Raw genomic sequence first — 71813 nt, 5'->3', positions numbered from 1 at the left:
AGGAAGATGTAAACAGGCTCTTTCAGCGCATAAAAACAAAGAAAGCTGGAGGACCTGATAACGTCTCCCCATCATGTCTGAAAGCCTGCGCACATCAACTTGCTCCAATCTTCACAAGGATCTTCAACAAGCCACTGGAGAAATGTGAGGTCCCCTCCTGCCTCAAACGATCCACCATCATCCCGGTTCCCAAGAAACCCACCATCCTAGGATTAAATGACTACAGGCCTGTAGCCCTGACGTCTGTGGTCATGAAATCCTTTGAGCGGCTGGTGTTGAAGCACCTGAAAGACATCACAGGCCCCCTGCTGGACCCCCTGCAGTTTGCTTACCGAGCAAACAGGTCGGCAGATGATGCTGTTAACTTAGGTCTACACTACATCCTGCAACACCTCGACCACCCAGGGAAGTACGCCAGAATCCTGTTTGTAGACTTCAGCTCGGCTTTCAACACCATCATACCAGACATCCTCCACCAGAAGCTCACCCAGCTCAACGTCCACCTGTCAGTGGATCAACAGCTTCCTGATGGACTGACAGCAGCAGGTGAGACTGGGGAGCATCTTTTCCCGATCCAGATCAATAAGTACTGGTGCCCCCCAGGGGTGTGTTCTATCCGCACTCCTCTTCTCCCTGTACACAAATGACTGCACCTCATTGGACTCGTCCGTGAAACTCCTTAAGTTTGCAGATGACACCACTGTCATTGGACTGATCCAGGATGGTGATGAGTCTGCATACAGACAGCAGGTGGATCGGCTGGTACACTGGTGCGGTCAGAACTACCTTGAACTGAACCCACTCAAGACTGTGGAAATGGTGGTGGACCTTCGGAGAACACCACCCCCATACACCCCACTTACCATCCTCAACAACACTGTATCGTCCGTGGACCACTTCAGGTTCTTAGGAACCACCATCTCTGAGGACCTGAGATGGTCTTCACACATTGACACTGTTCGAAAGAAGGCCCAGCAGAGACTGTTCTTCCTGAGGCAACTCAAGAACCTCAACCTTCCACAGGAGCTGCTGGTCATCTTCTACACTGCCATCATTCAGTCTGTCCTGTCTTCATCCATCTCAGTGTGGTTTGGCTCATCCACAAAACAAGACAGGTCCAGACTGCAACGAATAATCAGGACTGCAGAGACAATAATCAGGGCTGACCTTCCCTCCATCCAGGACTTATACAGGTCTAGGGTCAAGAAAAGAGCTGCCAAAATCTCTGCAGACCCCACACACCCTGCACATAAACTGTTTAGAGTTTTACCTTCAGGCCATCGCTACAGAGCACTGTTTACTAAAACCAGCCGCCACAGAGACAGTTTCTTCCCCCAGGCTGTTTCTCTGATGAACATTTAATAGAGTACAAAACAACAGCATACAGATGTTGCAAATGCACCTTTTCTATTAGATATGTGTATATTGTACATTGTAAATTGTAAATTTATATATTCTGTAATGCAAAAACAGAACAAAAGAGCAAAGTGTACCAGAGTCAAATTCCTTGTTTGTATGCCCGAACTTGGCAATGAAGCTGATTCTGATTCTGATTAATATCACCTTCTTAGTTTATGAACACTGCTCCTAGTCACCTAAACCCTCATCTGCACCAATAACTACAAAAGGGGAATTAAACACAACATTTAGAGCAAGATTTATTAAAACCACCTGGAGATATTAATGACCAACAGTATTAAAGTAATCAATCAGAAATTGTGTGAATGGATTCAGGGGGAAACTAATCAGCTATGAGCGGCCTTTTGACCTTCTTAAACTCCATGACAAATGATATCCAAATAAACAGTGTGAAGAGAAGAGACAGTCAGCTTGTACTATTCTGAGGCTAATTCAGCATTTTATTCTTGCTCGAGCGCTGTGTTTTTATGTTTTCAATTTGACCGATTGAAAACTAAACTAAACCCAACTAGCTGCTCCAGATTGCCGACAAAGTGGGTCTTTCTTCTGATCCAGCAGCATACTGGTGCTGGGTTAGCACAGTTTTTTTCAGGGCTAAGACCAGAGTTTGTCTGGGAAACACAAAGAACTGGTGCCAAGTAAGCAGTAGCACCAGTTACTGCTGGTTACCACTGGAGTGCGCTTGGTGGAAAAGGCCCTTTAATGGAGGTTCTAAAAGGGGTAGAGTTTGGACAGTTCTGCAAGACAAGATTGCGTGGAAGCGAGTCCCATCATCAAACATGATACAAGTTGATACATCATACAAAAGAAAACCTTTTGTATCTCTGAGCTGAAAATTAATAATTCAATTCAGTTTATTTATATAGCGCCATTTCACAACACATGTCGTCTCAAGGCACTTCACAAAAGTCAGGTACATACATACATGTTCATAGTGTTACTTCATCATTGCGTGGTGCATTAGACAATGCAGCCCACTTGAAAAAGAAGGTAATCATTCATAGGAGGCTAGCTCCTTGGTTTAATTCAGAGCTGCGTACTTTAAAGCACAATGTTAGAAAATTGGAGAGAAATTGGCGCTCTACACACCTAGAGGACTCCTACTTAATCTGGAAAAATAGCCTACTGTTGTATAAAAAGACACTTTGCCAAGCCAGAACAACTTATTTCTCATCATTAATAGAAGAGAACAAGAATAATTCTAGGTTTCTCTTTAGTACAGTTGCTAAACTTACACAGAGTCATAGCTCTGTTGAGCCATCCATTCCCTTAGCTCTAAGCAGTCATGACTTTATAAGATTATTCTTAAATAAAATTGATTCTATTAAAAATAAAATCTTTGACATACTCCCGAAGATGATTACTTCATCCTCAGCAAGTGAGACAACATTGGAAATAACTGCAGAACCTGATCTGGGTTTGGACTGTTTTGATCATGTGGAGCTTCCTGAGTTATCAGAAATATTAGCTTCATCTAAACCTTCAACTTGGATGTTAGACCCAATCCCAACCAAATTATTTAAGGAAGTGTTCCCTCTGATTACCAGCCCCATTTTAGATATGATTAATCTATCTTTAGTAAATGGATCAGAACCACAGGCTTTTAAGGTAGCTGTAATTAAACCTTAATTATGGCCTCAGATAATGGACTTGTGTCTGTTCTGGTTCTGTTAGATCTCAGTGCTGCATTTGATACAGTCGATCACAATATTCTCTTAGAAAGGCTGGAATATGCTGTAGGGATCAGGGGAACAGCGCTAGACTGGTTTAAATCTTATTTGTCTGACAGATTCCTGTTTGCTCATGTAAATGATAAATCATCTTTAAACTCCAGGGTTAATTGTGGAGTACCACAGGGTTCAGTGCTTGGGCCAATTCTCTTTACTATACAGGTCCTTCTCAAAATATTAGCATATTGTGATAAAGTTCATTATTTTCCATAATGTCATGATGAAAATTTAACATTCATATATTTTAGATTCATTGCACACTAACTGAAATATTTCAGGTCTTTTATTGTCTTAATACGGATGATTGTGGCATACAGCTCATGAAAACCCAAAATTCCTATCTCACAAAATTAGCTTATTTCATCCGACCAATAAAAGAAAAGTGTTTTTAATACAAAAAACGTCAACCTTCAAATAATCATGTACAGTTATGCACTCAATACTTGGTCGGGAATCCTTTTGCAGAAATGACTGCTTCAATGCGGCGTGGCATGGAGGCAATCAACCTGTGGCACTGCTGAGGTCTTATGGAGGCCCAGGATGCTTCGATAGCGGCCTTTAGCTCATCCAGAGTGTTGGGTCTTGAGTCTCTCAACGTTCTCTTCACAATACCCCACAGATTCTCTATGGGGTTCAAGTCAGGAGAGCTGGCAGGCCAATTGAGCACAGTTATACCATGGTCAGTAAACCATTTACCAGTGGTTTTGGCACTGTGAGCAGGTGCCAGGTCGTGCTGAAAAATGAAATCTTCATCTCCATAAAGCTTTTCAGCAGATGGAAGCATGAAGTGCTCCAAAATCTCCTGATAGCTAGCTGCATTGACCCTGCCCTTGATAAAACACAGTGGACCAACACCAGCAGCTGACACGGCACCCCAGACCATCACTGACTGTGGGTACTTGATACTGGACCTCTGGCATTTTGGCATTTCCTTCTCCCCAGTCTTCCTCCAGACTCTGGCACCTTGATTTCCGAAGGACATGCAGAATTTGCTTTCATCTGGAAAAAGTACTTTGGACCACTGAGCAACAGTCCAGTGCTGCTTCTCTGTTGCCCAGGTCAGGTGCTTCTGCCGCTGTTTCTGGTTCAAAAGTGGCTTGACCTGGGGAATGCGGCACCTGTAACCCATTTCCTGCACACGCCTGTGCACGGTGGCTCTGGATGTTTCTACTCCAGACTCAGTCCACTGCTTCCGCAGGTCCCCCAAGGTCTGGAATCGGCCCTTCTCCACAATCTTCCTCAGGGTCTGGTCACCTCTTCTCGTTGTGCAGCGTTTTCTGCCACACTTTTTCCTTCCCACAGACTTCCCACTGAGGTGCCTTGATACAGCACTCTGGGAACAGCCTATTCGTTCAGAAATTTCTTTCTGTGTCTTACCCTCTTGCTTGTGGGTGTCAATAGTGGCCTTCTGGACAGCAGTCAGGTCGGCAGTCTTACCCATGATTGGGGTTTTGAGTGATGAACCAGGCTGGGAGTTTTAAAGGCCTCAGGAATCGTTTGCAGGTGTTTAGAGTTAACTCGTTGATTCAGATGATTAGGTTCATAGCTCGTTTAGAGACCCTTTTAATGATATGCTAATTTTGTGAGATAGGAATTTTGGGTTTTCATGAGCTGTATGCCAAAATCATCCGTATTAAGACAATAAAAGACCTGAAATATTTCAGTTAGTGTGCAATGAATCTAAAATATATGAATGTTAAATTTTCATCATGACATTATGGAAAATAATGAACTTTATTACAATATGCTAATATTTTGAGAAGGACCTGTATATATGCTTCCAATAGGTCAAATTATCAGGCAGCATAGGATAACTTTTCACTGTTACGCTGATGATACTCAGCTTTACTTATCAATAGCAGGTGCACAAATAATTGACCAAAACATGTCAGCAGAAGCACGAACTTGTTGTGACACAACATACCCCACACATGCCAAACGTTTTTCATGTGGAACATTTTCCAGGTATGCTGAATGTCCAAAGGATATTTCGTATCAATACTGCATGACCTGTCAGCTACCACAGAGTCTGTGTGCAGGTTATGTTCTGTGCTGGGCCTTGCTGTGTTTTTTGCTTTTTCCTTTTTTTTCCTTAGGGTGTGACGGGCAGGTGCTCCTGCCCAGGTGTTCCTCATTCTGACAGCAATCAGCTGTGTTTTTAAGGAGTGGAGAACCAAGGGAAGGAGAGTGGAAACCCAGAAACGCGATGCCTTCAGACTCATGGTTCTTGCTCTCTCCCTCGAAGCCCATCCTCTCAAGGAGAACCGTCGGACCCAACTCAGAAGAATATTCACCTGCCTGTTGTTGAGAATTAAATTTCGTGTATTAGTTTAGTTTGCATGTGAGAACATTAAACTGAGATTTAACATGAGTGAGCCTTGGAGAGAGAGTCCGTAAGCGCAGGGGTCAGGGTGAAACTGGGGTTAGAATGGTCTCGGCAGCTGCAAGCCGTAAAAGCTGGCTGTGGGGACAATAAAGCAATAAATGTTAACTTTTGGCCGTGGTATAGATATGCCACAAGGAAGCTTGGCTGATTTACAACACCTGATGGAAAAAGGGAAGGCACAGTCAGTAAGCTTTGAAGTCCACAGTATAAAGATGTACTGAAAACTTGTAATGACAGAGACATCTGGGTAAAGACAGCCATGCTTTGCTGAAAATCCATCTCTCTCTGTAAGGGCCCTTATATAACTTCTCTCTTCTTTTGTAAATTCTCTCTTTTATATGTAATTTTCCTTCAATATGGTATTTTGTATAATCATTTTGCTTTAGAAATCATTGGATTTATTATCTTCCAAATTAAACTTGTGTTAATCTTAATTTCCTGCTCTTCATCAGTTCTTTCTCAAGACATCCGGACTGGGAGAGGTTGAGGCCGCAAGGATATCAGTGATAGCATTATTTTACCTCAACAATGTCTACCCTCCATCGTTCGCCTCAAGTCACAGCGGAGTTTTTTTCCCCGTGGAAGAAAGAACAGCTCTCTAACTGGAGATGACAGGAACTAGTCGGCTCACTGCCTGCCAACCACAGACGCTGTGGGGAAGGACTTATTCCCCTACCTCCTTACCCAGCCTCTCACTCAGTAAGGCCCTGTCCCAATACTCGCACTTCCGCCCTTGTGTCCCTGAATTGCGCGTTCCCGTTGATGGGTTCGAGTGCGTAGTGTGTCCCAATTCTCCAGAGTGGTCCTTAGCCCTGCCCCATTTGTGCCCCACATCCACCCTTCAGCGAAGCCCGCATCGAAGCGGACTTCGCCAAAGTATATTACCCACAATTCACTGCTGCAGATGACGTTCTGAGCAAAAACCAATCACAACCGTCAACGTAACCAGCCATCAAATCAGAATAATAAGAACCGCGTAAACTTTAGACAGCAAGTCAACAAATATATTTTTTTACTGGTTTTCCAGGCTCAACATTGTAAGAAACCAGTGGGTTCAGAGTGAGTCTGGGCAGTCAGTAGGCCATAACACTGAAGTTACCTTTCAAACAAACACTGACGCGGCGAGAGTCTGGTGTATAAACCTCCGTCGCTTCCTGCACTCTCTTCTCCTCAAAACAATTGCTTGTTGCAAGACTGTGGAAACAGCGCTGGTTCCCGCCCATTTTGATGTTGCAGTTACGGTGCAGAGGTGCAAGTCGATGACGTAACCTCTACTGTCCCAATTCTCCAATTTTGCACGCTTGTAACCTGCACACTTCAGCCCTTACATGTACTTGTACAAAGTAAACACTTCATAGAGGGGCGTAGGGTGTAGTGTGGGAATTGGGACAGGGCCTAAGTCCATCTAACAAATCACTAACAGCAAGATTTTTTTCCCGAATCTGGACTAGAGGCTAACATTTTTTCGGGAATCCCACAGGTCACGGGATTCCCATAGGAATCCCACGGGATGGGAGACAGTATTAGTAAAGATCACGTGATTGGGACGGTACAGGATAAAAAATGAACGGGAGCGGGAGCTAACCAATAGGAGGGAAATTAAACTAGGATCAATTGTCTTTGGAATGTAAAACTGAGACTTTGTTATAAACTTTCAGAAAGAAAAACTTGGATTGACACCGCCATTGTGTATTTTTTATTTTTTTTTCCAAGAAGCATATACTATAATGCGAGTCAAACGAACTACACAACCCACAAGGCAATAGTGCTTCTGCTCGATGTTCTCCACCTGCGTTCAGGATGGAGGGAGCAAACGCAAGTGGAGAACTGGACCTGGTAAAGTTGGATTTGTAACGTAAAGTCAGAAGTAAGGACTTATCTATTAAACTCATAGAGCTGACAGGAAAGTCGCAAATATTACCGAACTTCAGGAGAGTTGAATGTAACACGCAGTCTGCTGCTTGTAAAACGTGTTTAGTCGTAATCAAGTACATCAGTGATTAAGGGATACTTGTAAGGCAGATTCTGGATTAAATCAGCCCTGCATCTCTTCATTTGTCAAACCAAAAGTACCATCATGTGTCAAGTCTCATCTGACCAACAAAACTGCTCCATGTGCTCTAAAGATTTAAGAGCCTTTGCCACCGTAGAGGGGAAAGGTACAGAGCCCGGGAGGGGACATGGGAAGATTTATTTTCTTTCGCATCCGCACGCAATACTTTTGCCTAGATAACTCCAGTATTGACCCGCTTACCCAGTTCCTGGTTCCCATTCATCCTCGCATCTACTGTTTGAAAATAAACAGTTTCAAAACTTTCTCTTTGCCTCTCATGGTTGTGTGGTATCAGAGTCTAAACCAGCATTATGACAATACCTGCTTTGGAAACGTTTCAAACCAGCTTGGACAACTTTAAATAATTTTCTATCATTAAGATCAACTCTCTATCTACATAAACATGTCACCTAGAGATAAAACTAAATGTATTCAGAAAACGTTATTGAATATGAAGCACAGAGCATTATGCATTCTATGAAAACAATTATGCAGTCAATGTCTGCATAATACAAATATAATTGTAACATCAATAACAAATATGCAATCAGCAGATAAAATATCAACAAAATTGAAAGTGCAAATGGCATTATGAAGACTGTCCCTGGTATTAGGGTTAAAGAGACCACGAGGGATTTCAACGGAGGGAAAATGCTGTTCTCCTCCACTGGGTTGTCCAAGCTGGACAGCAAAACCTGCAGGACCCAGTTTTTCAAAAGCTGGACAGAGAGCCTGTGGCGGGTTCTGAAGTATCTGCCTGGCCAGAGTGGGATTGTTCTGCTGGGAAAAACTAGATAAAGGGGAAGTCCAATAGAACATACCTCAATGTTTCAGGCAGTTCCTGTCCTGCAAGAGGACAGTCTAGAGAAAGTGACATAACACCTCATCAAACTGCAGAAGGTCAGCAAGATATGTCTACTGTAACAAAAAGAGTTCAGCTTACTATGGAAGCACATCTTCTGATGGAATTTCCTCAGGAACTTTCAAAAAAATATCTTGGACTATACAAATCTAAGCAGAAAGTTATAAGTTCATGATAAATTGTATTTTCCCATATAACATCTGATTCAAAGTTGTTAACATTCTGTAAATATCAGCTTTCTTCCTTCCAGGATAAGGTGGCTCATCCCTGAGAAATTGTATTCTTCTAAAACGTTCACCTGCTCTATAAGGTGTCTGAAACACAGCTGCACCTCCCCCCTGCTTTTTGTAGAGAACACATCATTAGAGCACGTGTTACAACTGTGTATCCTGGAGGCTCAGTAAACTTTGTGTGCCTGTAGTTAAGTGCATTATGTTCAGCAATGACAGTTCTAATTACAAAAACCAATTAAGACAAGACTACTTTTAAATAAAGTGATGCTGAATAATTAACTGAAAAGGAATGTTGTTAAATTTGTCATTTCAGTTTTAATGAGACACTAGAACAAAAACAATTAGGTCATAAATGGGTTTAAGGGGTTTACTGTAAAAATAAATGAATAGTGTTTCTTCCTCTTTCAGGTGGAAACCAGGGAGGTTTGAGGAGTCTAGGAGGGAAGCAAGAAGCTGGATTACCTCTAAAAAGAAAGGAAATATCTGTCAAACCAAGATGGCGCCGACGATGGCAGCCTCGGAGCTTCGCTCTCTCTTTGTTTTTGTATTTTGTGTGTTTTTATGTTTTTCGGGCCACAATCCTGTGGTCTCATTCAGTAGAGAAGAACTTCTCAACATCAGAGAGTCCTCTCTTGGGATTTGTTCACCATCTTTCACCGATCCGAGGTTCCAAAACAACAGCATACAGATGTTGCAAATGCACCTCTTTATTATATATGTGTATATTGTACATTGTAAATATGTACATTCTGTAATACAAAAACAAAACCAAAGAGCAAAGTGTACCGGAGTCAAATTCCTTGTTTGTATGTACGAACTTGGCAATAAAGCTGATTCTGATCTTCTGGTGGTTTCCCCCTCCTTTTAAGCTGCTACAGCTGATGAGCTGCACATGCCAGCTGGGTCAGTTACACAGCATCACCAGAAAGCAGTATTTAGGGCTGCAACTGCATACTTACATCACAGTTTAGTTTCAATGTTGATTTTGTTTTTTTGGGGGGGTTTTTCGTACAGGTACGATGACGAAGAAAGAAAACACAAGTGCTGGGTTTCCTTTCATATTTTCATTCCAACCCTCACAGAAACAGTAATAGAAAAATAAACCGGCCTTGCTTAAGGGGTTGAGGTCTAAGTTAGAATTGTCTAAATACAGTAAGGCAGGATTGGTGCATTAATAAATTCAATTTAAATTTAAAACATTCAAAAAACTTTAGACCTTATGTCAAACAAGTCCACAACTGAAAGGTATATGACAGTATAGCAGTAAAACAAAATAAAATATTTATTTCATTTACAATGACCTGAATTTCATGCTAAAATAAAAGTCGACACAGGACGAAATAAATTCTAACATGAAAATACAACATTAATAGACAAAAAACAAAAACAAAAACAACACCAACTTACCTGGAATGACACTATTTGGACACTAGGTGGTGCCTGTTAGGAATTTAGTGGCACTTTTTAGTATCTGGTGGAATAAATTCTACCTGATGTGGGAGAACACATGTATAGCACAACACAAACTCCCACTGATATGTAGGATATAAAAATCTTTACACAGTTTGCTAAAACCAAATAATTTTATGGAGTTGGCCTTTAGCTTTGCATCTCTCTTCACTCATGTTACATCACCAGAAACCCCCACTCTGTGCTCTGGGTTAAAAATGTGCAACCTCCTGCCATTCTTACATTAATTTGGGGTACACTGCTTTAGAAACAAGCTTAATTATCTAATTTTCTGAATGTCAAAAGGATGGAGCATGCCTAAACTCACATGTGACTTATTTTGTGTATTTTTAGGCGCCATTTTGATGTGCTGATTTGGTTTGCCAACAATGGCTAAATCTCAGGATGTAACAAGTGAGAGGAGAACATCAGGGACACGATGCTGGGCCATATAATGTTTCAACCATTGGAACAAATTTACAAAACAGCAGGGAATACCTTTCTATTACTTGTTATTAAGGATTGTCTTGCAAAACACCATTATAATCAATTTCATTATTTCAAATTCATATGCTTCTACTGATAGCAAGCATTTTGAGGCATGGTCTGTAACATGGATGTACTGGTTAGGTAAGTCTAAAACTTTTGACCGGTTGTGTGTAATATCTAATATCGTTAGCCTCAAAGCATAATTGCCTAAGTCATATTTGATTGTTTTTGGGAAAACAAGAAAAAAAAACACACTTTTCTGCAAGCACATACAGGTCCTTCTCAAAATATTAGCATATTGTGATAAAGTTCATTATTTTCCATAATGTCATGATGAAAATTTAACATTCATATATTTTAGATTCATTGCACACTAACTGAAATACTTCAGGTCTTTTATTGTCTTAATACGGATGATTTTGGCATACAGCTCATGAAAACCCAAAATTCCTATCTCACAAAATTAGCATATCATTAAAAGGGTCTCTAAACGAGCTATGAACCTAATCATCTGAATCAACGAGTTAACTCTAAACACCTGCAAAAGATTCCTGAGGCCTTTAAGACTCCCAGCCCGGTTCATCACTCAAAACCCCAATCATGGGTAAGACTGCCGACCTGACTGCTGTCCAGAAGGCCACTATTGACACCCTCAAGCAAGAGGGTAAGACACAGAAAGAAATTTCTGAACGAATAGGCTGTTCCCAGAGTGCTGTATCAAGGCACCTCAGTGGAAAGTCTGTGGGAAGGAAAAAGTGTGGCAGAAAACGCTGCACAACAAGAAGAGGTGACCGGACCCTGAGGAAGATTGTGGAGAAGTGCCGATTCCAGACCTTGGGGGACCTGTGGAAGCAGTGGACTGAGTCTGGAGTAGAAACATCCAGAGCCACCGTGCACAGGCGTGTGCAGGAAATGGGCTACAGGTGACGCATTCCCCAGGTCAAGCCACTTTTGAACCAGAAACAGCAGCAGAAGCGCCTGACCTGGGCTACAGAGAAGCAGCACTGGACTGTTGCTCATTGGTCCAAAGTACTTTTTTCGGATGAAAGCAAATTCTGCATGTCATTCGGAAATCGAGGTGCCAGAGTCTGGAGGAAGACTGGGGAGAAGGAAATGCCAAAATGCCAGAAGTCCAGTGTCAAGTACCCACAGTCAGTGATGGTCTGGGGTGCCGTGTCAGCTGCTGGTGTTGGTCCACTGTGTTTTATCAAGGGCAGGGTCAATGCAGCTAGCTATCAGGAGATTTTGGAGCACTTTATGCTTCCATCTGCTGAAAAGCTTTATGGAGATGAAGATTTCATTTTTCAGCACGACCTGGCACCTGCTCACAGTGCCAAAACCACTGGTAAATGATTTACTGACCATGGTATCACTGTGCTCAATTGGCCTGCCAACTCTCCTGACCTGAACCCCATAGAGAATCTGTGGGATATTGTGAAGAGAACGTTGAGAGACTCAAGACCCAACACTCTGGATGAGCTAAAGGCCGCTATCGAAGCATCCTGGGCCTCCATAAGACCTCAGCAGTGCCACAGGCTGATTGCCTCCATGCCACGCCGCATTGAAGCAGTCATTTCTGCCAAAGGATTCCCGACCAAGTATTGAGTGCATAACTGTACATGATTATTTGAAGGTTGACGTTTTTTGTATTAAAAACACTTTTCTTTTATTGGTCGGATGAAATATGCTAATTTTGTGAGATAGGAATTTTGGGTTTTCATGAGCTGTATGCCAAAATCATCCGTATTAAGACAATAAAAGACCTGAAATATTTCAGTTAGTGTGCAATGAATCTAAAATATATGAATGTTAAATTTTCATCATGACATTATGGAAAATAATGAACTTTATCACAATATGCTAATATTTTGAGAAGGACCTGTATTTTTTATTGCTTTTGTAACAGTAAACTAAAATATGACTTAGGCAGTTATGCTATGAGGCTAATGATATGTAATGTATGAGACAGATTACACTGAAAAGATATGTTCGGCCTGGAGATTATTTATATCACTCCACGTTTGCTTATTTTTCAATTAATTCTAAGACATGAATGTCAAAATGATGTTTTTTGTAATAAACGTTTTGTCATCTATATCTTTTTCTTATTTGGATGTCTTAAGAGGGCAGATTATATTAAATTAAAAGGGTTCTCAGAGGACTGTTTTATCCAAGCTAACCGTTTTAAATGTATTATTTAAATTGTATCATATTTGATTAAAAATAATCCCATTTATAATAATCATAAACCAGATTTTGAAAGGAACAATGTTTGTATTACATTTCTGTCTGTTAATACGTCCAACTTTAGAGCCCTACAGAAAAAAAACTGAAAGAATTTTTTTTTTGGCATCATCAAACGCATGCGTTCAAGATTGATTGTTACAATTAATTACAAGGTTATTGAGAAATCAGGTTGTTAAAGGAGTAAAATTTCAGGTGTAGTTATGTGGAATGGACCATTGTTTGTCCATCTATCAACACATCAAAATGGTGCGTGGAGGTGCACGTCATGAAGAACAGCGCAGTCATTAGCTACAATCTCTGTCTCTATATCTATGCCTGCACTTCACAGTGACCACATGAACAACAGAGTAAAAAGACTAACATACAAACAGTGGGTTCTGTCCACTGTTAAGCCCTTATGAGTGCTCAATGACATTTATTAAGCTGACAAACTTTTCTTTTTTTGCTCGGTATGTCAGCAGTTGGTGACTCAGCATTTCTGGGCAATGCACTTGTGCTCAGAAAAGGAGGTAGATTAACCGTTGGCTCATTGTTGCTTCTTAATTGTTGCTATAAGAATGAGGAAGTCACGAAGTCACGAAGAAAACCCTTAACTGTAAGCTCGAACCTTCTTCTACTCCCTGACAAAAAACTCTGAACATTTAAACTCTAAAAATCACACAAATGCACACTTGGAAACGAACATCTAACCTCAACACAAACAGCAGCTGGTTCTGTTGGAGCTTGTGGCTTTTCCATGTAATTCACAATCCTTGAGGCAACATAATGTGACAGACCACAAAGATCCTGCCTGAATACCTGATAAGGTGGTACAGGGTATTATCACAGGCTTTGGAAAAACAGCAACATATCTTCCATGAGGATGTTCAAGAGAAAAACCCTGTGTCATCTATGGATAAGAGATACTGGAGGTCCCTTTGAATTGCATTTGTCAGCCCATTAGGTCACCATCATCCCACATTCAGGCAGCCCTTGGACATACATCTTGGTTACATCAAGGTAAGCACGATGCTGTGGTACTGACGCCTGCATTCCAGTGCAGGAAAGTTGAAAAAGACATGCAGCAGGATTTTATCAAAGAAGGAATGAGCTCAAGATGAAGCAAAACAAGTTTTTTTTCAGCAAGAAAATCATTTTAGAACAACATGTCTATGATAAGAGGGCTGTGACGAAAGAAAGAAGATAATGTCTAAGAAGTGGCTCTGGAATTTGAAGAAAGGGGGTGAAAAACTGTTTCCAGAGGAGGTAAAGGGTTATAGATGTTCTCCATGGCCCTCCTGGGCTGTAGGGTGGTTGGGGAAGATGGAGAGAAGCTTCTCATTGGCTCTGGCAGAAAATAAAGGACATTTAGCAGAAACAGGTTCTTTGATTTCTTTCTCCTCTCCTTATTGAGCAAATAAACGCTGTGAAAACTTCACAAAGTTGTGGACATTGAAAAGTAAATCTTCAACGGGTATATAATGTGTTTTGAAACAACAGTGTGTCCAAAAGTTTCCAAAGTTTATTGCTCACCATAAATGTCTTTGTATGGCATGTAACAGAAAGTGTTTATTATGTAATTATATGAATTGAATGTTTTTGCATTCAGTGAAAACTTTGCCCGGAAAAGCTCAGCTCTGTTGGAAAAACAAAGACAAGGCTGTGAATGGCCTGTTTTTCTGGGTTATTGCGCAATCAAGATTTGGATCTTACTTTAATAACCCTGACAGCTGTTCTGTTGCTTGGCTGGAAAGGCAAAAAATAATGCAGCCGTTACTACGAATCCATTAGAAGTTTATATCAACAACCCTTCTTTCTTTCCAGGGTTACATAAAACCTTTGAGGACCTACGGAGGAACACCTCAGCTGACAGGAAGCCATGATATTTTGAAGCTGCTCAGATCACATCTTCCTCAGATATTCTAATCTTTAGATTTACATTTCATTTTTTTTCAGCTTCCCAAACCATGAGAGCTTGTCTTCTTACAGGAACTATTACAAAACTGGAGCTAAAAAGGCTTCAGTTGGATTACAAAGTGACTGTAATTATATAACCATTATATATTATAATATATATATTATATAACCATTACAGTGATTATGAATTGCAACGAAGAGCTCATCCACCCCGGCCTCATCAGAAAAAACATGAACATTTGTACTCATCCTTATCACAGCAGTGTTGACGTCTACAGCTGTTTTCTATTGGACCGTGTCCACAGCGAAGGATGGAAAGCTAACCAATGCATTTCCTTCCTTTTCAAGATATATATGTAAGAATGCGATTTCTGACAGGGGGCCAATGGCAAACTTTGGTGAGGCAATAAACAAGCTGGAATGGCATGAGATGGACAACAAAGGAACTGACAAGGAGTGAAGGAAACTGACCGGCTTCCGTCTGCTAGGGAGGTGATAGGTGACATAAGAACCAGGTGACCCTAAACAGCAGAATTTAGTGCAGCTGGGTGAGGATCCGAACAGTGGAGGTTTTGGAAAATGATTAAATGGAAAAATGATTACAAGATGCTAAAGACCCAAGTGTGAATCTAACCAAATACAAAGAACACAACACAAGAAAGAACTGTGATGATGAAGAGGGGGAGAATCCATTTGTCTTTGAAGCATTTAACATGCTTCATTCTGAAGATAGCCAAGGAGAGGAGGCTAGATGTCCCCTTTAGGTAGTCAGGAACTCTGGATTAGCAGTGCCATGTTGCCTGGTGTGCTTTCACACCAGTACATTTTCTGCTGCACCAGTAGGGCACAGTGTGCCTATTAGTTAGTCCTTTTCTTTGGGTTTTATCTTGGCCAAGGACATACGTGTGTGGTTTCTTGTTTATGGGCAGCTGTGGCTGGTGCAAACAAATACTTCTCAATAGGAGATGCTAAGTGTGGATCCTCCTTTTAAAAAAAGAATTGTACTTAAATAAAGTGATTTATGTGAGAGACAGAAACCAAAACTTTATCACCACCCAAAGTCATCCAAGTAGAAAACCAAAGTACCAAACATGAACAAAAAGACCCATGGATCATATCATCGTTGCTAGTTACTACATTGTTCTTGGTCGTTTTAGATATTTTTTGTGTGAATGACAACATTTCTGAAAACAATGCGTTTAAAAGAAACTTTTCAGAAATAAACTGAAAAATTGTGTCGGGAAATAGTTGAGGTAACTCAGAAAAGACCAGCTTGTATGACCCCTGTGGTAAAATGGATGAATTCCATTTGCCTAGTTCCAGCTAGTGATTTTACCACTTACCTGTGTTCAAGGAACTAAAGGAGGAGGTGCGGCCTAACCTCCTGTACTTGGAGGTTTCAGGGAAGTGATGTCACAGAAGGTACCAGGTGAAGAGGGGAGAAGAAACTGTTAAAGTGTTAAGTGAACTTTGGGGTTTTGTTTATTAGTTTTGATGTGTTAGAGTTAGGATATAATTGTTAAACCGTAAACACAGGGTTGTTGCTAGATAGAGGTAGCTTCAGTGATTTGACATTATTTCTCATGTTGGAATATACCTGTAAGATGGAAGATTCCATTTCAGTTAATTGTGTTTGGAAGGGCATGAAGGTATTTAAGCAGATCAGGAAAGAAGTTAAAGAGGGAGGACCAGGTCAGTGTAGCTGTGTGCACGTGACGTTAATTTTGGTTGGTTTGAGTATAGTTATGTTTATTTTGTCACTTTCAAGTTTAAGTCATTTTTGTACATATTTGTGGTTGCTCTTTTTGTAAATAAACCACCTGCTACACTGGAGAACATCAGTCTGCTGCCCTTCTTCAGCCACTTTGGCCACAATATACCACATTTGGTGGCAGTGATGGGATTCCAGGCCAAGTAAGAGGGAGTGGATAAGATGTCTACCTGACCAAAGAGGGGGCCAGTTGCAGAATGTGACATAGAAAAATCGCATGATGCCGGTGACCAACAAGGGGCAGTAAGTGGTTCGGATGATGGACAAGGGAATGTGGCTGAACTGACAAGAGTTTTGCAATCTTTAATGCAACAACAAGCGGAACGTGATGCTAAACTGGAGCAGGAGTACAAACGCCAGGAGGACAGATGGAGGCACATCCGACATCAGTTTGCTCAACTTCAACAGCAGGTGCAGCAGGGGACCCATCAGCAGTCATTGGAAGTTCCAGTATCTACATCAGCAGGGAGGGGACCTGATTCTGAACCATCTCTCAGTCCACAAGATCCAGACAGGCTTGATTCTGATCCGGTTCCTCGATCTAGTGGAGCACAGTATTCATCTCTGGTGAGAAATCCAGGCTGGAAAGGGCCAAAAATGCATCCCTACAATGAAGGTGAGGACATTGAACATTATCTAATTACCTTTGAAAGAATTGCTCATGCCTGTCAATGGCCTCAGGATGAGTGGGCTCTTCATCTAGCCCCACTGCTAACTGGCAGAGCTCGTTCTGCATATATAGCCATGGATATGGATGACACTATGAACTATGCAAAAGTGAAATGTGCTGTCTTGCAGAAGTTTGAAATAAGTGTGGACTTTTATCGGATGAGGTTCCGTTCCAGTACTTTTGGAGAGAAGGAAACCCCAAGAGAACTGCAGGTCCGCATCAAGGAGTTATACCTCAAATGGATGAATCCTGAAACAAAGACAAAGGAACAAATTGGAGATGCCATTGTCCTGGAACAGTTTTTGAAGGTTCTGACTCCGGATCTTCGGACATGGGTTAAGGAGCGCAACCCGAAGACATCCAAGGAAGCAGCAGAACTGGCTGAAGCTTTCTTAGCAGCTCGTCGACCATTAACAGATTTCAGTCAAGTTAAGTCCCCATCTTATATGCCATCAACCATGTCATTTTCTGACACTGACTCTAAAGTTAAGTACTCAAGACAAAGCTGGTCTAATACTGATCCTGCCAGATCTGGGGCAAGACATAAAGCCAGTAAATCATGTCATTTGTGTGGTCAAGTAGGTCATCTTAAAGCGCAGTGTACAAAGAGGTCGATTAGTAAAAACTATATGTGTTTGGAGACACAAACTCGAGTCAGGCAGGATGATAAAAATGTATTTCACAGTCTGCCACTTTAACCTTCATTAGGAGTGTTTATTGAAGATAAACCCTGTGTAGTTCTATTAGATTCAGGAAGCAATCGTTCTCTGGTTAGACAAGATAGTCTTCCTAAGGATGTAAGTTTTTCAGGAACAACTGTTGATAGTTGCTGTATTCATGGGGACAAAGTATCTTACCCCATTGCTGAGGATGCAATTGAAGTGGGAGGTCAGGTTTATACGCTTTCAGTAGGAGTACTTCAAACATTGCCGTATCAAGTGGTGTTGGGCCGAGATATTCCTATACTGGCAGTGCTAATAGCTAAGCATTCTGGTCAGGCTAAAGATGATGAGAGTTTACTGGCGGTCACAAGGTCAAAAGCTAAGGAGGAACTGGCTAATGCTTTGAGCTGGGATGAATTGCCTTTTAGAGATGCGGATGTTCCTATAGATGACTCTAGCACTTTTGTTAAAACAAAAAAGACTAAGAGACAGAGAAGATATGGAAAGGTGAGAGGAACAAAAATGGCTGAGCACACATTAGATCCATTAAAGGCTGAGGCTCTTCCTAATTCCAGTGAGGTTGCTAAGCTACAGAAAGAAGATCCTACACTTGAACCATTGATTTCTAAGAGTGTTCCTGAGTCAACTCAAGTGGAAGGAAGAAGGGGAGTGTTTGTGGTTAAGGGGGATTTGTTGTATCGCCGCAGCCAGATTGGTGATCAGTTGGTGATCCCACAGAGTTTAAGTTTAAGTCATTTTTGTACATATTTGTGGTTGCTCTTTTTGTAAATAAACCACCTGCTACACTGGAGAACATCAGTCTGCTGCCCTTCTTCAGCCACTTTGGCCACAATATACCACAACCCCACAAACTGCACCTTTCTTCAAGTACGGCCTTTAGGAGCAATTCTGTTATTTTCGTAATAATTTTATTGTAAATTATTATTGTTTCTTTTTTTTGTTCACTTACAAGACTAAATGCTTCAGGTGCATTCATTAGACTTTTCCACCATAAACAAGGTTTCAGAGAGAGAGATATTACAAAAAGAATCAATATGGACATAATGTAGTACAGTTAGATATTTGGATTTACACTGTACAAGTTAAGTATAACAAAATGCAGGATAATTACAGACAATGTTAATTTACATATTGGAAATGTAATAATAATATTATAATGTGGCCCAGGACAGCTTTGTTTGTTCAGAGCACTAAATAAATAGAGCCATAAGTATCCTAGAGCTCCTCAGTGCATGACAAAGCTTCTCCATTCAACTCTGTTTACTGATCAGATCACCCATGATGCTGGTCAGAAGAGCCTCATTTACAAATCTATTGAATCAGATGTCTGACCCCAGCTCTCAGAATGACAATGAGATGAGACATTTAAATTCACTTAGGTTGACGTTTAAACACCTTTCTGTCTTATTTTCAGTCATATCAGCATCAACGAGGCGGTAACGATGGTCCACCAGCTTCAGAGCTGTACTAAACCTGATCTTCTTTTATTTAAATCAGGGAATGTCTTTCAACATGAGGAGCATGTTTTTTTCCCAACAAGAAAAATAGCTCCATTCTGCAGCCTGTAATTGCAGAAGTGGTTTTTATAGTCCAGAATAGCTCTGACCATGAAGGTTTGTGTAATTCGTCCCACCCAGACCTCACATACGTAGAGCCTCCCGAAGGACTAACTTTGGCCTAGAGGTCCGGTGCAGCATGAAGCGGATCTGAAAAACCTGTTTTCATGACATCAGCTCTAAGGCATGAGAGTACAGGACTCGATGGAACGAACATATGTGCTTTAAGAGAACCGTGTACAAGCTGGTAAATACAAAACCTCTCTGAATGCCTCACATTACTCAGTTAGGTGTGCAGGATTTAGTTCCATGAATACTCTTTTGTTGCATGCTGCTGCAGCAAACCTGGACTGTCATAAATTTCAGCTGAATTAAATCCAATCAGTGCTGATGCTGAAGTTCATTCTTCATATTACATTCTTGTGGCTAGAAAGAAACAAATCACGCTCTCCTCTGGAATCTCCTTCTACGCTCTGATTTATGGTCTCATTTTCCGGTCATCCAGCAGAAAGGTGCTGCACTGCTGAATCAGTGGTGATGCCAGCAGTTTTATGCAGCCAGTAATTCCTCCTTGTCAACCCTCATTCAAAGAGTTGCTGGCTTGGTTGCCAAACCCTAACGGATATTTGGCAAAGTCATGCTGACATTGCTAGAGAAACAACAGGTTCTGGAGTTTAACAGGATGAATGAGGCAGTTAGAGTTTCTGCATTCTGGGTGCACTGAGGTCAATATAGAGAAAGACTCTTGGTCAACGGCAAAGGAACAAAACCTCATGGAAGTTTAAAGGGCCGGGTTACAGGCTGGTTCTGTACAGTCCAGGAACATGGAGATGTACCAATTGGAATGTAAATCTTTCACTTTTTTTTTTTTGCCACCCATTCAGCAGGAATTTGGACACAGGAAATAGGCTTTTCTGCCCAGGGTGGACGACCTTTAAAACAATTAGAGAGCCTTTATAAGTTTTTTAAGCTTTGAGACCACTTCAGTTTGAAAAAAATCATGAAAAGCAAAAAATCTACTGGACTGAGTTTTTATGATTACAAAAGTTTTAAAAGTTTATTTGTGAAATATGGAAAATTAGGTTATTCCTGGTTTTCTCTAAGCTTTTCATGTTTGAAACAATCTGTAAATCAACATGGATCAGTTGGTTTAGGATAAGTATTAGTTCTGTGATTGTGTGTGGGGCTGCAGAAGCAGAGTACATTTCATCATGTTGAACATGAAATATACTTATGTGTCCAACAGAAATCATGTAAAATTTCATACACATGAACGATTATTTGTCAGCTTTCTCACTCATTCACTAAACTCTTTTTTGGAAAAGTTTGTTATGGGAGCTGGGGCTGGAAATAGGTGGACATTATTTTTCCAACAGGCAGTATAAAAAGTTGGGGCAGCAGAGCACATTTCCTGTCCTGAGAAGAGCTTCTTTCTTTCTTCCTCTCTAAAAGGACTTGCCTTCTGATCTTTAAGCCCGTTCGCTCCGAGCCATTACAGATTCCTTCCTCTTACTCTGGGGCATGTTGCTTCAAACACTAGGCGAATACATGACATAATATAGAAAGACCATTGTGTAACAGTTAAATAAGTTAAAATGTTTATGAAATATATTTACATAATGCTGAGATTTAAGTGCTCATTTGTTGCCCTGATCACAATATAATTCTAAAGGTTCATTTTATAAAGGAGTAAAGCTACTTCATGACTGCAACTGTTCCCCTTCATTTTATGTCAGGCCTTTGTCTTGTTTGGCACCCCCTCTGTGCTTGAAAAGGCTCATTTTGGTCAGGACTCAGCTCAAACAACATGGTTCTGCCTAAAAGATCCTGCAGCCTGCATTCCAACTTGTAATATTGTGGCTACAAATCTCCGAGGTTGAACAATGTTTCTAGTAAAACCAACGTTGAAAATCAGGGAACACGTACTTCCTGTTGAGATTCTGTCTCATGTGGCCAAAATCAAAAATAGAGAAAAAAAGAAAATCCATCAATCTTTTCTAAACATTAAAGCAAAAGTCTTGAGATGGTTAATGCTGCTATATGTTTCTGGTTTTACCCTGGAGCTAGTTGTGCTGCTATGCTAACACAAGCTCTGTGGTCTGCAACCTGTGGCTCCAGGGCCCCAAATGGCTCTTTAGGCCCTCCACAGTGGCTCCTTATAACTTTGAGCAGTAACTAAGATGTGTTTTGATATTTAAAAGGAATAAGAATGGCTTTCATGCTAACTATGCAATGAATTTCAACAGTGGAATGAAAATAATGCCATAAGGAATATTATTTTGGTTTATATGTTATTAGACTTAAGCCAATGTGTTTTTGTGGTCTTTCATTTTAAATCTATAATAATGTTGTTGTTTTTTTTACCGAACAATTTAAGAAATTATATGAAATGTTTTAATCTTAAAAATTTTGAAGAGCCAAACAATCACAAATTTAACCTTATCCCCATACCAAATATCAATATGGAATACTTTTGGATGAAGAAATATTTCTAATTTATAATATCATTAGAAAAGGACAAATATGTCTTTTTATATATATATATATTTATATATATATATATATACATATATATATATACATATATATATATACACTACCAGTCAAAAGTTTTAGAACCCCTTTCTCATTTAATGGTGTTCTTTATGTTTATGACCATTTCCATTGTATGTAGATCCTCACTGAAGTCATCGAAACTGTGTGAATGAACACATATTGAATTATGCACCAAACGAAAAACTGTAAAAGAATTTTAAATGTGTTTCATATTTTAGATTATTTAAAGCAGCCGCTCTTTGCTGTGATGACTGAAATATTAAGCTTTGGCCGTCTCTCAATGAACCTCTGGGAAGTTCTTTCAAGACTCTTTGGAAAACAATTTCAGGTGAACATCTCATGAAGCTCATGGATATAATGCCAAGAGAACAAAGCAGTAATCAGAACAAAGGGTGGCTGTTTTGAAGAATCTAAAATTTTAAAATGTTTAGAGTTATTTCACACTTTTTGCTTGTTGCATAATTCCATGTGTCCATGTGTTGCATTTGGTGAGAATATACAATGTAAATAGTCATGAAAATAAAGAGACTGGGTGAGAAAGTGTATCTAAAACGTTTGACGAGTAGTGTAGATGTAGGCAGATGCATCTTTATCAACAAAACCACATTGAAAAGATGGAAATAATGAACTGGAATTTCAAAGCAGAAAGACGTCACCCATATTCAGTCAATTGCTTGTTGTCTTAACGCAAGTCATATCACTACGTTCACCTGAATTAACATCTTTGGCAGGCTTTCAGAATATCGTGTAGCCTAGATTAGCAAATTCTTTGTATGCCATCTTTTTGTGAAAGGGTCATTTAGATTTGACTGCTCCAGGCAAAATGTATTTAGTAGGAGCAGGAAAAATGGCTGTCTGGATTGTAAAAGTTGCAGACCCCAGCACTAGCTGTAATCCATTTGTCTCGGAAGCCGACACCCAGATGGTTGGAGGGATGTTACATCCAACTGAGATTATGAATTTAAACACTTTTTCTAACAGAGGCTGGACTCTGGTATATTTGTGCAACCAAATAAATGAGATGCAAACTACAAGAAGCAAAAAATAAAATCGTTTGCTTTTTGTAGCAGCCATGTTGGATTTTGAGATCAAGGAACTAACTGACTTAGAAGTGAACATTTGGTTTGGTCATTTAAACATTTCTCATGTTTGTTAAAGTTTCTGTGTAGACTTCTATAACCTTCAGCAACCACCAGTATTTTCTTGCTAAAATCGTTTTTTTTTTTTGGTTCGTAAATTTAACTTTTATTTTTAAAATTTCAATTATTCCAGGGCAGCGCAAAAACAAAGCTACAAATGTAACAAAATTCCACTTGATTTTTTATGTATCTATCTCTTACAAGCATTTCTTATTTATGAACTTTTGGTCAGTATTTGCTTTAAATTAAAACAATTTTCTTCACTCTGACCCTCAGAACAAAGCCACCTGTTTGGTGAAGAAGACACAATCAAAGCCGCAACAAACACTCATCTCCAGAGGGTCCCGCCATCCTGACACCCAGCCCCCGTTATCCTAACATCCACCATCTGCTCAGGGGGGTCGGGCTGTCTGTTTCTATGGCAACAGTGTACCCATCCTCCCCCTATAAGATGTGGGCGTCTTTTGTGTGGCCCACGTGCATTATGCTCCAACTGTAAGCCACGCAAGAGGCTGGTTGTGTTGCCTACATGACAGAGGCACGTTTCTTGGGTGACAAGATGTGCATTTTTAGTATTCTAAGCCCTGATCTATAAAGATCAGAGGTTATTTTGCAAAAAAGTGGACCAACGAAACTGCTGACCGGTGGTGTAAAAAAGGGAAATCCTCAGTAGAATGTAGATCAGTCCCCATCCCCCAAGCACAAGAAGATGACCTTGCAAATCAACCCTAGCAACCCCCTTCTACACAATGCCTCGTCACTCTGCCTCCCCCAATGGATTTGTCCAGAGGTGAGGTGACAGGGGAGGAAATGGCAGCAGTAAACCTACAAGCAAATAACATGAAACACAAAGACAATGACTAACTATCTGCTTCCTTGAAGTTGCCAGATAAAACTACATTTAAATGTTATATATCTGAGAGACGTACAGCATCACATGCACTAAAAACTGATTCTGTTGCTCTTATATCACATGATTAAAAGTATCTGCTTCAGTTTTTTCCAGTCCTGACCTGTACTTTAATAACTTTCACTTCCATTTACAACACTTATCAACCTGTGCTGCAGTAGCATTTGAACCCGTGTGATAAACAGCTCTGAGACATGTTTATCTGTTCATACAGCCTTCTCCTTCTTATAATGCAGGCATGTGAGACATTAACCAACTCCCAATGATGGATAATCAGTCTAATCTGCCTGTTTTTCATATACTGTAGAGTCACATTAAAGTAGGTCCTTTTGATCCGAAGCAGAACCTATTAGGCACACCGACTCCACAACAACACAGATGGAAAGCATTAGTCTTGCTGGCAGGAAACTCCAGCTCTTTGTTGGAATCTCAATGAATATCTTGCAGTAGGAACAGGTTTGTTGCCAAATTCAACTAATTTATTCTCAGAGTAAATAAATTGCCCATGACTGCACATGTGCTGCTAGATTTGCTGCACAAACATTACTGTTGTATGTATTTACAGTTGAAAGCAGATGTTTACAGAAACCGTATAAAAACAAATAATCTTTTCCGTATCGCCTTCTTGACATTAAATCAGACTAATTGGCTCTGTTAGGATTACCCTAATTAATTCTATTTACCAAATCAGCAGAATAATGAGAAATTTTTTTAGAGAATTGTTTTTAACTCTCTTCAAATTCAGTTCATACATTCTGGCTTTCCTTCCACAAGCTTCTCACTATATTTCTCTGGACTTTCGACCCATTCCCCCAGACAGAACTGGTGTAACTGAGTCCGGTTTGCAGGCCTCCTTGCTCATATACACCTTTACAGCTCATGTTTTCTCTGGGACTGAAATCAGGGCTTTGAAATGTCAGCTTTTAATAATTGACTGTGTACACAAGCTTTAACTTCCTGGCTGGTGTCTTAAAATGTTACGCCAATATTTCCACATATTTCACAATTGGGATGATGTTTTCAAGATTGCAAACTTCCTCCTTATTTTCTGCAAATAAAATAATGGTCATTTTGGGCCAAACAGTTACCACTAACCACAGGACATGTCTCTAAATAATAAGGTATTTGTTCATGAGTGCCTCTACAAACTGTAACCTGGCTTTTTTTTTATAACTTTTGCAGTAGTGGCTTCTTCAGGGACTGGGACATAGAAACTTTCTTCTACCTGAGCAGTATAATGGCTGGACATCGCCCATGCTGTTCATGCTTGTGTATAATTGTTTGAAAAGATACACTTTGCAGCCTCAGGCACCTGAGAATTGTATCTAAGGACGAAGCAGACTTAACAAGGCTCACATTTCTGTTTCTGATATGTTGCCTGATTTTTTTTCTATGAAATCACACAAGAAAGCAGTTTGTTTAAGGTGTGGCTACAGTTACATTCATGTGTGTGTCTTTATTTAACTCAGAAGTTCTAAATTGACAGTGTTCCAAGTGTTCCCTAAGTAGAACAACAAGATATTTCAGAGAGAAGCGTACTATGCCAACAGATTGGTTAGCAATGTAAAAATCCCTTCTTTGAATTCATATTATTTAAGGCATTCGACTGCAGCACCAGACTGGGATCAGTTTCTTGTTCAACTTGTTTTGAAGAGCCTTTAAATCTGATAGGATTACATGCTAACACAGACAACACAAAAATCTATCACTAATCCTGAACAACATGGTTGAATCCCCCTAAAAGTGGAAACAAATTGGCAAATTTGTTGTTTAAAACTGAAAAAAGTCAGGTGTGAGCAACCGTTTAATAGTGCAAGCACCATCCCACCATGCATACACACCTGTCCCTATCAGAAATATATGGGCATGTATTGCTTCCATTATCAAAGGCTTATTTCTTTTTGTCCAGCCCAAGACGTCAGTAAAATAGGTATAAAATATACTGCTTTTGGGGACTAAAATCACCCAATTTTGTATCTGAATTTATTTTTGGGAGCTGCTCTCAGCCATTCAGTGAATCCCTTCAACCATTAATGTATATCATGAGGACGCAAATGTGCCTTTGTTGTTTTCAAACTGCGTTATGTAACCACTAATGAGTCTTTTTCTGCCTGGAAAAGAACAATATAATACATTTCGAGAGCCATATCTTATTTTTTGGACAAAGGTTAGATAAAAAATGTTTTGTAACTTACAGAGTACAATAGAAAGGCAGGCTATCCTGGCTATGAACAAACCTGGTATTTTCATTGTTGTCTTAGAGATCTGCCAAGCTAAGCTTGCTCTAATTCTGTTTAATGAAGAGTCACACCTTGTGCATAATGCTAGGCTTGTTAGCATAAAAAGAATGCCAGAAATGTTAAAACTAATAACTGCCTGCAACAAAAACATCTGCTACCACAAAATATTTGAAAAAACCATTGTACCTGTGAAGTACATTAGAGACCTGATACATAAGATAAAATAATTCCTTAAAAGTTAATTAAGTGAAAACTATGTGGACAATGTAATGTGGGTTATGTTCCAGATCTTATTTTAGTTTCATGGTCTTTAAGTACTTTATCTTTCTTTGTTGTCAAAGAGCTGACCACAGCTGCACAAAAAGGAAACATTTTCTTGCTCACATTTGCCCCAGCGTTCAGCCTCCAAACAGGTCTAGGCTGACTGCTTCATCACAAGACTGTTTAGCAAGAGAAATATCACAATGGGATTAGTGTGACCTAACCCCCGGAGGTTGACCTGTCCCTATATCTCATGACCACAGGTGAGGTTCTGAACCAGTAAATCAATAGCTCTGCTTTCCTGCTCAGCTCTTGCTGTTTAATGATATCATTACTGCAGACGAGGTCCCAACCGTTGATCTAATCAGTCTGTCGAACGTAAAACCTGAAGGTCAGAAAGTTTGAGACATTTATTTCTATTAATTCAGGGCAGTGAGGGATAATATGTACAAATGTATAAATCTAGTGAATGTTTCACTTAGTTGCTACATCTTGATAACCGGGGAATTGGTATTTTATTAAATAATGTTGAAGGGATGTACTCAAGGGGATAAGTTTACTCTTCTTCCCATTCTCATTAAGATATGTCAACTAAATCAACAAAGAAGGGATTTAATGTTGCATTTATTGTTTTATTTGTTTTGGTCTTATCATGTGAATGTGTGTGTATATACTGTAATTATGAACATATTTTCTACATGTAAATAAATGAAGAAATACTTCCACTCCCTAAATGTGAGCATTTCTTGCTGGTGTGCACTGCTTTCTCATTCACACAGTTTTGGGCTCCAGATGATCAGAGCTGTGGTACCAGTTTGAAGGTACCATAAAGGCCTTTAGGTCCAGTAAACACAAGGTACTTGCAGACCCAACAGTTATAATGGCTTTTTAAGGGTTTGTAAAACCAATAAGGTTCCTGTAGGCCTGTCACAGGTTTAAATGACAGGCTTAGTAAAGTTCTACTGTTGCTTCATGGTTAGTTTGGGTTTTTTAGGGTTTTGGGAACTGCTATCCATGACTTATTTTTAAAAATATCCTTAAATGTTTTGGTCACCAAACCTGGGACTTCGCAGTCATCATGATGTTATGGTGTCTCGTGGTTGCTTACCATCACAAACAGAGTGCTGCTTCAACTTGTGGTGGCAGAGGAGGAGTTGAGCCCAAAGGTGTGGTCTTCATTTTACTGGTTCATCTAGGTGCTAACCCTCATCTATGGTTATGACACATAGATCATGATCAACAGAACAAGATCTTGCATACATATGGCGAAAGTAATTTTTCTCTGTACAATGGCAGTCCTCTACCTGGTCACCTGACTGAAGCAGCCACATTATCAGGGCAACCTGGCACTAGAGCTACTGCTTTTTTGCAAAAGAATCAGGTGAAGTGGTTGGGATGCTTCCCTTTAGATGTTTTTTGGGCATGTTCCAATCCACGATGAAGCCAAGACAAAAGCTTGCTGGAGGGAGACCTGCGAACACCTTGGGATCCCACAAAAGGAGCTAGAGAGAGGCAGAAACTGGGTAGATGGTTTTAATTTGTAAAGATGAATCACATAAAACTATAGACAATATATCAGTCTCCGGGCTTTGTCAGTGTTTTTATCAACACTCCCATTCTGGGAAGTGTTTTCCACTTTCCAATCAAAGTGGATGGTCGACATGGAAGGAAAATGAAGCAATAAAGATTCAATTTTAACTCCCCCAGGTGCGCTCTGTGAATTTCATTAAATAGTGTTTAACATGTCGGATTAGGTATGTGAGAAATCAGTAGTTTGGTGGGTGTGACAGCACATGGTATAAAAAATCAAGCATGGATTCAAGAGGCTGATACATCGCATTGGGAGACAATGGGAGAAATGTGGCCTCGATATGTATGATCAAATTCTGCTTTCAGAACAAACTGTTGATGAAAAATCCAGCAAAACAGCTATTTTCAGCTCATAGTCTGCAGGAACCGCATGGCTACACCACTCAGTCCCGACATCACCTTCCATTGTCATTTAGACAGTGGTTTACAAGGACACCCTAGATTCCAACCCATTAGTGAAAGCATGCTTGTGGTTCACAATAGAGCTGTGGCTGCACCCTGAAGAGGGGGAAGGGCAATGCATTCCTTCACTAACCTCCTGTTTGCAGCAGATATTAAACAATAACTGCTCCTCTTTGTGTGCTTTCACCAATAACAGCCACTAATCGGGGCAGTGAGATGGAGCTGTGATTTAATGGGCAATGTGTGAATTAAAAATTGATGGGTATTGTATGTGTTTTTGTCCACATGGGTGATAAAGCGATGAAGACTTGTCATTTCACGATATCTGGTTAGAAAAATGTGACTGTTTGTTCTGAGCGTATCCCTGGATTCAAGGATGGTGACTGCACACTTGCAATATTTTCAATCAACGTGACTGTTGGTGCCTCATTTTGAGTCACCTTCAGGGAAAGTGCTGCATCAGCTGGCTTTAAAATCAGTTACTTGAAGGAAGTTTCACTTTGGTTTCATGCAAGAGTAAATACCTTAGGATAGACTGTGTCCAGTGGCTTGCAAAAGTATTCATATCCCTCCAGGTTTGTGACATTCTGAGTCAATATTTTGTAGAGACACCTTCGTTTGCAGGTAGAGCTGCAGGTCTTTTGGGCTGTGTCTCTGCCAATTTTGCAGATCAAGAAACTGGCATTTTTGCCCATTCTTCTTTGCAATTTAACTCAAGCTCAGTCAGATTGGATGGAGAGTGTCCTTCAATATCAATTTTCAAGTCATGTCACAATTTAAAATGTGGACTTTGACTGGGCCATTCTAGCACAGGAATATGCTTTAATCTGAACCATTCCATAGTAGCTCTAGCTCTATGTTCGTTGCCCTGCTGAATGGTGAACCTTTGCCACAGTCTCAAGTCTTTTGCCAGGTTTTCCTCAAGGATTGTTCTTCATTTTGCTCTATAAATCTTTTCAATTAACCACTTTCCCAGAATAAAGGTATCCCTGCAGCATGATGCTGCCGCCATCTTGCTCCACGGTGGGGATGATGTGTTGGCCTCCACACAAGAATTTGCAAGTAGCCCAAAAAGTTTAATTCTGGTCTCATCTGACCAAAACACCTTATTCTATATGTTTGCTGTGTTCCCTTCATGGCTTGTAACAAAATGCAAACAGATGTTCTAATGCCTGTCTTCTAGCAACCATAAAGGCCAGATTTTTGAATTGCACGACTAATAGTTGTGCTTTGGACAGATTCCACCACCTAAACTGTGGATTATCAACGGCCTCCTTGCCCATCTTGTCACTTTAGGTAGATGGGCATGTTCACAGTTGTGCCACACAATTTCCATCTTTGGATGATTGATTGAACAGAGCTCTTTTAACACCTTGGGACATTATTTTATAACATAACCCTGCTTTAAATCTCCACAACTTTCTCCCTGACCGGCCTGCTGCAATCCTTGGTCTTCATAATGCTGTTGTTTGCTAATGTTCTCTGACAAACCTTTTAGGCCTTTACATAATAGATGGATCATGTGACATCTGAATGCTGTTGCTCAGGACCAGGGGTGCCCAAGGCCATTCCTCGACAGCCACCATCTTGCAGCTTTTAGATACATCCCTTCTCAAACAGGCCTCTGTAGAGCTGATTAACTAAATGCTGATGAGGGAATTCAGCTATCAAATTCAGGGGTGCTGGAGCAGGGTTTCCTCCAATGTTTGCAGGATAGTAGCTCACCCAGATACACCCAATACAAATGTATTTATGGTCTCCTTAAACTTCAACAGTGGGCCCCAATGTTATGGCTCGGTAACATGTAGGTGCAAGGGGTCTTAAGGAGGGAGGGGAGAGGGATCTCAGGAAGTCCACGTTTTCCTTTAGCCATGGAAAGTGTTACATAAATCAGAGGATTTAGCAACAACTTCTGAATATTGTGGTAGACAGGAAGAGGTGCAGACTTTATGAGTCAACTCATCTTTACAATCCCAAAAAAAAAAACATTTTAAGACCAGATTACAGGTTTTGTTCTCCGGATGCTCTCATTCTGGGCAACCTTTGGTAGAGATACATTTTCGGATTACAGCCTGCAGCAAGTTTGATTTATTGTCATAGAAATAATAAAAAACACACACACACATTACGCATCAAGCATGTCTCTCCAATCACTGCTCTCAGATGCGGTGTGCAGCGAATGAGTGTAAAGGCGGCCCTGAAGATTGCATCAGGAAAAGCTGCAGCCTCCTTCTTGGCAGTCGGTCGTCTGCGCAGACAAGGGGGTGGGGTGCGCGGCTCAAACTGGGAGGAGAAAAAGGGGATTTAGGAATATTCTTTGTCCTCGCCCAGCAGTTCAACCAGCACCACTGGAGAAGCAGTAGTCTCCTCAAAGGAGAAGGAGAAAAAAACAACCCAAGGGCCTGATATTTGATGCAAAGGGTTTCATTTCCAGAGATTAAACAGAAGACAACTTTCAGGATACCAGAAGACATTTTGAAGGTAAAAACATCCCACAAAGAAAACGCGTCGGCAGCATCACCGGTTAGCTCTTCTTTTATCAAACGCTTCTGTCACTTTACTTTTTATCTCTTTGTTTCAGGATCTGTTTGTAAAACTAGTTTTTAAACCATATATCCTGGAAAAGTGAACAGAATCGAATTAATGGGTCGTTTTAACGTCAGTTTAAGTTTAGGCGCACAAGCTGATGGGAGGTAGCGCTAATTAAAACCTCGAAATCACCCGTAATACTTCAAACTACCGCTATTTAGCGGCGTATTCGCAACGAAATGGGCTCAATTAGATCAACGTGTGGCGGCTTATAATGCGTGGTGCTGGGTCATGGTATTTTATTATAATGGGAGAATCTACTGGAGTCGTTTTCACATTTCTCTCTCCTTTTAGGGTCACCCTTCCCTTAACACATTTGCTGTAATTCTGCGCCATTGGCGCATAAAGTTTGTCCGTTTGTCAATCTGACGCATTGATGATCCGGTCTCCCTCCGGATCCTGCGTGGTTCCGCCGTGACGCCGTTTGCCACGAGGATGGTTTTTTATTTTTTTTGGCCCCGCGTTCCCCGCAAATGGGATTAGTTTCCAGTCCACGTTCCGCTGCTTCATGTTTGAAATGCTTGGGTTTGTTAAAACCCAGCCCTGCGTCTGGTTCTGTTTTCTGGTTCCGTCGCTTATCTGAGAGCGTCTTGTGTTTTTTCAGGGCGGATGGTTTGGCGCACATTCCTTCAGAGCTTTCCTGTAGTTTTTTAGTTTTAATTATTCTGAAGGCTCTCTCCCACCCCCGGAGGCTAAAGGGGTGGGGTATATAAGGGTGAACTTTGACCCCTTCTCCCAGATGTTGGAGCCACAAAGCTTCTCTGTTCTGCAGAGTGGAGAATAACCTCCACTGCTTGGAAACACTCTAAAAACTGCCAAGTATCCCATATATGCCCACATTACCTCAGTGCAGATGACTCGTATTCAGAGTGAATTTAGGGTAGAATTAAGACGTTCCTGCTAAACATGGAGGCATAAATGAACTGTTGCTCCAGCATCGGCCTCCAAGTTATATAAAAATAAACAGTTTCTACAGTTAACTTCAAGGTAAAACAAATGGTAGCCTACTTACAAATAAAAGAGCACAAGACAGTCAAATAAGAACAGGCAGAATAGTAAAATGTAACAGAAATGCCAATATTAAAAATGTGTTCAGCAGAACAGAGACTGAGGGCTGAAGAGTTTCAGGGTTCACAACTACAAAAAGGCCAGGTTCCTTTTAGTTTTTAGTTTGGAGCATGCAGAAGTCCCTGATCTGCTGTCCTGTACTGGTGGTGACATACTGGCGTAAAAGTTCTGAGATTTATAATGGCAGAACTGGGCCGATGTAACAAGATCAACAAGGTGCAACATTGGAGTGCCTATAGGACTGGGTTAAAGGCTTTGGCAGCTGTGTTTTGGACCAGCTGCAGATTATTATACTGCAAAAAATAAATATGGAATTACCTTATTTATGCTGGATGAGATAAAAAAAAAAAATGAATAACTATTTCCATCTATAGTTCAGTTTCTCAATGTCCCTGAACTGAAAAGGAAAGAAGCAACATTCGTTATATCTGGTTCAAAAGTTAGACAACATCTGGTGTCACTGCCAGGTTTTTCATGGTGGGTAAAAAGAATGAGGCTACTTAACCCAGCGGTCAGTAATCTAAGCGACCGAGTTGACTGGGGCATGGATAAGAGTCTGTCTTTATTGTATTCTTATGCAGGTAGAGAAAAATGTTGTCCAATATTTCATTAGTTTTTTTCAAATACCAATAGGGAGAAAATATAAAGTTTGTTAAAGAATATAAAGCACAAACAAAATGGAGCCAAGAACAAAACTCAGCAGAACCCCATGTTTAAGTAACACACGCTGACCTAGGATTTGTATTTACAAAAAAACATTCCTGAATCCAGTGTGATGAAGCAGGACAGCATCACATACATGTAGAATAGCGGTTCTTAAGGACTGGAACTAAAACAAAACGGCTCTACAACACAGTCCGACACCCAACCCAGCACGGGTATTGGACTGCACATTTACCGACCCAATCTGTTGTATTTGTAACACAACTGGGCCTCCAACAATTGTGTTGTGCAAACAGAACAAGTTGTAAATGTTGGAAAAACTCTTTAGTCACGCACACCAAGAAACTGTGGCTCTAGTCCAAACGTTACCTTTTGGAAGAGAACTGCAATTCTAGGGTTAATGGAGCCACCGGGCAGTTCTCTTCAAAAAGGTATTGACATTAAAGTTTGGACCAGAGCCACAGTTGTTTGTTGTTCAAGTTAAATCTGAACTGATGTATTTACAGCAGACATGTTCTTCAGGAGGAACACAAACGTAACAAGGATTCAGCTAATTTTTCTGTAGGAATGCAGATAAAGAATTTGGTTAGGATCAGTTGCTGTTAGCATTACTGCAACTGATCCTCCTGCAACAGTAGAGTGTGTGATTTAAGAGGCTGGTGAAAACATCCAAAATAGGAGCTTTAGCTAAAAATGATGGTAAAACCAAAATGACATTCTTTTAAAAACCAATGGATTTTTTTTTTTTTTTTTTGTAGATGTGGGTGGGATCTCAAAACTGGCAGCAAAACATCTGTTACAACATCAGGATCAGTTCTGGTGTCTCATCTAGTTGAAGGAATCCGCCAGAATCTGGTTTACCATTGCACCCATTCATAAAGCTGAGGCAGATGTTTTCGATTTTGTTTTTTCCTCTCTGATCTTCAACAGCAGAAGATCTACTATATGTTTGTTCAGGCTTTTTAAAAAATGTTAAACAGATGCAGGAACGTGTCACCAAGAGCAAAGATTACAGGAGAAACAAAACAGCTCTGGGTCATTTTTTTGGCCCCTTTTCCAATTCCTACATTGATTTGGCGCTGGTACGACTACTGTCTGGACCTATGACATTTACCTTGTTTTATACATAGTTCTGTTTCTCTTGGGCGGGCATTTAAAGAATCATGGAGATAAACATCCGGGAGTGGAAAAACAGCTCTACTCTAAATAAATTTAGATTACAAATTGAACTATCTGGCAGCAGAAGACACCATTTTGTACCTAAAAAGGTATAAAATAATGATTGGGTGAAATGACGAGAGTCTAATTCGAAGTAGACTCTTTGCCTGGATGTGTAAATCACCCGTATCTGTCGTTAGGGTGTGACTGTCGGTATGCAGGTTGCAGGTGAACACAGGCAGCGATCCAAAGATGACTGATGGTTAGTGATGCTTTCGAAAGAAACACCCAAAAACAAATGGAACTGGTAGATAATGATGATGTTTGCCCGTCCAGATCAACAGGTCTGCATAGGTTGGATTTGATGAAAAGAAGACAAGCCCTATCATCTTTGAGGTAAATAAAATGTCACTTCTAAACGTTTTTAAATGCTGAAAGAGCTGAAAAATCATTTGGTAAACTAAGAGACACTTATCTAAAGTGCTCGAAAATAATAAAAAGGCCAACAAGCCAAACTGGGTGTGAATGCAGAATGATAAAATAAACTGAGCAGACTTACAGAAACACAGGGATTTGGTTTTCTTTTACTTTTAACTGTAATAGAAAAGTTCTGCATCACTTTGGTCTTGTTGGGAAGCAAATAAATCCATTTTTGAGGCCAACGAGCTTATAGATCACTGTAGCGACTTGAAACTCAAACTGAAATTGGTCACATCAATGAGATGGAACGCTATGTTGGTGGATTAGACGTCTATAATTTTACCAGTGGCTAAGTTCAGTGCTGTTTTCTCATCCTAACGTCCATGTGGCTGCTTGTGCTAAACTACACTGTTTGGTTTCCTAAAGGAGATCAAGACTCACCAGAAGTTGGTTAGTTAGATGCTGTGAAACCACAAGAGCATTTTATTCATTGTGAGAGATAGTTAAACTTTAACCAACAGCATCTGGACGCGACTCAGTGTGTGTGTGGGAATGTCTTGGAGAACTGACAGTTTTGTGAGACAGACACTGGAAAATTCCACAACAAACGGCTCACTCAGAGATAGCAGCCCTAAATATGGGAACATGATTAGGATCTTTACTTTCTTTGAATATAAAACGGGAATTGCTGTAGAAAGCTAGAACTTTGCCCCTTTGCTTGTGAGCTGCAGTGTTATGGTTGGATGGTTTGCTGATATCAAGGCTTTTTCGGAGATCTTTGCCTGAGCATGTTCTCATCAAAGTTGCAGGGAAACATCGAGACATGTTTGGTTATGGTTTAGCTCCACCCTGTGGGTGTTGGTTGTAATGCAGTCAGGTTTTAAAATTGACGTGAACACAATTTGTAACTTACTGCTTTCTGTAAAGAGATGTAGAGATGTGTTTTCTAGTGTCTTACAATCATAATTTTTCAGGCCTCAGTTTTGGTGGAAAAGTTAAAGTTTATTTTCCTTCTTGTTTTCTCTCTGCACAGGTAACTTCCTGATAACTTCCTTCATCCTGCAGCAAAATGAGCTGGAGCTTCCTCACTCGTCTGCTGGATGAGATTTCCAATCACTCGACCTTTGTGGGCAAGATCTGGCTCACCCTCCTCATTGTGTTCCGGATCGTGCTGACGGCGGTCGGCGGCGAGTCCATCTACTATGATGAACAGAGTAAATTTGTGTGCAACACGCAGCAGCCTGGGTGTGAGAACGTTTGCTATGATGCGTTTGCACCTCTTTCGCACATTCGATTCTGGGTGTTTCAGGTGATCATGATCACCACGCCCACCATCATGTACCTCGGGTTCGCCATGCACAAAATCGCTCGCATGGACGACGATGACTACAAGCTCCAGGGCAAGAAGGGGATGCCAATGGTTAAGCGTGGAGTCAACAGGGATTACGAAGAGGCAGAGAATAATGGGGAGGAGGATCCCATGATCACGGAGGAGATCGAGCCAGATAAGAAGGAAGTTGCAAGCAAGCCAACAGAAAAGCACGACGGCCGGCGTCGCATCAAGAGAGATGGGCTGATGAAGGTCTATGTCTTTCAGCTGCTAGCGCGCGCCATCTTCGAGGTGTCGTTTCTGTTCGGGCAGTACATCCTCTACGGGCTGGAGGTGGCGCCATCCTACGTGTGCACCCGCTCTCCTTGCCCACACACGGTGGATTGTTTCGTGTCACGTCCTACTGAGAAGACCACCTTCCTGCTCATCATGTATGCTGTCAGCGCTCTGTGCCTGTTCTTCACCATGCTGGAGATCCTTCATCTTGGTGTCAGCGGGATTCGGGACTGTCTCTGCAGGCCGCGGCCTCGCCCTACCCCGCGCCACCCGGCCCTGGCCAGCCAGGGAACCTCGATATGCCGCCAGCCCTCGGCACCTCCAGGTTACCACAATGCTCTAAAGAAGGACCCGTCTGGAAAAACGGGCTTCAGGGATAACCTCGGAGACTCGGGCCGTGAGTCCATTGGTGATGAGGCATCGTCTCGGGAGCTGGAGAGGCTGCGCAGACACCTGAAACTGGCTCAGCAGCACCTGGATTTGGCGTACCAGAACGAGGAAAACAGCCCGTCCCGCAGCAGCAGCCCAGAGTCCAACGGCACTGCAGCGGAGCAGAACAGACTAAACTTTGCCCAGGAGAAACAGAGCAGCACCTGTGACAAAGGTAAGCTACTTCTCCGCCCACTCTCGTGAACTTTAGCTTTCATCCAAGCAAAATGATCAAGCCGCCATAAATGTCTTCACAGGTCTGCGTGCATAACTTAAGACAAGCAGTGAGGACAGAAAGGGAAAGGATTGACTTGCTTGAGGTGGGTGAAGAGCCAAAGCCTTCCACTGTTACATCCCACTGTGGTGTCATCTCAACTCAGCAGAACTGCACACGGCAGACCCAAAGTGCTTATTATCTGCCGGCGTGCAACAAAACTGGTAAAGGTTGACATGTACATCTCCCTCAGGGCAGCTAATGTTTAGATACTATATGGATATTTTATTATGAAACTTGTCATTTCTATCTTTTTATTGTTGTGGTCTGTGTAAATCTCAAGTTGGCCTTAGACTTGTACTGGAATTTTGTTAAGGAAGGGCCAAGCCAGTCGTTTTGTAACTTTTGTACTTTATGAGAATGAGTTGGGTGATTGTAGAAGCGAACAAAAGGTTGAACAGGGCGCCTCAAATCAAAGACAGGTACTGGGAGTTATCTTATGAAGACTGTACAAGATGTTGATCGTCACACAAGGGCTCCTCTCAAGTGTCTACTTTTCTTTTTGTCTTCAACAATAAGTGTTGGTCCTGATCCGATCAGCCTTTCCACTCTTGGAACACGTGGCCTGTATTGTGAAAATATGGTTCTGTTTCTTTACACATGGTCAGTTTTAGGCCATCTTTGAAACATTCCCTCAGTACTTCTTTACATTATTTTAGATTAAAGTGAAACTTCTGAACAAATGATCAAACTCCTTCCTTCTTCAGGCTTTGGTGTGTTGATTTATAGCGTAGATTATTTGGGTTCCTGTGCTGTGAAATTTCAGCACAGGAACCTGTTTTTTTTTTTGTTTTTTTTTCTGAAGGTCTGGATTAGTACAAAAAAGGAAAATAAGAATTTGGAAATTTTCCTTGTTTACTTGTGCGCTACCTCCCTTGTATCCATCTTTCCTTTCTTTCCTGTGCCCTTACTAGTTTCCCTCTGATGTTGATGCCTTTCCATCCTTGTGTCCCTTCATCTGCCCTCATGTCCTTCTATCATTCACTCTTTCCTTTCATTTTCCTTCTGTGTCCTGTGCTCTTTGCGTCATAGCGCCGTCACTCCTGTCCTATGTGTTTGTGTTCCCCCTTCCTTCCTTGATTCCTATCTTCCCACTTTTCATGTTTTTTAGCTGGCTCCATAGTTAAAGCCCTAGCCACTAAAGAACTATTTGCCATAACTTCACAATGAACTTTAGTACTTCGAACATGAAGAACTGAGACGTCTGTGACGTGAGAAAGAAGCCTGGATATGCGTGTTTTTCTGAGTTAGATCCACTTTGCATCCGTATCTGCTTGTTTTTCCGTTTGCTTTGCTATCACTCCTGTCCTTCTGTTTGGTTTTTCTACCGTGTGTCCCTCCTTCTTATACCCTTTGTGTTCTTCCTTCCTTGAGAAGGAAGAACACAGCTTGGAGCTGTGTTTGTTGTGCTGCTCTGTATGATCCCAGTCACGGTGAAGGAATCTTGAGCTGTGAACCTTCTTCCCAGTACAGGCCTCTCATTGGTAACTGGAACACTTGAGGTGCCTTTGTCCAAAGGAATAAACAAACCTGGGTAATGCTTGAAATATCAGAACCATGTTACTCTTGATATTGCCATGTGTTGTTTGAAAATGTTTGAAACTGTTGTTTTTGGATTCTGAGTATTGTTGTTGTTTATTTTAAAGGAATGACGTTCACTACTGTCTCCGCCCCCCTGGGCCGGATTCTGAGTGAACCCTTGCATTCTCACAGCTGTTGGGTTCAGTTTAAAAGATAAAGTGCAGCAGTTTTAGGGGGTTTTAAACCGCTTGGTGAACCTGTTGCTTCTTTTATTCGGTACATGTTATATGTGACAACAAAATGTTTACTTCTGCAGCACCTGCTTGTTCAGTTTTCTGTTTAATAATAGAAGCTGCGTGCCACGTTCCATCATAAGTGCTGATTTCTGGAGCTTGATGTTCCAGGCCTGAAAGGATGGTTGCAAACAAACTGCTACAATGTGAATTTATTTTTGGATTGCACCAACTTGTTGTATTCAGATTCATAACCACCGTGCCATTAGTACACCATAAATGTTATATTTTTTGACCAACTTTTTTGTATGTTTTTATACATTTTGTATTGACTAGTACTTTGTGGTTTTTAAAATAAACTTTTTTGTACAATCATTTTTTCAGTGTTGGTAGTTGTTTCGATGGGGGGGGGGTGGTCAGGGGCTGGGAGCAAAACATTTACACGTGTAAAACTGAGTGGTTTTCAGTTTGAATGAGTCCATTTGAAGAACTGTAACCATCAGGAGAAGTTTAATATGGAACTGTGTTGAAACCATAACAGCAGCCAGCCTCCTCGTGGACCTGTGGGAAAACATCTGCCTGTCTTCAAGTAGACAACCCACAAGTAGACAGTACTGTAAAGTCTAGGTAGCATATGTAATTTGTAGTGACATAACGCAAAACTAACAATGTATTTTATCATCTGAACACATTGGGAGAGTTATTTCTCTCTTGAGCCAATGCTGAGACTCAATATGTCCATTAGGCTTTCTTCTCATTTGTGTTTAAGGCAACCAATCTAAATCCTGCTGTTGAGATTTTCTTTAACTCTACCGATCCCTCAGTTTCTCTGGGAAAAGGTCTTTTGACGGAACTTCAAGTTAACTTGGAAGCTTCGGTTGATTCTCACCTCTGGAACGTTCCTAACGGCAGCCGGGCCGGGCCTCTCCAGAGATGAATGACTTGCTGTTGAGGGAATGCAACCATTTATTCAGGTGTGTTGGAAAAGGGATGCATCTAAAAGTTGCGGGACAGCTGCTCTTGAGGACAGGACTTGGGCGCCCCTAATCTATGGAATATTGTCAACAAGCGGGGTCCCAAACTCCAGCAAAGTCCTGCAACTTTAAGGTGTGTTCCAGGTCCAACACACCAGAATTACTCTAGTTATGTCTACAGATCCCTATTAATGATTCAGGTGCATTAACACAGACCTCTAACAGCAGCAGGGCACCAGCCACCTGAGGACTGGAATTTGAGATTCTTGGTCCAAAAGAAAAGATGTGGAACTGAAGAGCCATGCAGATAGGATGAAGGCCTTTAAAATGCCATCTGGGCTTCAGCAGACCCACAGACTCGCATCCCGTGTTATGCTGCACCAAAGCAGTAATTCATGCAAAATGGGCCATGACCAAGTATTGAGTGCAAGTACTATACAGTACATGGACATACTATTCAATAAATCATCTTTTGTAAAATAAAATAATTTATATTGGTTTTAATATTTCCTGAGAAGCAAAAATGTGGGTTTGTGTTAGCTGTGAGCCATGATGGTGAAAGTTAACATAAACTGTATCCTACATGTTGTAGCTCTTTCCTGGTTCAGCAGATCTGAATTCAGTACCAAGCCTCTGCAGAACCTGATGACCCGGCGAAGACGATTCAACCATCTGGAGCAGAGACACATCTAACACCTGCAGGACCCTACGGACTGGTGTTGGTCACCACTATGTGGTAGCACTGACCTCACACGTCTGGACCGAGTGTGATTTGAGCATGTTGAGCTCTGGCGCCCTCTGCTGGAGAGCATCATGATCACAGTTTTTAAAAAATGTGTTTTAGTTTGCCGTAACCAGATTTTGAAGGTTTATGGTTCTGAACAATGAGAAGGACATTTGAGCATACTTCTGTTGTGTTTTCCCACATAGACGGGTTTTCTTCCACGCTGAAACCAGAAATCTGTCTTTCTAGTGCTATATTTTCATTTCTTTTAGAATTTCACAGTAGTAGGTGGAATAAATCCAGGAATTCACAGAAAAACTTCCCGATGATATAAAACACTTTTATATACTCACTTATGTACAAGTAACAGTTGTGAACAGAGGGGAGGTTTTAACACTGGTTCTTTTAAGAAAACGTTTCATGTCTCCTGGTTAGGAGTCAGTCAGGGTCATACTCCAGATGGAGATGGGACTCTGTCTGCTGTAAGGTCTTCCTCCCAGCACCAGCAGCGTGTCAGGCAGATTCTTTAAGATGTCACCGTCTCCCTGGTTGAGCAGCAGCTCTTCAGAGCAGCTCCACTGCTTCCTGAAAGCTTTCTTCTCAAACATCAAAGATTTCTCCATCAGCTGAGGATCGTTCCCGGGCTCACTGCGGGTGTCCAGCTCTGAAGAAGACAGACTTTTGCTGAATGTCTTCATTTCTATGTCTGAGTGGGAAGCAGGGAAGCACTTGTTTTTAAAATGCTTGGGTTTAGCATCCGAGCTGAAGCTGCTGGCGTCGGGCTCGTAGCTGCGACCGAGTCCAACGCAGCAGTGGTGAATCCTGTCTGGAGCGTCGGAGCCTGGGAGTGACGCCACCTGGCTCCAGCTCTGAGAGGAGAAGCTGTACCTCCATAGGCTGTTGTTTGGAGAGTTCTGGCTCTCACCGCCCCCAAAAAGGAGCATACTGTCCCTGTAGGTCACAGCAGCGTGGCCTATGAGCCGAGGAGGGCCCAGCCTGCCGAACACAAGCAGAGAACCTATGAGTTGGTTGGACAATGCCAAACAGCGGGTCTCTGTGCAGAGCTTTGTGCTGATAGATCACTGATAACAATATTCTTGCATTTGTGTTAGAATGTTTTGAAATTATGCTAAGACTATATTAACAGGCAGAGATGTCTGCAGAGGAACCAGCAGCAGGGACAGTAATTCCAGTCCAATAAACCTAGACCAGCCACAGAAGATATCTTCACTGATCTACCTCAAAATGACTCCCAAACCTCTGTCTGCCAGGTATACCTCATGTAATGCACGTAATAATGAACCTTTATTTAAATAATGTCACAGACAATTTACAGTCTGCAGCCCAAACACACCATGGCTAGCATTCAGACTGTTTCTATGAGCAAGGAGGATACTGTAAAAAGTTTAGGTAAAATAGGCTCAAAGGTTCATTTTATTTTCATGTAGGGTTCTTATTGTAAAGATTCAACATTCGGTGCTCTCTGAGAACTGCATTATCCTGGCTTTACCTTCACTACATTTTTCCTAAGTATGCCATCTTGAAATACTGCATTGACCGTCAATAATGACACATATTTTGTTAAAGTGAGGGATTTATCTGCATTAACAATGGTGTCAGTCATTTTTCAAGATATCATTATCGGATTTTTATAACAATGTTTATTTCCATCTTCTTGCCGTATTTTGGGAAAGGAGGGCCATGTGGTATTTGTTTGGTCATGTGACTTTGATGGTGATGCAGCACAGGATTGTGGGTTGTTTACCTCAACCAGAGAACCAATGTGAGCGGTGTCTTTTTTTCTTCATGTCGAAAGGGTAAATATGTATAATATATATATATAATATTGGTAAATATTGGTTGATGGCCAATATTTACCAATATTTACGGTGGCGCAGTTGGTAGCACTGTTGCCTTGCAGCAAGAAGGTCCTGGGTTCGATTCCCGGCCGGGGGTCTTTCTGCATGGAGTTGCATGTTCTCCCCGTGCATGTGTGGGTTTTCACCGGGTACTCTGGCTTCCTCCCACAGTCTAAAGACATGCCTGTTAGGTTAATTGGTCTCTCTAAAATTGCCCTTAGGTGTATGAATGAGTGTGTGCATGGTTGTTTGTGTGTAGCCCTGCGATGGACTGGCGACCTGTCCAGGGTGTACCCTGCCTCTCGCCCATAGACTGCTGGAGATAGGCACCAGCTCCCCCGTGACCCACTATGGAATAAGTGGTAGAAAATGACTGACTGACTGGTTGATGGCCATAACAGCAATATTAACGTTAGATATCAACACTGGCCAAAATTTTAAGATCAGCGCATTCCTAGTTATAGAGACAACTTAATACAGTTTTAATGGTAATTATTGATGATTATTATTGATGGTAATTATTGATGATTATTATTGATGATTATTATTGATGGTAATTATTGATGATTATTATTGATGGTAATTATTGATCATTATTATTGATGATTATTATTGATGGTAATTATTGATGATTATTATTGATGGTAATTATTGATGATTATTATTGATGATTATTATTGATGGTAATTATTGATGATTATTATTGATGATTATTATTGATGGTAATTATTGATGATTATTATTGATGATTATTATTGATGGTAATTATTGATGATTATTATTGATGATTATTATTGATGGTAATTATTGATCATTATTATTGATGGTAATTATTGATGATTATTATTGATGATTATTATTGATGGTAATTATTGATGATTATTATTGATGGTAATTATTGATGATTATTATTGATGATTATTATTGATGGTAATTATTGATGGTAATTATTGATGATTATTATTGATGGTAATTATTGATGATTATTATTGATGATTATTATTGATGGTAATTATTGATGATTATTATTGATGATTATTATTGATGGTAATTATTGATGATTATTATTGATGATTATTATTGATGGTAATTATTGATGATTATTATTGATGATTATTATTGATGGTAATTATTGATGATTATTATTGATGATTATTATTGATGGTAATTATTGATGATTATTATTGATGAGCCTGTCTGTTTCCTAGCAACAGGAAAAATCGGGACTCACTTGAGGCAGGTCCACGTATGGTTGGTGGAATTCCACTTCCAGAAGTCCTTTTGCTCCCGCAGACCTTTCAGCCCTCCAAACAGGAACATGCAGTTCTGGTAGGCCACGGCGGAGTGGTTGTGTCTGGGTCCAGGAACTGATGATCCCCGCTCAGAACCGCTCAGAGGAGACCAAGCCATGGTATCTGTCAAGACAAATACACCTGAAGTCCACAGACTCCAAATCTCAGTTTCGCCTCAGCTGAACTCTAATATGACCTCTAAAGCTCAGCTCACAAATCAGCTTGTTCAGATAAAACACTAACTCAAGCTAGTGTTTGGATCAAAAAGGTTTAGTCAAAGGTTCTGTGAGTTCAGCAGGTCTGACATGCAGTCAATGGGAATCTCGTGGAAATGAAACAAAAGCTGTCAAAAAAATCCTCAATCCCCATTTTTCTGTTTTCTAATAAAGTAAATTTACTAGATTTGTTCCTACTCGTTCTTGATTTTTCTCATATAGGCTAAGAAAACTCACTGAAATCTAAACTCCAAAACTCCTGCAAGGATCCTTTAATGTCCATGAAACCTCCGTAGACGAGCATGGCAGATCCCAGCACCACGGCGCTGTGTCCTTTCCGGTTGCTCGGCCTTTGGGTCTGCAAACACAAACATCAGTAGGACGTTAAAACACGACTCATCTGCGACAATCTGTTCAAATGTTAAATGTTTTATCTGTGCTAGCTTCCACTGTTCTCCTGATAAATACACCCCTTAAACCTGAATATCATTTCCTCTTGTATTGGACTGGCGCTATCTGAAAGCTGACTGAAAATGTAATAAAAACAGAGAAATAAAAGTAAAGAAACATTTGAGTTGATTTATTCAGTGGGACAAAATCTCATGTTAAATACTTCTAACCAAATCAGCACATGTTTTCTACTGGACTGAGACGTCTGTGGAAGAAGGTTGAATCTCTCTTTATTTTGCTGTTTGTTTAAGATTTATCCTTTGTTTTACACCAGGCCTGTTTGTCACAGTTCAACTTTTAATCGGCTCTAACTGCAGATGCGGGCCTGTTCTCTTATCTGTCCGATTCTGAGAAGTAATAAAAGGAAATGGGCCTCTGTGCCATGTTATATTCAAGCTCTAGGGAAATGGGAAACATTTGTTTTGTAGGAGTTGTCAGAGATGCCAGTAAATGAGGCAATAGTAACTTTATTACATTTTTTTCTCCAATGGATAAATGTAATGAAATGAAAGGGTGGATGATGTATCACAATAAATGATGAAATTCTTTTCATCTTTTTTTTTAAAAACCTGTGCCAAAAATTGTGGAGGGCGTCGTAAAAGACGCAACAAAATATTCTGAAGAGGACATTCGATATGCCACTTGAGAAAACAGAGGCGGTATTTTTAGAGCTTGGGTCTGTAAAAGCTAATGGAGCTGAGAGCTCTCAGGTGGTTTCAATGTCTGTGGTCTTTACCTGAGGGGAACTGGTCTTTCCCTGACAGGGCACCCACTTCTGATTCGCTGAAACAAACAGAAAATAAAGCTTTAAAAAACCTTTGATTAAACATGTAGCCTTATTACAGAACATATAGGGGAAGAGAAACAAGCTGCAGAGTAGTGGAGCTTTAAAGGTTGTTCAATATCCTGACAAATAGGAGCAAATATTCTGAGCAATTTACAAACGACTTTCCAAGGTGTAACCCTTAAAGTTAAAATACAAGCTGTTGGATATAAGAAATTCATACATATACAGGTTGAAAGGTTACAGTTGAAATCTGCAGTTAGGCTGTAACAAGCTTTAGGTTCCCACATCTGAAGAGCCAAACCTATTAAACACAGGAGCCAACAAGCTGCAGGACATGTTCCAGAAACATCCACCTTCCTGCTCACTAATACTCCATCAAACTAATATTTACTAGCTTGTGTTTGTCTCCATGTTGGTGAATAATTGCTCTTCTTTACCAGAAACAAACATTTCCCTTTAGAAACCTAGAATGCATTAAATCAGAGATATGGAAGCTACACAGAGCAGTGACTTGTTTTCAGGTGGGTTGAAGGCTGAAACCAACATGTACGGGCAGGTCTTTTTGGTTTGAAAGCCAGAATCTTTGCTGACAGCCTGATAATTAGTTGTATGCATGCTCTTCCTGCGTGAAACTCACCGATGTCAAACACCCAGAGGGGGCATCTCCCCCCGGTGTAAGCAGAATCCCACATGCCTCCAAACACATACAGGAAACCCTGAAGAAGCCCAAATGTTGGCAGAGACAGAAACACACAAAGTTCCACTTGCATTATGCTGTCATGTTTTAAATTAGCATTCATTTAGGATGACGAGTTTGTACCTTATGAGTCACCATAGAATGCTGCTCCAACTCCTCTGGTGCAGCATCACCTGTGCAGTTCAGCTTGGTCCATTCGTCCAACACTGAAATAAACACCATTTTCACCATGTCAGGACACTGCTGCATGTTTTTTATATTTTGTGGCTCTGTTTTTCTCTAGCGTCTTTGTTGTACATCTCTTCTGTTAACGAGAGGCACAGCATTTACACATGAACTCATGTTAATGAAAGCATCTGACAGCTGCGGTAAAATACAGGTACATCTGGATTTCAATACAACCGCATCAAAAGTTACTTTATTTTAGTCACTTAGTTTAAAACGTAGTACTCTATATAGATTCATTCCACAAAGAGTGATTATATTTTAAGCATTGTTCCTGTTTTCTCACACTGTTTAAAAGTGAAACCCAATCATTAGAAACTTGAGTTGCTCAGTTTTGACATTGAGATGCCAACATTTTTAAACTGCATGTGTGCAACTGGTGGAATCTGTGTGGAGTAAGTGTACAACTCAGGTAAAAACTTTATGTTCTGGTTCTGTTTAACATTGGAGTCATTCGGACATTAGGGCCTTTACCAACACTGTACTTCCAGAAGTCTCCCAGGCAGCTGCTGTCCCTTCCTCCCAGGACGTAGACGTTCCCATTGGAGCTGCAGCAGGCATGTTTGTAGCGGGCACACGGACACAGGCTACTCTGAGGGAGCGGCGTCCACAGACTCGGATTACTCTGACCCGTGGATGGCATCTTTCAGCCTAGCTCAAACATTTTCTACAAAAAACAGAAACAACACACATTCAAGCTGTGATATGGCTTTAGAAACCTAGAACCCAGATATGGCTTTCAAGGCTAGACTGTGCCAGAAAAAACAACTGATTTAAATAAATTCTGCCAGGAGGTAAATGCCTGTGTTCTTGTTTCCTGCCAAAATCATCAGTAGAAAAGAAAACAGCACAGAGATGTAAAAAAAAAAAATGGGTGGAGCATAACACCACCATTAGTCAGGGGATATCTTAAAAAAGAGCCGCTGGGATAGTGACACATCCAACCCTGGTATCACAGAGAGGCAGCTGTGGTTGTTATGGTGGCAGTTTGTATGGTGGTTCACCTGAGATGTTCTGACTCAGAATACCTGGAGAGCCAGGAGACTGAAGAGCCCGACTCCAGGGAGAATCTCTCCAGCAACAACGTTCTTTAACAGCCGGCAGTCCCTCTACAGTTCAACTAAATCTAAAAAGATTCTTCAGCTTGTGTTACATTACTCACAGATCAGACTTACGTTCCTGCATCTCTTAACATCCTTTGGGTTTCTACATATTAAATAGTGAGTCACAGAACATGACCTACGTACAAACTATAGAATCTGTTTATTTTTCGTTTTCTATTCTTGGTTTTGTTCTGTTTTACTAAATGTGCAAATATACGGTATAACCATCCATGCATAATCAGAGTTGGTGTTGCTATTTGTCCATTTGGCCTGTAAGCTGCAACAGCTCAAGTCAAGTTTATTTATATAGCGTTCTCAGCAACAAGGCACTCAAGGCGCTGTACATAAGGACAAACATTACAATGATACAGAAAATCAAACAACAGAAGTAATTAAGAAAAGAAAAAGAGAATGGAATAATGAAAGAAAAATTGGACTGAAAACATAATTAATAATGTTTAGATAATACATTCAAAGGCCACTCCAAACAAAAAAATTTTTTATCTTGATTTAAAGCAACTTAAGGTTTCAGCGCTTTTCCAGTTTTCTGGGAGTTTATTCCAGATTTGTGGAGCATAATAACTAAAAGCTGCTTCTCCATGTTTGGTTCTGGTTCTGCAGAGTAGATTTGAGCCAGAAGACCTGAGAGGTCTGGCTGGATGATACATTGACAACAAGTCTGTAATGTATTTTGGTGCTAAGCCATTCAGTGATTTATAGACTAACAGAAGTATTTTAAAGTCTATTCTCTGAGCTACAGGGAGCCAGTGTAGGGACTTTAGAACCGGGCCGATGTGCTCCACTTTCTTAGTTCTAGTGAGGACGCGGGCAGCAGCGTTCTGGATCAACTGCAGCTGTCTGATCCACTTTTTAACCAAACCTGTGAAGACACTGTTGCAGTAATCAATTCTACTAAAGATGAACGTATGAATTAGTTTTTCAAGGTCCTACTGAGCTACAAACAAAGATGTGATGTTGAAAACCCTTCAGCTAAAGACTGACCCAGAAATATACCAGAATACAGAAAAACGTTTTCCTCTTTTCTGCGTTTTCTCACTCAGCTGAATTTAAAAGTCAGAGGATACGCTCCAACACCCGAGCCACTCAGAAGATGAAACATTTAACACTGTAGATGTGGAACATGATCCAGGTGGAGGGAAACATTACCTCATGACACGCTGTATCATGAAACAGTCACAGTGGCAAGTTTTCTTTTTTTAATTGTATTAGCTGATCATTACAGCATCTAAGCTAACAACTCCATCCGTTTATATCAAATATTTAACCAGCTAATTGAATGGAAAATTTGAGAAATATTTAGGTTTAAATTCCTGAACAAACGTTTCAGTTTACAGATGTTTTTGCATTCCCTTCATATATACCTTATTAATGTTTTAAACACAGAAACATGATGGTTTTGCTCCCATGTTCTCTTGTTATTACCAAAGAATTATATTTAAACTCTTTAGTTTGCACCAGGTTTCATGTAAACATTCATACTTATCGTGTTGTACTAATAAATCTGCCTAAATAAACTGTGCTGAGGACAAAAAAACCAAGGTATGCACCGATAAGCCTCTCCTGGCCAATACCGATATTCTTTGAGGGTTGAGCTACCAAAAACCAAGTTGTTTTTGTAAAGACTCCAACACTAAAAAGAAGCATGTGGTTCTTTGAATGCAACATAAAATGTAGGAATTACAAGTTTATCCTCATTATGTCCAAACCTTCAGCTGATTTTGATAGTGCACCACAAGTATTGGCCAACTTGAAATCTCAGTGTCAAGCAGCCAGTGTCCAAAGAAAACCTGCCCCATACATTAGCATTACCAGCCCTCAGTGACAAAACGGAAGTTATTGCTGAGGGAAGCAGTTTCAAAGTTAGCTGTTTTCTTTTTATTGGCGCTTAAAAAGAAAGTAGAGGAAAGCTCAAAAGTTGGGAGAATCTTCTAGAAAGAAAAGTGTATTTTTAACCGTACCATTAAAGAAGAAGCATGTTGTTTAGCAAAGATATGAATGTACATAAAGTCATTTTCGAGTTCCCTGGAATTCCATCATATCACATTATTTTCCCAGCAAAAACAACCGAACTGCTTTAATGACATAAGACTTCTACGGTCCTAACCTGAATTAGAGATGTTTCGGATGTTTTCCTCCGGTTAAAATGTGATTTTAGTAAGAAAGAACACATTGTATCTGACCCAAATAAAGCCACTTACCGCAACTAGCGGTTTGAATACCCGGTTGCTGACATTTAGCTGCTGCCGGGGTTCTGTTAGTAAACGGTCCTCTGAAACGCCCTGATGAGGCAGGATAACAGCATTAGTTGTAAAACGGTCCGTTAACTCACACCAACACCTGCCAATATTCGTTTAATCAGTCTGAACACAAATAACTCAGCAAGATCTACAAATCCTTTCATTTCCACCGATTTAACAAACTCTGAAACAGTTGCATGCAGGACGAGGAAATGAGAATTTTTGAGGTCCTCGACGGTTACGCAAATATATTTTAGCGCAAAACAGGCTGAGGGAATGCGTACAAAAGCATCCTTTGGTTTAGCCAATATAAAGAACATATATTTTAGTCTTACATTAACTTTCCAGGGCCTCTTCTTCTCGTTTTCGACTTTCAGTTTTGAACTTGAACATCTGGTGCTTTCAATGACCCCTCTGAAACTTTCCTGTAAACTACAGATAAAAAAGAAAATGGCAGATTACTATTGACAAACCTTTCGTGGCTTGATACGCCGAAGTATAATCCATAACAAAAGGCTTTGTGTACTTTCTTTGTACCATATTTAACCAGCTTACTGTTAAACAATCAAAAAACGTGTATGCAAATGCGATAGGCTTGTTCTGTAACGTCAAACCAACAAACCAATCTGTTTAAAATAGTCCTGTAACAATGTAATAACCTATAGGAGTTTGGCATTTAGCCTATTACACGCAACCTTGGAAAAAGCCAAGGGGTCAGTGTTTAAAATTATGGAAATTCTGAGTTTTACTATGGCAGTGAAAGCAGCTTCAGCTGGAGGGGCGTTTATGGAGCAGAAACAGACATCTTAAAAAAATTGTCACGCTGAATTCACATGCTGTGGTTGAAAAATGTTCGAATCCAGGGATTTGTTATAAAAATCACTCTGTGGACTTCAATCAAGATTTTATGTGTTGATTTTACAACTGCAAAGGCTAATGTTCCATGGAGGAGCTGAGAAATGCTCTACATTTTACCAAGTTCTGTTGTGTTGGAACACATTTAAAACTGGATACGGGCATTTGGCATATCAGTCATTCAACACATATGCAATAAACTACATGCAGATGGATTTATCATTTTTTTTAAATGTTAGGCTTGTTAATCTGAAGATATGGTTTTAAGCCTGAAGCCTAAGTGGCCTGTTCAATTCAGTTTATTTATATAGAGCCAATTCACAACAGGTTGTCTCAAGGCACTTTACAAAGTCAATTCAATCGAATCATACAGCGTTAAGTCAAGTACATATATTCCAATTGATACTAGTTATCAGACAATGCAATCAAAGTAGGTTTTTTATTCAAATTAGCTAAAAAGTTTTCTATCTACGAAATCTTCGCATTGAGTCCGTATCTTGCTGCATTCACTCCTTTTGGATGAGCATGTAGCACAGTGGACAGTCGCTTGCTTTGTGTTGTTGACTTTGCTGCAGTTCCTCATACTGAGCATGAATGTAGCAACAGTGGAAAGGAAAACTCCTCTTTAACAGGAGGAAACCGAGTCAGAGACTTGCAGCATTCACTCCTCCTGGATGAGCATGTAGCGACAGTGGACAGTCACTGGTGTAGACTTTGCAGCAATCCCTCATACTGAGCATGCATGTAGCGACAGTGGAGAGGAAAAACTCCCTTTTAACAGGAAGAAACCTCCAGCAGAACCAGAACCAGTGTGAGCGGCCATCTGCCACGACCGACTGGGGGTTTGAGAGAACAGAGCAGAGACACAAAGAGAACAAAGAAGCACTGATCCAGAAGTACTTTCTATGGAAAGGAAAAGTAAATGTAAGTGGATGTAGCTCCTTTAGTCGTTTCATCTAGAAAGAAAGAACAGATAAACTTTGAGCCAGTTTTCAAGGTTAGAGTTTGAAAGAGAGCACATAGAGTTAGTCACAGTAAAAGCTCAGTCAGTAGCCATGTCTAGGAGAATGTAGCAGAAAGAGTGAAAGTGGCCATTATGTCCTTGTTATGGATTTTCTTATCCAAATGGGAGAGAAATCAACTCATTAACAAGAGAAAGACCAGACTTTGTCTTTATAAATTTATTTAAAGGCTTTCAGCGTTTGAATGACTCTGCCACTGAGCAAATCAGAAAGGCAGAGCCCAGAACACGAGTTTACAGACAGTATTTAAACACTATATGGGTGTTACCTCAACTTAAAAGAGTTTTAGAAATATGGTCCCTTACACCCCACCTCGGATCAGAGGTAACAAAGTTATTTATGAGGGCACCCATCCCTTGAGATACAACCCTTCAGTGAGTGTTAACCATAAAACGTCTGATAATGAATTTAGAGCCCATCTGCTCTTAAGTAACCAAAACACAGAGGTCAGAGAGGAGAGAGGTAAAGAAAAGTTCAGAGCACTAAAAGAATTTTCCACAACACTCCTTTCTTCTGATTACAAGATAATCACAAATAAAGGAAAATTCTACAAAACCATTACCCAGAATTAATCAAAGTAAAACCAACAAAAAATAATATACAACACTTTAAAAGAATAAATCTCTATTTATACCACTAGAATGCTGAACATCAGTATTAACTCCCCAAACAGTTTAGAGTTATTACAACATTATAGCATCTTAAGCAATATAAGATCCATATCAACTTTTAGCATGGAAACAGTTATCAGTCTCATTACCATTCCTTTAACCATTGGAATAATGCAACATGAAAGAAACATCAAAATCAAAAATGAAAATAAAAGAAATACTCCAATCCTTATTAACCAGGATGTCCAACCACCAGTAATGAACCAGGACCAAGGATTCCCAGAGGAACCCATATTTTCTTTCTGTTGATTCGTAAGCAACTCCTGTAATTTATCATGGATACTTGTCATGTTGTTAGACACATCAGGAATAAAATTGCAACATTGTTCCCCAATTAAATGACAAACACCACCCCTCTCAATCCAAAACCATTCGATTTCCACACATCCAAACCATGTTCTTAGGACATGAGTAAGCATCTCTACTAGGAAAAGTAACAAGAACCCTGGTTAATTTACCTGCCATGCCATACAATTTACTTCCAATCGGTAAGGCTGTCAGATTAAGAGTTAACACAAAGGCTCTGGGACCGAAGATCCTGAAATGGCATAAGGATCAGTTCTGATAGGACATGACTCAAATTTATGTCTGTTGGTTAAAGCACACGTTAAATTAGTCTCACTAGAAAATCTACTAACATTTCTGCTTTGCCTTACGGTATAATTCCTCACCCAAGGAAAAATGACCTCCACCAGCCGATTATCTGGAAAGAAAGTAGCTAGAGTATAAGCAGTATCAATAGGAACAGGTACCAAAAATGGTTGATCATTAATAGCACGTGGAATCAAACAACAAACATAGCAACTATCATTTCTTATCTTCCTCACAGTTTGATGCATCAGTTGCCACCAGACATTATCAGCATCATCGTGGTAGTCAGAGAAGTGATGAATCTCTCTTCAAATCAGCTGATGAGTATTATTGGCATAATTACTCAGATTAGCCACACATTGTCTTTGCTGTACCTTTCCCAAATAAACACAGGAGTAAAAAAATACTTGCAATACCAATCATTAGCATCAGAACAGACCATCTTCCATATAGCTGCATCGTGACCTTGAAGTGGAACGTCCTTTCTTCTGGTACTGAAAGCAAGCAGTTTTTTTTTCCTTTTTCTTTTCAGAGAAAACAAATCATAAACAAAATTTTAAAATCCTGCTGCCTCTCCTGAGTGGCTTCTGCGCTTCAAGCTGCCCTGTTACCAGTCTGGTACAGGTGGGCAGTCGTTGGAAGCCCCTCTAAGCAAGGGGTTCAGAACCAGGATGCTGCTCAGGTGGTGTTCCCATGAACACCTTCCAGTGTAGCATAGACCCAGGTAACATGCTCTGATACCTTGACAACGGTGTAGGATCTGATATGGGCCGTTCCAGCATCTGGACTTCAAGTGTGTTCTCCTGGAACCAAGGAGTGGAGTTTGGAAGTGGTTGTTTCCAGTAATGCAGCATCCACAATCTGTGAAACTTGAGAAAGCAGGTTTTGACAGGTTTTGACAGTAAAACAACATCCTCTCTTCACACAAAGATGTGGAAGGCAGAGATCTTAGCAATATCCACATGTCCAAATTAGGAGACCTGTCAAACAGCACTGCAAAAGTCTCAATCGTAAGTGAAAACAATAAGCAGAGCCTTCACAACACTTGGCTAATTTTTAATTTCAAAGTCCAATTCTCAAGCCTAGGTGCTTAATTACATGAACTTCATCAAAACATCCAAAAAAATCAAAGAAAATTAATCTTCTGACTCCACGTAGTATACTAGCAGTGACCATCAGCTAAATATTCTGAATATCAAAAGGGTGACATGATGTTTGTGGAAGGTCTGATTACAGGTCAATATTTCCATTGTTTCAGAATGCCCAAAGAAAATTTCAAAAATGGTCTAATCTATGGAGATGTAAATTTTCACAAAAGAATTAACACCATACTTTCAGACAGGTTTTCAGAATGTGGTCTTAGGGAGCTATGCACCATTTATATAAACAAAGTACAACGTCTCTCTCACATTGTCACTAAGTCCTCACTGGAGCTATGAGCTACCCTAATTCCATGAGTGCTAAAACGTTTGTAATCTCATGTTACTTTATTCTTTATTCTGACATTTCCCTTCTTCTGGCGCAGTCCAACCCATGCGACAATCCAGCAAAAAGTAAAAAAAAAAAAAATGTTCTAGTAACCAGGATCACATTACATAGAACCAAATAAATGAATTCTGACATAACTATGTGTCACTATGAATTTACCAAAAGCAACATAAAGAAAATCCAGATGTTTTTAACTGCAATTCAGTTCCATTAACAACAAAACGCAAACTTCAGTTGTTGTTCAGTTCATCAATGTCTCACTTAGAAATTAGTCACATATCATCCTGATTTGTCTTATATGAAGATGAGTGTTACATTAATGGACATCTAATGTGATTTTGATGCATAAACTCTACAAATTTAATCTAATAAATAATTCCCACCAAGTATGAAGTCATGACTCAGATTCTTTATCAAAAATATATTCCTTACTTTTGACATATCTTGAACTGTCAGCTAGTTTAATGGTACCAGGGAAACTGTCAATCTAATAAATCACCAATGATTCTGTATGCAAAACTAATTCTTCAAATTAGTTTAAACTATTTCATTAACCTTTTAATAGTAAAACACATAAATCTAAAAGTCATCCTACATCCCAAAAAAAAAACAACATGTTTTTAAGGCAACAATCACTACAAGCATTTTAATTCTATTGTCTCTTAAACAGTGTTAAAACTCAGGAAGGGAGGTGCTGAGCGTCACCATGACAACAAAGGTGTGAACCAACCTGGTTGGTGGGCGGAGTCAGGCAGAACTAACCTCTGATGGGCAGCCTATGGGCGGGACCCACAGTTTCTTCATTCTAACCCATCTTCTGTAAATATTCCTGTAAATATATTTTATAACGTTTTAAACTTTTTAATATTTATTTTCTTTAATTTGCACTACTTGCCTGCAATGTTTTGTTCTGTTTTTGGAAATTTTGTTGCACCCATGTGGAGCAATGACAAAGAATTTTGATTCTGATCATAGTGATCCTTAAACTGCAAAACTGTTAACATGCACCAACCTCAGAAACAAGCTGCTTCTTAACTCTCCTAAAAACTCAAAGTTTTAATCAATCTGGGATTTAGAAACATTATTCTAAACATGGATTATTGTTTCATGCAACATATAAACAAATATCCATTCCAACAAAACAAAGACAAAACATCAAAGACAAACAAATTACCAAATTTGAAGCTTCGAGAATTCAAAGAAATTTTTAACAATCTCCTTTCAAAATATGTTTTCTCAGCCATTTCTCTTAATGCTATAATTGATCAATTTTGTTATGACAATCTTCAGGATCCTTTTTTAAGATGAGTGCACAAACTATTTAGAAGCACAGCAACAGTTTTCTCTTAAATGAATCCAAATTCCCTGATGCTGAAACCCTTTGCCAATTCTTTGTACTCTAACTCTGTAATAATAATAACTACAATCTTGAGAGTTATTGTTATAATTCTCTTTTTGTTTGGAGTGAAAATTATTACTAGAACCCCTCTTTTACAATCCAAATGCTGATAAATGTTCCAATCTTTTATCTCTTAGTAATCTGAAATCACCTTGTGTACCTTTGTACTCCTAGGTATTCTTTTAATCTTTAAAACCCTAAGAAATCAAACAAGGAGACTGGAGTTTGAGCCGACCATCCTCTTACTGTTAAGAGAGCCTTTATTTCTTTTCTTTTCCTAAAATGAAGGATTTTACTTGTCTTGATTCCGTTATAAAAATCCTAGCCTTGGCTCCAAAACAAAACTCTTCAACCCCAATCTGTGTTCCCCAGAGTAGACATTTTGAGTATTATTGCATTTCAAAGCCACCAAAATGACTGGAACTCATCACTGGCTTAGATCTATTTTAATAGGTAATCGGTCTACCTTTAATTAAGTATTATAATTTTATGTACCCAAAATCTATGGCTTACGGGCTTCAGGAGTCCAGGAACCACAAGTTGAGTACTACTGCATTGAACAATGGTGTTAACTTTCTGCAGAGATTGAAGGATTGGCTAAATATATTATTTCTGCTTGGACAATAATCAGATTTAAAATTATTAGTTCACAGCTCCTAATTTACCTCAGATCATATTTGCTCCTATCACAGTTCATAAGAAGCTTCAGACAAACATTATGCTAAAAAACCAAAAACAAAACAAAAACACAGATCTGTTTGAAAATAAAGAAAAAGCATGCTTAAAAAACTTGGTACTGTGGTGGGAAATAACTCCACGGTTCTGAAGGCCTTTTCATGCAGAGTCTTTTAGGGAACATGAGATTAGTTTAATTTTTTGTGGTACCACTGTGCAATCAGATTCTTTACCATCAAAAATAACCACATTTTTCCCATTCTCATTTTAAAGGTTTGTTTTACCAAGGAAAATGTGTTTAACAAAACCAATTACTCTCAAAAGTTTTAAAAGTTTTAGCTGGTGATATCTTAGAAAACAACAAGTGTTTTAATATTTCTGTGCAGCACAGAACTGATTAGGTTTCCTTTCCTTCCCCAAAGGGAGAAAAAAGAAACTGCAGAACCAAACCTTTCATAGTTTTTGTCAGGACCTGATATAAGGTACAGTGTAAATCAACACGCTGCATGAATCAGAAAAGGGAAGAAAAAACCTAATATAACCTCTTCCCACCAGCTGCTGTGAAAAACAATGAATTTGTACTTTCCACAAACGTCAGTTAGCACTTGCGGACAAAAACTGCACCAAACTGTAAGTACTGTGTCAGAAACTGTATGAAGACCATCTACAGTAGAACTAAGCCTGTTTTAATGAGGTCTCTAACCATTAGATTTATGGGATAAAAACTCTGACAACAGAAAATAATGCCTGAACGCATGCGTTGGGTTTTAAAAATGCTCCTTCATGAGGTCTGTCCTGAGAATAACATAGAAACACATGGTTACTGCTGAGTTTTGGAAATGTAACTTTCTCTGCTTTTTAATAACCTTTAATAACTATAATAATTGACCCTGAATATTCTACGATGAAAGAGAACTTGCTTCTCTAAAAGAATTAACTGGAAAGTATCAAATGAGTTAAGTTATCACCCTTTTAAAGATACTTTTCTAACCGTAAAATAATATTTTAACCCGCTATATCTGTCAACGTCAAGCAAGCGTCACATGAGCAGCGGTTAATAAGCGTTCTTCGTTGCAGAAAATAGGAAAAGATTTATGCAAATGTATGTGTGTTTGTACGTTACCCCCATCAGTTTCTAAATCGCTCCAGAGTCAGACTGTCATGGCACAGAGTCCTCTATCAGTCCAAACAACAACCCAAGCCTTTCCAGGTGTGTTGGTGATACATTCAATCCTTCCTTGTCCTGTTTAACTTCTCCAGGAGGGAGAAAGAAGAAACTTTACTCCGGCCTGTTTCTCTTCTGCCCGCATAAGATGTGCTTTCAATATAAATCCAGTGTATCGCTCTTCTGGCTCTGGCAAACAGCATGGATCGTTGTCCATCTCAGTGGGTTTGGGGCCAGACTTCTTCTGAGTTTCGTTCTTGTGGAAACTCACACTGTGATTTGCAGCAGGCAGGCAGGCAGGCAGGCTCCCTCTCTTTCAGGCCGTGCTGAAGAAGCGTCTCTGGTGTAATAGCCATGGGAAGGGCAGGTTCCTAAAGTCCAGACTCAAAAACACAGATGTTGCACTCAAAACCCATGTGTGTGTGTGTGTGAGAGAGCGACAGCAGAAAAAGTTTAGTATAGATTCAGATTTTGCACACAGAAATATTATCAGTCAGTCAGTCAGTTGTCCACCTGCCTGTCACTTCCTTTTATAATATGCACTATACTCCTTTCTAAAACAACTTTCTTTTCCCATCTCTAATGTCCCTTTTCACTGTTACTTACTTTTCCGACTGATTGCACTATTTAAGACAAACGAAACTTCCTGCAGAAATGTTTTAACTCTTTAACCCCTTAATTGATACACTCTATGCTTTTTTAATCTTTTTCTTATTTTTTTTTCCATCTCCATCCATCAACTGTTTTACTTTAAACAATTTTTTTTAACTATTTAACTTATTTACACTCAAACTATCACCCTGTGGAAAATCAAACTTATCTTCCAAATTAAAGCACATTTAACACAATCATCCACACCTTTTCCTTTCATTATTTTATAAATCGCAGAGTCTGGAGATGGACCCACCGCTGATGCCTTTGAGGTTCCGGAACCATTTTTTACCCATTCAGCGGCACGTCTACCATCTGGCTTTCTCCTTTATAAGGTGTAGAAATTGCAAAAACCACCCACAAAACCCTTTGTTTGTCTCTAAATGCTCATCTGGGAGGAATGAATGCTGCAAGTCACTGACTGGATGCAATCTGCTGGGTTTCCTTAGATAGAAAAACTTTTTATCCAATTTGAATAAATAACTGAATCTGACAGCACTGTTCAATGGTTAGGATTAATTGGAATGTATGAACCTGACTTTTGTGAAGTACCTTGAGACAACATGTGTTGTGAATTTGCGCTATATAAATAAACTGAATTGAATTGAATTTGTTTTGCTTTATCTTATTCTTACCAATAAGAACCTCCCTGTATTCCTTACAGGGTAACCTGGCCCTCAGTCGATGTCGTCCCTCTCCCAACTCTGGAACCTAATTAATTAGTTAGGAGATGATGGTTAATGTGTAATAAAAAAATAATATATATTATCATTCAGAGCAACTTCTCACCCAGATATATTTGCAGATCTATAGTCCGAATCCGGTTGGCCAGAATCCGCAGGCAGGCACTAGGACTCCCCTCTGAGTCTGCTGCCGCCGCGACCCGGTCCCGGGTGAAGCGGAAGATGACGAGTATGAGTACGAGTACATATTTTTTACCAGGAGGTTAATAATTCTCGAAGGGTGTTGTAAATGTATTCTCTTTAGCTTCAGCCCCACTTACACGTGGAGTTCCACAAGGCTCCATTATGGGTTTTGTCTTGTTTTCACTTTACATACTGGATTTGACAGAGTTTTTACGTTGCATTTGTTGAAGTGTTTGGATAATATTAAAACATTAATTTACCATTATAGATTTTGAAATAATTCTGACCTCTGAATAGTTGCAAATAATAGAGAATGCCTTATCACAAAAGTTTATTTAAGCACATTTATTGAGATGTCAAAAGTACTTACATTCATACCCAAACATGAACCATTACAACAAAAATACGATTTGTATTACAACAAATACATGATTCTTCTAAACACATTTGTATAACAGCTGATAACTTACATCATATATAAGCATTTTATTTTCATAGGCTCAGAAAATGAAAAAAAAAATGTTTGTGTTTAAAAATACATACTTGTTGCAGTAAAGTGTATGTGCTGTGTAGTTTGAAAAATAATTAATACTGCACAAACATTGTTTTATTAGATAAAAGAGGCTCAACTTAATCTGTTAAAAACAAAGAATATGAGAAAATCTAAACAGAAACAAACGCAATAGAAGGTTGGATCAGTGTCAGCATCAGAACAGATATCAAAAAATTAATAAGTGCAGTTTGGTTGATTTTCAGATGTCAGCCCTCATTTTGGTGGTCTACTTGAAGGATTATGTAAATTTTTCGCTGCATCTTACATGAGGTTTTCAGTAAGCAGTGACCGAAGTTCAAATGTATTCATTCTGAAATAATAAAGAACATTGTTGGGGCCATCCATTTTGGTTGCACATTTTGACACACGCAGCTCAACAGACGTCGCAGCTCTGACGTTACCAAGAGTGTAAAACCCAAGTGCCATTTCCCGCCTGTCTCAAAGGACAGCACAACGGAGGCGCATATCTGGAGAAACAAGCTCGCAGGCAAACTTTTGCTCCACAAGGCCATTCCCGGAAGAGCTTGAAAGCTGGAAATCTGTCTGATACGAGAAGATCAGGAGATTTATTTACCGATCCAGGATCACAGCGACACCTGGCGCAGGTGAAACCCACAGAGGTTCTATGACCAAGGAGATGAGTTTTCCTCCTTATGTAAGCAGTCGACTAACGGTTAATCTTTTCCCCTCCTGGACGGATGAGAAATTACCGTTTTTTTCCTTTAATTTGATCACGGATGCGTGGTCCCCCTCCCCTCATTTTTCTTCAGACCTGATCCCTCCTCAACCGGTGGAGAGCAGAAATCAACCTCAAAGTAATTTCGTTCTTTTTATATTTAACTGGATAGGTGCATTTAGAGGTCTGGGCAGGATGAGGCCTCGTTAAGGTGATGTAGGATCACCAGTAGTTAATCTCAGGTATTAACTCGTTGCATTCAATACTGATTAAAGTGTTTTATGCTGAGCTGTGTTTTGATTTGCTGCTGTGTGGTTAATGTTTTCTGCGGCTGATCCCAAATCAGCCAGGAGTTAGAAGTTGGACTTTTAAAAGTTTTTCATTCAAGGCAGCTGCGGTCTGGGCCTCACCCGACCACTCTTTGTTCCAGTTTTATTGCTGGAGATTTTCCACTGAGTTCCCGCCTCAGAGTTTATGACCCTTTGTCAAGATTTGGGGCGTTCAGCTGGTTGTGGCTAAAGGGGCGTGGCTTCACCGTTTATCAGCTGATGGCTGCGTTCGAGACATCAACACGACAGGAGGATTTCTTTCCATTTAACCCAAATTACACATTTTGTCCATAAAACTACTGGTTTGATCTTCATAGACACTAAATGCGGATACATATATTTTTCTTTTATTATTATTGTTAGGTAGTAATTTTATTCCCTTTGTGTAGAATAGTGCTTGTTAGGTGATGGTTTTGGACCAGAATAACGGTATATCAGGATTATTTGGCTTCAATAAATCTTCATATATATAATTAAGAGAAGCGTCTGTGTTTATTTCGTGCAAGAATGATTTATCTGTCAAAATAAGGTCGAAGTTCCCCCACCTTCGGTGAAGTGGTTGAATAAACAGTGACAGTTTGTGGTTTTGGTTAATAATTTGTAATTATTAAAGAGCTTTGAACCCATAATCACAACAGCAGAGGACATCTCTGATTTCTATTCGTAAGTAATGATTTTTGGTTAAGAAATAAAAAAATTTCAAATTATGATTTTACATTATAATTCTTGATGAATATTAATTAATCAATAATCATAATCCTTAAAACATGAAATCATGCCTCTCATGAACTTTAATAGCTTCATGACCACATTTTCCCCTCAGTATCTATTCTGTCTTTCACAAAATAATTCTGCATGCAATATCTACATGAATAAAATAAAGAAAGCCCTTCACCTGACTGGTGGCTCTACAGACAGGAATCTTTGCTGTTGCATGTTTTGCATTACACATTTCGGCCAGTAGTGAGTATTGTGTGTTCACAGTTCAATAATTCTATTGTCTCCAAGAGATCTCAAGTCAGTCATTTGCAGGATTTTTATATCTCACAGCTTTATGTTTGCGTAGGTGCCTTTCAGTTCGTCAGAGTCAAAAGCTTTGTTGTCCAGAGTGTAGCCCGTCTGTTTAGTTGCACTGTCATCATTTTCCGTTCTGACCTCATTGTCTAGGTCATTTGAATTTTTTACACAAATCCTTTTATATGCTTGGAAGGCTGGAAGGGAAGCACACACAGTGAGAAACCAGGCATACTACCTTAATCTGAAAGAGATCTGCAGGATAAAAACATTTACTGTAAAACTTTTACCTCCCACGGCACAGACTGCTGCTACGAGCTGGAAGATGCTGTAGATGAGGGGGAAAGCAAACATGACCTCCAGCTCTGCAGGGCTGAAGGACAGCTGGACAATGGTGCTGCACAGCTGGGCGTTCTGGAAACCTGTTTCTAGTGCGATTGTTCGACATCTGAACAAAGGCAGAAAAATTGAGCAACCTCATAAGAAAGTAAAATGTGTTATTGTGGCGGTTTTATGGTGAAGTTTTTCTTAACATGAATAATTCCCTTTCTTACTCACCTGTTCCAGGGCTGACCCACAAACCAAGCCAAAAGGAAACCCAGGCTAAACCCAATAAAGGGATAGACAGTTCCAATTATCCATAAGGAGGGAGAAATGACCCAAGACGATTGGTAGAGGACCCCTCCAACCACAGATATGATGATAATGAGAGCAAAGCCACCGATAGAACCCACCTGTGGAAAACCGTTGCAAAATATTTCACTTACACTCTTTCCAAGACTTTTTATTGGTCATCAGATCATAAAACAAATTAAAGAATTTCTACCTTGAGGATCTTTTTTGCTATATGAGGCCACTTGCTTTTTACAAAAATCCCCACAGCAATGGGTATAAGAAGGCCTGCAAGTGTGATTCCTGAGCAAGCACAGATGAAATGACAATTCTTTTAAATTTAAGAAGCAAACACAAATAAACAATGCATGGCAGGAATTTCAACAATAATTCCTTCTGTGCAAGCATAAAGACAACAGATCTGTTAACTTACCAATGCTGTCAAAAGGGATCTTTATGCTGTCGCTGGAGGCCCAGACACTGGTGTAAATGAACAGACAGAGCGGCATCATGCCCAAGGCCAAGATGGAGGAACAGGCCGTCATGCTGATACTGCAGAGAAGAAAGCGAAGACCACAGTTCGATTTACATTACCGGACCCAATAGGAATATTTAGTTAAACAAAAATATGTAAATTGAGAAACAGAAGATTTAAATTTCACTCATGTTGGCATTGTTTAAGAAAAAATAAGGAGTAAATGTCAAGTCTGAAATCTCCTCTAATCAATCATAAATGTGCTTAAGTGGTCATCCTCACTGTTAAGAAGTTTTGGGACATTGATTCTGTTCGCTGCTCAGAGTGACTGAGCGAGGAGACGACAGAAATTCCTATCCTAGTCAGGAGGTGTGGTGGTCATGATGAAGAAACTTAGCTAAATTTAATTAAATTAATTGTCACACAGCATCAAAATGTTTGAACCTTATTGAGCTGCTCGTCATTATTTTTATTTGCTTATTATCATGTTTACTCGTCATGTTGGTCATTTTCCTACTTCATCTATTTGATATTAATACATATCACGCTTTCAGCATTGCCCTGTGATCTCCTTCTTGTATAATGAGGTTTAATTTGGTAAAATGACCAAAACAAATCAGAGAACATAAGGTGGAGAAAACTGAACTGAACAGGAGCAGAGCCTGCTGGTGGAGGAGAAGAGAGGAATATTGAAAGGGAGATTTGGTCCCAGGATCACGGTGGGAACCAACAGACATTTCCAGCAGATCAATGCATCGTTCCCTCTGCTTTCAGCACCAGCCTGGAATGTGAGCAGCTCTGGTTCCTGCTGTATTCAGAAGCTAGAGAGGAGATAGCAGCACCAGAGAACGTCTCCACAGACGTGGAGTGTTGGAGATGACCATTTAGGCTGAGGCTGCTGACATCATCACGAACAATACAGCAAATTCTGATTCACCTCATTTACATCTTCCTTCTATGTATATAGTGCTTTGATTATTGTACTTTTTCTTGTCTGGAGTTTTTATTTATGTACAGTATATATATGTTTTTGAGTTTTAAAAATTTTTACCAAACGTTTATTGTTGAAAGCATTATATAGTCTGTAAATGTTAAACAATTCTGTATGATACTTAGAGGTTACTAGAGGCTGACCTTTAACCTGTCCTGCAGGTTAAACTGTTTAATTTCTCCCTAAGGAAATGATAAAATTTATCTTATCACTATATTAATAATTGTATGATTGTTATAGAGGTTTATGTGCTCATTTGTTATGATTCTGGCACATCTGCTCTACCCTGTCTCCCTGGCTGCAATCAGCAGATTAGATGCACCTGGTGGCTGCTGCAGTGCAGTGTAATCTGTGGAATGCCAAGCTCCTGTGTCTTCCCTGATATATACTGACTCTGACAAGCAGACGGTGCCAGATTTTTGAAAGCCATTGTGTGAGTAGATATCCAGCGTTCCTTCCTCTCTGATCATTGTTCTTGACCTTGCCTTGCCTTTTGGATTTATGCCTCTGCCTGCTCCCTGTTGGACTATTTGGATTTTGGTTGTCGACCTTGTTTCCTGCATCTGGTTTATGCCTCTGCCTGCCCCTTGCCTGACGCCTCTTGTTCCGATCGTTGACCCTGTTTCTGTCCTTGGATTATTCAGCCTGTAGTCACTTCTTAGCTGTGCTGTGGAGATCACCGCCTGCCGCCCACTGAGGTTTCCCCTCTGGGTTTCAAGTTTCACTCAAGACAAAAGCAGGTTAGTGACTTTTCTGATCCCTGCAAAATCTGGAGAGACTACAAGTCACTAATCCCTCTTTCTGCCTCAGTGATTCCTGGAAGCTGTGAGGAGTGTTACCTGTGTGACGTTTTCCTGTGGCTGAATAAACCTTTTAAACTTTCAGTACTGTGTCTGGCTGAATCTTGGGTCCGCCTTTTTCTGATTCATAGCACTCATTTACTCGACTATTAAGGGGTTGGATCCCTGAGCGATCAAGCTGGTAGCATTTTATTAATTCACTGTTGCTCATTGTAGGAGAATATCTCTCCTTTCTCTCTCTCTTTCCTCCATCTTCTCTGCTTCACACACTCTTAGGCTCACTAAAAGTCCTCCTCACTACATCTCCTCATGTTAGGAGCTCTCTTAAGAACTAAGGAAAAATCAAAGAAAAATCTTTGAATTCATAAAATTCGAAGGTTTTCTTAGAATGACCTCACTAGCAGCTACTTTTAGTTTTAGGATTCTTTGGCCCAGAAATGTAGAAAGTAATGTCCCAGGACTTTTGGACAACTTATGTCTTGCTTGCAGGAAAAATGGGACAAAATATTACGTGAAGCTTTACATGGCTTAGGATTTTTAATCAAGGATGGATAAATAAAAATTACTTTAGGCCAATCAAACTTTCCTGATTTGCCCAAATTCCTGGTTATATCTCTTTCTACCTCCTCTTTATATCATCATGGAAAGGGAGCTCCCTATATCTATAAAACTGCATAGGAACGGGGATTAAATTTTAATGACCTGGTTGAAAGGTAGATTGTGTTTAGACTTAAACTATTAACTTGAAGTCAGACAAACTGATTTGGAATATTTTGAGCAATCCAAACAACCAATTTACTTTCCAACCACCCTGACCATCTTACCTCAGATCCATGTCTCCATCCAGCCAGTAGCAGATAATGTTTGAGCTGGATCCTCCAGGACAGCAGCCCATAACGACGATGACAATGGCCTGTACAGGAAGCACCCCAAAAGCTAAAGACAGCGCAAAGGCCGTGAAGGGCATGATGCCGAACTGGCAGAGGAAGCCGATGACAATGCCCCAGGGTTTCTTGACGTGTCTCCATAGCTTTGAGGCCTCCACGGTGCTGCCCATTGCAAACATGACCAAGGCCAGCATCACTGTGAGCACCGTGCTCAACACAAGGCCCAGGACTGCGTTAAAGTTACTGGGAGGAATGAGGCAGTTTGCACCTGAACAAACAGTGGCGAGAGAATCACAGGACATTTCCACAGCTGATGTCTTCATTGTGAATAATAAGATGGAAGGAGAAGATTCAATTCTTAGATTTCACAAGATGATCCCAGTGTGTCCCGGTCCAGAAGATGATGGTGACAGTGGGGGGAAGTGTCCTGCTCTCTGCTCTTTATGCTCACACCGCTGCAGTGAAATAAAGTTGGGAGGGATAATCAAGTAAGAAAAATAAAAAATTAACCAATCCTTAATGTTTAATGGGGTCAGTGTTCAGAGGATCGTGGATATAAAAAGAAAATACAACTAAAACATGTTGTGTTATTGCCTCTGGGCAATTAAAACTTTATTGGTTAGCTCCCCTCCTTGAACCGCCACCTTAACCCCTCCTTGAACCGCCACCTTAACTTGGTGGAGGGGTTTGAGTGCTCAAATGATCCTAGAGGCAATGTTGTCTGGGGCTTAAATGCCCCTGGTAGGGTCTCACATGGCAAACAGGCTCTAGGTGACGAGTCAGACAAAGAGCGGTTCAAGACACCCTCATGAGGACTATTATATCGAGGCACGTGATGTCGCCTGGTACGGCGGTGCCAGGGTCCTTCTGTAGTGGAATTTTCTTATCAAAGTGGGAGAGAAATTTACTCATATAAAGAGCAAAACCGGGCTTTGTCTTCATAAGTTTTATTCAAAGGCATTCAGCGTTTGAATGACTCTGTCACTGAGCAAGTCAGTGAAGAGGGGAGAGAGGTAAGGGAAGTTCAGAACATTGAAAAGAATTTTCCACAACACCACCCTGGAGCCATGCCTGGGATCGGGACAAGTCGGAGAGTGCATGGTGTCTGGGTTGCTCGTCGCAGGACCCGGCTGGGCTAAGCCTGAACGAGAGATGCGAGGCCATCCCCCAGTGGGCCCACCACCTGCAGGGGGAACCGGTGTAAAGAGGTTTGGGCGGCGCACGAAGGTGGAGACCTCGGCAGCCCGATCCCCGGATGCTTAAGCTGGCTCTACGGATATGGAATGTCACCTCGCTATGGGGGAACGAGCCTGATCTTGTGCGGGAGGTCGAGAGATATCGACTAGAAATAGTTGGGCTCACCTCCACGCACAGCGTGGGCTCTGGAACCCATCTCCTCGAGAGGGGCTGGACTCTCTTCTACTCTGGAGTGGCCCACGGGGAGAGGCGGTGGGCTGGGGTGGGTTTGCTTGTAGCCCCCCAGCTCAGCCGTCTCGTTTTGGGGTTTACCACAGTGGATGAGAGGGTCGCATCCCTGCGCCTTCGGGTTGGACACACTAGGCAGGAGGTCAATGATCGAGTGTTTTGGACACTCGGGTAAAGAGAGGGGCTGAGCTGTCCACTGATCACCACCTGGTGGTGAGTTGTATCCGTTGGAGGAGGAGAAAGCCGGACAGACTTGGCAGAGCCCTCGGCCAGGGATGTATTCAACTCCCACCTTCGGGAGAACTTTGACCAGATTTCGAAGGATGTTGGAGACATAGAGTCCGAGTGGACCATATTCTCCGCACCTGTCGTCGATGTTGCTGCCCGTAGCTGCGGCCGTAAGGTCTGTGGTGCCTGTCGCAGTGGCAATCCCCGAACCTGGTGGTGGACACCGACAGGAAGGGACGCTGTCAAGCTGAAGAAGGAGTCTTTTCAGCTGTGGTTGGCTTATGGGACTCCTGAGGACTGACTGGTACCGTGAGGCCACAGCCTGGGCTGTGGCAGATGCAAAAACACGGGCCTGGAAGGAGTTCGGTGAGGCCATGGAGAAGGACTACCGGTTGGCCTCGAAGCGATTCTGACAAACTGTCCAGGAGGGGTAAGCAGTGCTTTGCCAACACTGTATACAGTGGATGTGGGAGGCTGCTGACCTCAACTGGGGACATAATCAGGCGGTCGAAGTGGCAGGGCTTCGGGGTTGGATGAGATCCGCCCTGAGTACCTCAAGTCTTTGGATGTTGTGGGGCTGTCATGGTTGACATACCTCTTCAACATTGCGTGGCAAACGGGGACAGTGCCTCTGGATTGGCAGATTGGGGTGGTGGTCCTCCTACATAAGAAGGGTGACCAGAGGGTGGTTTCCAACTACAGGGGGATCACACTCCTCAGCCTCCCTGGTAAGGCCTACGCCAGGGTATTGGAGAGGAGAGTCCAGCCGATAGCCGAACCTCGGCTTCAGGAGGAGCAGTGTTGTTTTCGTCCCGGCCGTGGAACACATGACCAGCTCTATACCCTCCACAGGGTACTCGAGGGTTCATGGGAGTTTGCTTAACCAGTCCACATGTGTCTTGTGGACCCGGAGAAGGCATTCGACTGTGTCCCTCGTGGTGCCCTGTGAGGGGGGCTCCAGGAGTATGGAATCTGGGGCCCTTTATACGAGGCCATCCGGACTCTGTACAAGTGGAGCAGGAGTTAGGTCCGCATTGCCGGCACTTAGTTGGACCTGTTCCCGGTGCATGTTGGACTCCATCAGGGCTGCCCTTTGTCACCGGTCCTGTTTATAACTTTTATGGACAGAATTTCTAGGTGCAGCCAAGGGCCAGAGGGCGTCTGGTTTGGGGACCAGTGGATTTCGTCTCTTCTTTTTGCAGATGACGTGGTCCTGCTGACCCCCTCTAGCCAAGACCTAGAGCATGCACTGGGCCAGTTCGCAGCCGAGTGTAAAGCGGCTGGGATGAATATCAGCTCCTCCAAGTCTGAGGCCATGGTTCTCGACCAGAAAAGGGTGGCTTGTCCTCTTCAGGTTGGAGGGGAGTTCCTGCCTCAAGTGGAGGAGTTCAAGTAGCTCGGGGTCTCTTTCACGAGTGAGGGAAGAATGGAGTGGGAGATCGACAGACGGATCACTGCGGCTGCCGCAGTTATAGGGGCGCTCTACTGGTCTGTTGTGGTGAAGAGAGAGCTGAGCCGAAAAGCAAAGCTCTCAATTAACCAGTCGGTCTACGTTCCTACACTCACTTATGGCCATCAACTTTGGGTCATGAACGAAAGACGAGATCCCGGATACAAGCGGCTGAAATGAGCTTCCTCTGTAGGGTGGCCGGGCACTCCCTTAGAGATAGGGTGAGGAGCTTGGCCATCCGGGAGGATCTCGGAGTAGCCCCGGCCAAGAGGAGCCAGTTGAGGTGGCTCAGGCATCTATACTGGATGCCTCCTTGACACCTTCCTCGGGAGGTGTTCCAGGCTCGTCCCACCGGGAGGAGGCCTAGGGGACGGCCCAGGACACGCTGGAGGGACTATGTCTCTCGGCTGGCCTGGGAATGCCTTGAGCTCCCCCCAGAGGAGCTAGAAGATGTGTCTGGGGAGAGGGACGTCTGGGTGTCTCTGCTGAGTCTGCTGTCCCTGCGACCCGGTCCCGGATAAAGCGGAAGACATCGAGTACAAGTACGAGTGGGCAGCTTTGCTGTGCAGTATCATCATCCTCCACTGCCAGCAATGGGAAAAGATGCTTGCACCTTTTAACCCAAGGAACAGCACGTCTTTGAACATTTATCATAAAGTTACTTCCTCCAGCCTCATTTTATGGCGTTTTTAACAATGTTTTCAAGAGTGGGTGTGGTGAGGAATTAAGACATTCTCTTGTGTGGAAAGGATTTACATTCAGTTTTACAAGAATTGGTAAGAAAAAAGTTTAAAGTCCATCAAGATATAAAGAGCGGACTTAGCTTGATGTAGCGTTGTATTTTTTACACAAGGGCGTGTGGATTTGGTTCATTCTGTGAAGCACTTTGGTGCATGTCTTGCATTATAGGACTATATTACTACAGTGTAATAGGAGAAATAATTATGACCTATTATTATTATTCATCAGATTTCTTGTGCCTTGATCACTAATGGAGTACTGTGTTTAATTGTTGTGATACCATAAACAGTATTTACAATATTTCTAAAGAAAAGAATAAAAATCCCAATGGACTACAATAATATTGCAGCAGTAACACCCAGCCTGGTTTGACTTTACAGCATGAAGATCATTCAAAGTTTAATGGAACGTTGGGCTGAACTGGAATTTTATTACCTTTTACAGTTTTCAAACAATTACAGTTAAGCTTCTGAGATGTTTTTAGATTTTACCATAACATGTGGACATGTTCAGAGTGAGGTGATGTCACTCTAGATTTGCTAATGTTAAATATTCATAAACTTTTTGATTGAAACTTCTTTCATGACCACAGTTTTATCTTTATGTGTGCAGTTTATACCTCTAAACATAGGGAATTATATTATTGTAAATATGAATCTGAGAATTTTATATCTTTATGAACACATGAACACTCTTAGCTGTTGTTTTCCAAATAAGTCTCAGCTTCTCACGATCAGAAGGAAAACACAAGTCCAGAAGACAATGTACAACCTCAAACAGGTAAGCATCAATATTTGACTCCTGGCTACCTGGATCAAAAACTTCTATGTCTTTAGCAAGGGATTCAAGCTGTTTGAAACGGACACGATGCTCCCAAGGTGGAGAACTCCATCTGAGAACTCACGTTGGTTAAGTTCATGAAATGGTGGAAGATCATGATAAAACCTCTGGGGAAGGAAACAAGTTTTCTCATGATTTAAATGAGAGCTTTGTAATGGCATCCTAAAAATGTGTTTTTAAAACACTGCTGAAAGTACTGAGAATTCAGGATTTTTTAATCGGTAGTTGTTTGGACAGTAGTGAGATTTTAAAATCCCCAAATCAGAAAAGTTAAAGGGCAAAAATCTAATTTTAGAGCCAGAAAAATGTAAAAATCTCAAAAGTACGAAACATAAATAAAATGCAATCAGCCATTTTATTATTTTTCAAAGTGGATAAGTAATTTCAAAACCTGCTTTTTATAGTATTCTAAGTCAGGCCCAACAAAACAGGAAGGCACTTCAACCATGTATTGCTGGCAATATAGTATTTGTAACTGCAAAATCTGCAAATTTCTCACAGTAATGAGATTTAACAGATTTCTTTCTTGACTAAAACACTGTCTGAATAGTAAAATATCAATTGGTTGTGTGGCAACACAGAAAGGAATATAGTTAGCACATTAGTGACAAAGATCAAATACACATTTGCAGGAAACATGAATGAACTCTGTGAAACAATGGAGCATTTCTCTTAAAGAACCCTTTTTAGAAAATACTGCAGCCTGAAGTGCATTAGTGCAATAAAATAAAAGTTTTTTTGCGTTCTGTTCTAAGTATTATCCAGTTAAGATTGTAAATATACACATTACAATGTAATAAAACAATAAAAGAAAAAATAAATCCAAGGTTTTTTATAGATTTTCAATAAGCTGCACATGCCAGCTGTGGAAACAATAAAAAAAAAATCTTTCATTATGTACTAAAAAAATAGTTATTCTTGGATCCATGTAGACATTGGCTTTTAGTTAGAAGTTTAGAGCAAATCATACCCATGCTTTGCAATAATCCTGATAAATCTATGGAATGCTCTTACCTTCATGACTGTTCATGATCCGAGTGACCTGTTTTTCACTGGTCTGAAAGAGGTATGACTAACTTTGTAGTTAAAGGACAACCAGTCAACAAATAAAGGAAAAGACCTTTAAATTAATTTAAAACAACATGTAGCTGCATACACCGAACAGAATCTGTTTCATATACAGATCCATTCAATAAATTAGATTTTTGAAAAGTGTGTTTTCAGAGATTTAGAGATTTATGTTTTTAGAGTTTTTAGAGAATTTAAGTTAACCTAGCAGTGATGGTTTAGGACTGTGGACGAAGCTGGAGTAACTGGTGAGAACCCATGCATGCAAGGGGAGAACATGAACACTTCATGCTGGGATTAAAACCCTTGACCTTTTTGCTGCAAGGCAGCAGTGCAAGCAGCTGTGCCAGGTTGGATTATGTGGCTCTTTAGTCTTCCTCCAGACATTAAGACACTGATTTCCAAATGAAACGCAAAATTTTGTTTAATCTGACAAGAGGATTTTGGAACAGTGAGCAACAGTTCCAGTCATTTTTCTCCTAAGCCCAGGTAAGACACTTCTAATGTTCTGGATGCATCTGTCTGTGGTAGCTCTTGAAGCTCTGACTTCAGCAGTAGTCCACTTCTTGTGAATCTCTCCCAAACTTTTGAATGGACTTTGCTTCACACTCCTCTCAAGGCTGCTGTTATCTGAGTTGCATGTAAACCTTTTCCTACCATACCTTTTCCTTCCACTGAATTTTCCATTAACATGCTTGCCTTCAGCACTCTGTAAAACACCAGCTCCATTATCAAGGGACATTTTTAGCTTACTCTCATTTTGGAGACTTTCAGGTAGCCAGTCAACTGTCTTCCCATTATTGTGTGGTCAATAACTTAACACTTTTGTATTACAATGATACTTCCTGTTTTTTGTAATATTATCAATAGAGAATTCCGGATTTACATAAATTGCTATAATCAATTTTTGAATTGAATTACTGAATAAATAATTTTTCAGTGGTATTCAACTTTATTGAAATTCATGTGTACAAGTAACATATTAATTATCTATATTAATATGTTCTGCTCTGCTTGTGTAAGTAATGTTGCCTTAAAGTAAAATGTATCAAATTTATCTTAAACGGAGGAAATTGCTGCTAAGAACATTGCAGCTGAAAGAACAGTTCTCTGCATGATCAAGAACTCCAGGGTAGACCGTTTAAGTTGCATTGAAGAGGTGTCAAAAAGGTTCCAGGCAGCTCCAGAACTATCTTGAGAAGGGTACTACAGAGTTAGGTTACCACCAGTGAAAAACATCAAGGACAGAATAAA

General features: G+C 40.5%; 3 protein-coding genes across 5 annotated transcripts; 1 reads left to right on the top strand and 2 right to left on the bottom strand.

Moving 5' to 3' along the window:
• The first annotated feature begins 30855 nt into the window (after positions 1-30855).
• On the top strand, positions 30856-38878 carry LOC124871437 (gap junction gamma-1 protein-like). Of its 2 annotated transcripts, none has more exons than XM_047370711.1 (3): positions 30856-31065; positions 35474-36650; positions 36733-38878. In XM_047370711.1, the coding sequence occupies exons 2-3, from the start codon at positions 35510-35512 to the stop codon at positions 36744-36746; spliced, it is 1155 nt and encodes a 384-aa protein (XP_047226667.1). In that variant the 5' UTR covers positions 30856-31065; positions 35474-35509; the 3' UTR covers positions 36747-38878. The 2 variants fall into 2 exon arrangements, with proteins under 2 accessions (XP_047226667.1, XP_047226666.1); XM_047370710.1 differs by having other exon boundaries at positions 30857-31023.
• Positions 38879-40525: 1647 nt separating this feature from the next.
• On the bottom strand, positions 40526-49575 carry si:dkey-3d4.3 (leucine-zipper-like transcriptional regulator 1 homolog). 2 transcript variants are annotated; one of them, XM_047370708.1, is made up of 9 exons: positions 49423-49495; positions 49049-49129; positions 46201-46393; positions 45625-45707; positions 45442-45520; positions 44754-44800; positions 43805-43925; positions 43292-43475; positions 40526-41197 (listed from the first exon to the last, which is right to left on the bottom strand). In XM_047370708.1, the coding sequence occupies exons 3-9, from the start codon at positions 46367-46369 to the stop codon at positions 40633-40635; spliced, it is 1248 nt and encodes a 415-aa protein (XP_047226664.1). In that variant the 5' UTR covers positions 46370-46393; positions 49049-49129; positions 49423-49495; the 3' UTR covers positions 40526-40632. The 2 variants fall into 2 exon arrangements, with proteins under 2 accessions (XP_047226664.1, XP_047226665.1); XM_047370709.1 differs by lacking the exon at positions 49049-49129 and having other exon boundaries at positions 49423-49575.
• Positions 49576-60666: 11091 nt separating this feature from the next.
• LOC124871583 (ileal sodium/bile acid cotransporter-like) lies at positions 60667-70634 on the bottom strand. Its single transcript, XM_047371006.1, has 7 exons — positions 70506-70634; positions 64745-65262; positions 62088-62206; positions 61869-61957; positions 61601-61776; positions 61333-61490; positions 60667-61239 (listed from the first exon to the last, which is right to left on the bottom strand). The coding sequence occupies exons 2-7, from the start codon at positions 65128-65130 to the stop codon at positions 61073-61075; spliced, it is 1095 nt and encodes a 364-aa protein (XP_047226962.1). The 5' UTR covers positions 65131-65262; positions 70506-70634; the 3' UTR covers positions 60667-61072.
• Positions 70635-71813: the final 1179 nt, after the last annotated feature.

Source organism: Girardinichthys multiradiatus, chromosome 7 (genome assembly GCF_021462225.1).
Source record: "Girardinichthys multiradiatus isolate DD_20200921_A chromosome 7, DD_fGirMul_XY1, whole genome shotgun sequence".
NCBI classification, from domain to species: Eukaryota; Metazoa; Chordata; class Actinopteri; order Cyprinodontiformes; family Goodeidae; genus Girardinichthys; species Girardinichthys multiradiatus.
This window is presented reverse-complemented; position numbering and strand designations above follow the sequence as displayed.

Coding starts and splice junctions, on each gene's coding strand:
- LOC124871583 (XM_047371006.1), bottom strand. CDS start 65,130: ATGAAGACATCAGCTGTGGAAATGTCCTGTGATTCTCTCGCCACTGTT. Junction 61,958..62,087: donor GATCCCTTTTGACAGCATTG/GTAAGTTAACAG, acceptor GTGCTTGCTCAG/GAATCACACTTGCAGGCCTT. Junction 61,491..61,600: donor GTGGGTCAGCCCTGGAACAG/GTGAGTAAGAAA, acceptor GCCTTTGTTCAG/ATGTCGAACAATCGCACTAG.
- LOC124871437 (XM_047370711.1), top strand. CDS start 35,510: ATGAGCTGGAGCTTCCTCACTCGTCTGCTGGATGAGATTTCCAATCAC.
- si:dkey-3d4.3 (XM_047370709.1), bottom strand. CDS start 46,369: ATGCCATCCACGGGTCAGAGTAATCCGAGTCTGTGGACGCCGCTCCCT. Junction 45,708..46,200: donor CTTCTGGAAGTACAGTGTTG/GTAAAGGCCCTA, acceptor TGTTTATTTCAG/TGTTGGACGAATGGACCAAG. Junction 43,926..44,753: donor GAAAGACCAGTTCCCCTCAG/GTAAAGACCACA, acceptor TTGTGTTTGCAG/ACCCAAAGGCCGAGCAACCG.